Source organism: Cryptomeria japonica, chromosome 2 (genome assembly GCF_030272615.1).
Source record: "Cryptomeria japonica chromosome 2, Sugi_1.0, whole genome shotgun sequence".
NCBI classification, from domain to species: domain Eukaryota; kingdom Viridiplantae; phylum Streptophyta; class Pinopsida; order Cupressales; family Cupressaceae; genus Cryptomeria; species Cryptomeria japonica.
Window position 1 is genome coordinate 251,031,501 of NC_081406.1, and position 72,089 is coordinate 251,103,589.

Sequence of the window (72,089 nt, forward strand, 5' to 3'; positions counted from 1 at the left end):
ATGGAGATACTTGATAATAAGAAGCCACTTTGAGGGGAAACCTCCAAAAGTATTAAATAAGAATATAATTCATGATATGATTATAATAAACTAGCTATTAACTCCTATACATACCACTCTTATGCCATAAAGACCACCCATATCGACCTAACTGCCTATATAAAAAACTATATATAAATATGATCATATAACAACCAAAAGTTATGCAAGTCACAAGTTAGCTACTCATATTTCTATGTATTATATAGGTTAGAAGTGTAGCATGCTCGTCCCCTAAAAACCAGTGTTGTCCTCAATTTTGATGAACCCTTGATACTTCTATATGAATGCTTCATCTTCCCATATCACATCTTCATTAGCTAGATTCTTTCAATTGGTCACATAGTATGTAATTTTCCTTATTTGCAACCTTATACCATGTGTTTGAAGGATTCTCTCAAGTTCCAAAATGATTCCACCCTCACAGAAGCTATAGTAACTTTGTCTAGATTGAAATTATTTATCCAATGACTTTCAAGAAATAAAAATGTACTGAATGCATTTGGTGATCTTTATAATTCCAATTTGTATGCTACACTACGAATATTTTGTAAAACTTGATAAAGGTTGTGATACTTGAATGAAATATTTGAACATCCTTATTTTTTTTAGTGACTATTATTTATATCGTTGTATTTAAATAAAAACCTAATCTATTAGTTAAAAAAAAGATTTCATCATTGTGTTGATAATATTATTATTTCATATTATTTTGTGTTATTGCTAAGTTCTTATTGAGATTATAGAGTACCTCTTGTTAGAGTTAATTGCGTTCTTCCATTTCTCTAAAATTTGGGTGTTGTTTGAACTTGAGCTATTGTGTTGTGTTTTCATTGATGTCAACTTGTTTGGTGTTGTCATTATGTGATGCATGGATGTTGCAAATGGTCCAGAAGTGAATGATGTGATGCTTTTGTGTGGTTTGGTAGTGATATTGAGCAATTTTGAGGTGTTTTTGGAAGGTTGGTGAAGTGAAAGTTTTAATATGTAGGAAACAATATTTATTCAAGAAAGAGTTTTTAATGTGTATTTATACAAGAAATAGTTTTTAATGTCCCAGTGGAAGAATACTTTGTGTTCCTCTGGAATGTGAAGATTATGAAGTGCGGTTCTAGATATAATGTTTATGATCTATGTATGTTGTACTATCAAGTTTGCAGGTTCTTTGTTGCCCATATGACATTGTTTCTAACAATGGGGTGTCTGTCAAAACTGATACAAAGAATGCTTGGTGATTCTTTGATATATGGTTTTTTGTGTTGCATCTTGGAGGACATGTTCATTTGGTTTGTGTAGTGTTCCAATTCAATTTTTTGGTGATGGTTTCATTGACAAGTAGAGTAATTTTGTGTTCTAAGTTTTGTGCTATCAACTAGTTGGTTTTTGGTTGACTGAGGTGGTGTATCCTATCTATATCATGCCTTTTTGGTCTAGATATACTTTGGTAATTGAGTTTGGATGTTCATATGGGTCTCATAGTGGTGTGTGCAAATTTGCATTGAGTTTTGTGCATTGGAAGATGTTTTAGGGCCGATTAGTTGGTGTGCTACATTGTTCATTTACATGTTTCATTTGATGTCGACCTTGGAGGATGTGTTAGCATGTGCGGTTCCTTGGAATCATTTAGAAAGGATGTGTTATGTGTTTGGGTCTCCTTTATCTCTTAGAGTGGACTACAATGGATCTTACACATTTGGGTGACTGAATTTATGTAAAATTATTTATTTTATTTGTTGTCGACCCTTAATTAGGCTTTCTTGGAATCAAGGATCACTGAGAGGGGGGTGGGGGGGGGGGGGGGGGTGAATCAGTGATCTACCGGTTACCAATTTTCAAACTTAACTTTAAACCATAAGAAGAAAACACTTAAAACTGAAATGGAGAAACATATAACACTCAACCACAAAAGCGTAACATTAGATTTTTATGTGGAAACCCAAATGGGGAAAACCACGGTGGGATTTTAACCCACAATATTATGCCAATATGGCCAATAGCCAAACAATATTACAACAGACATTTAAGCACACTATCTAGAGCTCACTACTCAATTAAAATAACCCGAAAGGTTACAACCCTCAGGGAAGTCTCATTGCCTTACAAATTAGTTACAATGATTTGTCGACTTGAATTTCATCATCAGAATGCTACCTGCAACAAGTTAGTTTCACAAAATACCAATGGAAATGCTATAGGAAATCCAAACTCAACCAATGAAACTACATGAAATATATATGAAATAAAAATACCATTATTACCTTCATGGTTTATGTCTGATTGTATCCTAACTCCACTGTTCTTGGTTGCAGATGGTGTGCTCTCAGACAAACACTAATAGCCTCGAAGATGGCATATGAAGAATGGATTGATAACTGATAGTTAACTGATACTATGATATGAAATGCTAAATGATTATGCTATTTGCTTCAAGATTAAAACTCACAGATGCATAAGTTTTTACAAATGGTTAGCTTGCAAATTCACTTGAAGTCTAACTCACTCTCAACTAAAACTCTTGATTTTATAGACTTTGAGAGGATAAGATGATGTGGCTCAGATCAATGGTCAAGATTAGATCTGTAGATTTGGATGGCTGTGAGGAAAGATGAAGGTTGAGAGAAAGGGGGAAGGAGAAGACAAGTGTCACTCATCTCACCTTGACTAGGTTGCTGACTAAGGGAATCTAGGGATGGTTGGAGAAAATTTAGGCATGAGAGGACAAGTGGACTCAAGTCCTTCCTAAGATGTAGGGATGTTGGAGATAATTTAGAAGGAAGTTATGAAATGTGTACGTACACAATATTTCATTAAATTTGGAGGTTGGAGATAAATGATGAATTAATATTTAAGAAATATTAATTTCTTTAGCCACATGATGGATGAGTTGGAAAAGGGAAGATGAAGTGGAGATGGAAGATTGAGTTGGAAAAAGGGGGATTAAATAATTTAAGAAATTATTTAATATTTGAGACTATAGGATAGGAGAATAACCATTAAATATTAGATATTTAATTGATTGAAGGAGATAATTAAATATTAGATATTTAATTAATTAGAGGAATAGAATAGATGAATTAATTAATAAAATATTTTAATTAAATTAATTAATAGAAAGACACAAAAATGAATTAAATAAATTAATCTTTTCAAATGAACTATTAATAGAAGAATAAATATTAAATAAATACAAAATATTTGTTTAATCACTCATAGCCATTTTTATTTGTATACATTTTGCCCCTCTTTGAAATGATGCCGAGACAACATTGTTTCAAAGATTAAATCAAGTCTCGATAGTACACCTGATGAAGATAAAAATCCTGATTGTGTGCCCTCTCAGGAGATTGATCATGAAATTGTTGAAAAATTTGGTTTGAACAATTGATCTCATGATAATTGAAAAGTTTTGTCAATTAAATTCATTTGTAAGAAACAAAATAAATTGCCCCATTGAAAAACATTAATTACCCTTTCAAATAGTAAATATAAAATTAACAAAGGTTAATTTTAATTTCATTTTCATCCTTGTCAGCTTGTGAAGAAAATTGTCTTGGTGAAGTGGTGATTCCTATGGAGAACCATTGATTTAAGCGTGTTCGATGATATCAACGACCTCCTGAGTATGGGTTGCTGGTATGTATCTTATCTTGAGCTTTGTTTGCAACTTGTTGTACAATGCTTCATGTTTTTGGTGTGTTTTTGGATTTTTTGAATTTTTTTGCAATTTTCGGTATTTGGTTAGCGCTTTTGCATTTAGGTTTAGCACATATGCATTTAGGTTTAGCGCATGTTCTCATTTTGGTAGCGCATGTGTTGGGAATGTTAGTGCATTTGCATAGGTGAGCGCTTCTACATCACGTGTTTGCGCTTCTGCTGCTAAAGTTAGCACATTTTCTTTGTTTCATGCATATGTTCTTAGGGTTATCACCTTTGTTAAAATAGTTAGTGCATATGCTTTGGTTAGCGCTTGCATTCAATAGGATAGCACTTTTGTTAAAAAGGTTAGTGCATATGCTCTAGGTGAATGTTTTTGATAGATTTCATAGCCAAAAATCACTTTGTTGATTAGATTTAAGCATGTCTGATGCACAATTATGATGAATAGGTACTTGATTGATTTATTGATGTTGTTTGATAGATTGATTTGATTTGTTTTGATAGATTAGCTCTAAGAAACTGATTTAGTTTCTGATTTAAGAGCATATCAGAGTTTTGATTGAACTCAGTGATTGTTAGATCAATTTGATTTGTTTGGATAGATAGCTCTAAGAAATCGATTTAGTTTATGATTTAAGAGCATAGTAGAGTTTTGATTGAACTTAGTGATTGATAGAAAACCATGTTTGATAGGTTTAAAATGATGTGATAGCCTGATTTGGTTCATTTTGAAAAGATTGATATGATAGATTAGCGATCTCTTTGATTTGATAGATAGATGAGTGATGATTGATCAAATTCTCTTGGTAAACAAGAGAAACTTGATGTTCTCCAGTGTCGGGAGAAATTCCTGACGATGCGGCACTTAGTGCCAAAGCTTACACAGGCAGAGGTGAGACATATAGATGCCTGCAAATTATGTCACTTGTTATACATGCCTGATATTACCCATAATATGGGATTGTTGATAGCGTTAGCCAAGAGATGGCATAGAAAACATAACACTTTCCACCTGCCTACGGGTGAGATTAGTGTTACCCTTGAGGATGTGTATAGGATTCTTCATATCCCAGTGACTGGTGAGCTAGTTCAGTATGATTTTGAGGATCGTGTAGGGACAAAGGCTTGTAAAGCTATATTTGGTAATGAGAGAATCTCAAGAGGAGAGATCCAATGGGAGGATGATTATGTATTATGAGACTCTCCCTGTGATTCTTGTAGGTTTGATTAGGGGATTTATTTGTCCAGATAGGAGATCTTGAGGTTTTTCTGTTGGTTGGGGTGAGATTCTTTAGAGCATGATGCAACATTGGACTCAATATGCGTGGGGTGTTTGTATGCTTGCTCATTTATATCATGATCTTCATCAGGTTGTTTATGATGAGAGTGCTAGTCTATTAACAGGATGTACACTTTTGCAAATCTGGTGTTGGGAGCACATTTCTATCACTTGGCCTATCCATCATAGAGTTCGTGGACAGAGGCAGCCATATGTTTATCTGTATGTAGGTATCCTTACTCAGCATAAGCTGGGTAAGATGGAGTATTGGCGTTGGGTTCTTGATTCTTTGGATAGTGTTACTTGGAGACCATATGTTGATTGTGAGCTGTGGATGGATGATGCATGGACATTACCATTTATTATGCACAGTAGATATCTTATTGGTCAGACTTCATACATTGTTGAGAGATAGTTGATGAGTCACATTCTTAGACAGTTCAGTATCATTCAGCCTATGCCTACTGGTGTCATGATATATGCTCGACGGTATAGAGATAGGCGAGATTGGGGACCTTCTTTGTCATTTGAGATTGCTTGCACATAGTTTCTTGCTACTCCAAGAATGGCTTATGATATGAGATTGCACATTCTTGATCCTGGTGTTACTATAGATTATGCTCAGTACATACTGGCACATCCATTTCCTCATATTACTGATCCAACAGATCCTCCTCCCAGCTCAGGAGATGAGGATGATGATTCAGATGATCTAGGTGTCAAGAGATGGATACAGAGACGAGAGCTTAAAGCTGCTCAGGAGGCCGGGGGAGGTGGAGATGAGGGTGGAGATGGAGGTGGTGGCAGTAGGAGACCTAGATAGAGGGGAGGTCGATTGAGAGTCCATGGAGGACCATTTGGAGTAGTTGGCAGGATTGGGAGACTGCGTCCTATGGGTGGGAGAGATGGTAGATGGATTGGGAGGGATATTGGTAGGGCAGGGATGAGATCACCAAGAGGGTTGCCATTGACAGGAGGAGGGAGGATGACTAGACTGGATGGGGGTTGCGGGAGAGGCATTGAATTTGGTTAGATTCAGCCAGACCCTAGGGTTATTGCAGTTCATGGTGGAGATGATGAAGATCTAGAGGATCATGTTCCACTTATTAGACAACGGGTTTTGAGAGCTACTCAGATTGAGATTCTAGTAGGTGGACAAGGAGGTGGAGATGAGGGGATTGGGGTTCATGTGCCACAACATGATTTACCAGAGAAGGATGCACTAGAAAATGATATGCCAGAGCAGGAGACCATTGATAGTCTCAGAGCACAGATAGATCAACTTAGAGAATAGATACATACACTTATGACAGAGAGAGACACAACTGTAGGAGACATCAAGATACTCATGGCCTTCTTGATCATATCTAGCAGGTTGGATCAGGCACTCTCTTAGCTGATACTATTAGAGCACTAGTTCGGGCCGGGAAGGAGACTTCCCGTTGGTGACGACTATATGAGGATGTAGTCGTAGAGAGCTAGAGAGTAGGTAGCTATCATACCACCGTGTTGATGGATACTAGTAGTGGTGGAGTCATGGGACCTCCTCAGAGGAGTGGTGATCATGGGAGACAAGCATTTGGAGGATCTTCTCACCCATAGCCACAGAGACTGACAAAGTTAGGTGGTAGTGGTACAGGACAACCTTGACTTGACTTTATATTGATGAGGCACTTGTATTTTTTTATCTGATATCATTGTATACTTGGACTTTTATTGTTTTTATGATGATCTATATGCAGACATGGAATTCATATGATGATGATCTTTTATTATGCATGTTATTCTATATGATGATGTTCTATATGTATGTTATATGGGTGCAGTGATTAGATGGACGATGTTATGATCTTTTCTTTCTTTTCTTTATGATTACGATCTATATGAAAATGCAAATAAATGATTGATTTTTTCTTTTTTGGTTCACATGGATGCAATTGAAAATAATTACTAACGTAAATGATGCAAATGCAATGATCTATATGGGAATGCAAATAAATGATTGATTGATTTGTTTTTGATGCGCATGGATGCAATTGAAAATGATGTGAAAATGCAAAAATGATTGATTTTTTATTTTTATATGTAATGCTTCTAATGATTATGAATCTAAGTGCAAAGATGCAACTAAATGATCTTTAATGAATTTTTAATGATAATGCAAATAATAATGATGATACATACATGATTAATGAAATGCACTTAATTGAATGCAAACTAATGCAATGATTAAAATGCAACTAAACGAAATGGATGATGACTAAAATTATTCTAAAAAATGAATGCACCTATAATGATCAAATGCAAATTTTTGTTTGTCCAAGTATACTCAATATTTATTCATGACCGTTGATCTGTGAATGAAATGAGATTCTTATAATGCAATTGATTTTGAATGCTTATAATGCAGATGAATAATGAGCTAATCTACAATGATCCAACTAAAAATTATATTGCCATTCTTCATATGCTTGCCTTGTAACAGTGCTTGATTTCATCATTGAGCTTTAAAATGTTGTAAGAAAATACAAGCAACTTGACATGACGATCCAAGATCACCTGATTATTTCTTACATGGATTTTGATATAGCAAGTTAATACAAGCAACTTGATATAATGAATCAAGTTGACCTAAGTATTGCTTGCAGACCAGACAAGGATTATCTCCTTTCATGCATGACTTGGAACGTCCTCCTTGATATTTTGTCGATCATATCTTGAGACAAGTACATACCCTAATAAGAGATAAACCACAGACAACAGTCAAAGAAAAATAATCATGCCCTATCATAGCTTCTCTAGTCATGGACATCCTTGAGTCGCATAGAGTACATGATTAGCAATAAAATCAAGATATAAACACTGAATCCTGTATGCCATTCACATGTTCTCATGGTCATTAATTGATATAATTATCTTGATGAATGATCTTTGACAATCCTTTATTACTCGTTGGTTGATTCTTCATTTTTTGAGTTTCATGATTTAGTTGTCATAAGATGCCTTGATCTTGATTGCTTTATTGCTCGTTATTTGTTTCAAAATCCTAGGTGTTTTTTTTTTTTTTTTTTTTTTTCCGAATGTTTTGGATTTTCAAAAAATTCAAAAGATCACCTTAACAAAAGGAAATAGGATTTTGCCCCCAGTAGAAACAAAAATTTATTATGGATGTATGAATTGATCAAGATCCAAGCCATGGCGAGATACAAAATGTAGATTGATAGATTCTGATAAAATCTAAGATAATGACTATGATAAGTATGTCAAAAATTGATAACTATTGGTAAGCTACATATTTCTTGCTAATGGTTCAGAGCAATGGATGCAAAAGATGAAACAAATAAGCTAGGATATGATGGAGGCAATAGATGCGATAGGATGGAGTGAATAGGTGCGCAAAGCGATTTCATAGACGGAGGAACTCACTTTTTAGATAGCGCATGTTTACCAGGTTTTCACCATCTAAATTTATTGCATTTTTCTCTTTCTCTCTCTCTCTCTCTCTCTCTCTCTTTATTATTTCTTTTAACTATTTTATGCTTTTTAGGGATTTTCTGCTTTTCTGATTTTTTACTGATTTCTTTAGGACTTTATATGGTTTTTATTGATTTTTTCCAGGACTTTATATCTCAAGCATAGAATTTCTTGAGATGAATAGAATTGATAGGTTCATCAAACCAATCACCTTTACAGGTAGATAACTTGTATGCTCTTGATCCATATGCTGCTACTATGACAAAAGGTCCTAGCCAATTTGGTTCAAAATTTCCCTTCTTTTCTTGGTCTTACTGATTTCTTGGATTCTCCCTTAAAACTATATCTCCAATCTGAAAAAATGTGTGGCTTGACTCTGTGGTTATAAATTCTTTCCATTCTTTGTTTATATACTTTCAAATGATCTGTTGCATTTTGGCGACGTTCTTGAATCAGTTCAAGTTCTTGGAGTTGAGAGACTCGTTGCTCTTCTTCTGGTATAATACCTTTCAAGGATACTCGTAGAGAAGGTATCTCTACTTCTATAGGTAATATAGCTTCTGATCCATAGACCAAACAATATGGAGTTTCCCCTGTTTGAGTGTGGATGCTGGTTCGGTATGCCCACAGAGCAGGATTTAGGTGAATGTGCTAGTCTTTTCCAGCTTCATTGACTGTTTTCTTTACAATTTTCAAGATAGTTTTGTTTGATGCATCATCTTGACCATTTTTGTGTGTATAATATGGAGTACAAAACCTATGTTGGATATGAAATTGTTCACATAGCTCCTTCACATCTCGATTCTTGAATGGTATTCCATTATCAGTGATAATGGTCATAGGAACTCCATAGCGATAGATTATATAATTCAAAATGAATGATGATATTTGTTTTCCTGTCACTGTTGTTAGAGGCATTGCTTCAATCCATTTAGTGAAATATTTAGTAGCAGTCATAATGAACTTATGTTCATTAGAAGATGAGGGATTTATCTTTCCTACCAAATCAAGGCCCCATTGAGAAAATGGCCATGATCCTGTCATAGGATATAATTCTTGTGCTGGTGCATGGATGAGATTCCCATGGATCTAACATTGTTTGCATTTCCTAGCATATGTGAATGAATCTCTCTCCATAGTAGGCCAATAGTAACCCATATGAAGAAGTTTCTTAGCCAATGTTAAGCCACTTGAGTGTATGCCACAAATACCTGCATGAAATTCGTTAAGAACTTTCTCAGATTCTTCTTGTTCAAGACATCCCAAGGAAGTACCATCTAGACCTTGCCTATATAGGATATCTACAATAATAGTATAGCGAGAGGACTGATGGATAAAATTCCTTTTCTAATGGTGAGATAGGTCAAGTGGAAGGATATTCTCTTTTAAGTAATGATAAGTTTGACCGTATAAGGATTGACTAGTTCCTGATATAAGGCAAATTTGGTAGATATGATGGCATTGAATGGTAGGGGTTAAGATATCTTCCATGAGAAATTCGTAACAATGTTTATTCTCCTTATTTTGCAAGAGAGATGCTATTGTAGCCATTGCATCTGCTGCTTTATTCTCATTTCTTGGAATCTAGGTGAATGATATTTCTTTAAAGTGTTCTTTAAACTCCTCTACCAGCTGTTTGTATGTCATGAGCTTATCATCCTTGGTTTGATAGTCATCATTTATTTGGTTGATGATAAGTTGTGAATCACCATAGACATGTAATCCTTTGACATTCCATTCAATGGCCATTTTGAGCCCAATAGTCAATGCTTCATATTCTGCAGTATTGTTGGTGCATGGAAACCGTAGTCTATATGATTTCAAAATTGTGTGTCTCTAAGGTGTGATGAAAAAGATGCCTGCGCCTAATCCATATTGTGTATAAGAACCATCAAAGTAAAATTCCCAAAATTTTGTACTTATTGTCAGAATGTCTGCATCAGGAAATTCAATGTGCAATGATATGTTATTTTGTAAAGGAACTTCAGACAATTGATCAACAATGATCTATCCTTTGATAGCTTTTTGGTCAACATACTCTATATCAAATTCACTCAGTATCATAACCCATTTGGCTAGTCTTCCTGTCAAGGTTGACTTGCTCAACAAATACTTTAGTGGATCTATCTTTGCTATTAGTTTCATAGAATGAATCAACATATAATGTCACAACTTCTGAGTTGCAAACACAATTGCTAGACATGTCTTCTCCATTGAGGAATAATTCAGTTCATAGCCAACAAGTGTTCTACTGATATAATACACTGCTCTTTCTTTTCCTTCTTCATCATGTTGAGCTAGGAGAGCTCCTAATGATACATTTGTCATTGAGATATAGAGAAACAATGGTTTCCCTTTGGTTGGTGATACCAGTACTGGACAATTCATAAGATATTCTTTTATTTGCAAAAAAGCTTCTTCACATCTCTAATCCCATTTGAATGGAATGTTCTTATGTAGAAGATGGGTGAATGGATGACATCTATCTGCTCACTGAGAGACAAATCTCCTGATTGATTGCAATCTTCCTTGTAAAGATCTCAATTGACTTATGTTCCTAGGTGACTCCATTTGCATGATGGCTCTGACCTTTTCAGGATCTACTTCAATACCACGAGCTAATATAATTTACCCAAGAAGTTTTCCAGAGGTTACTCCAAATGCACATTTCTTTGGATTTAATCTCAACTGATATCTTTCCAGCCTATCAAAAATCTTGCTTAAGATATTCAAATGGTCTTGTCTTGTATGGGATTTTGCAAGTATATCATCTACATAATCTTCCATAAATGTATGCATCATGTCATGGAAAATTGTTGTCATAGCCCTTTGATAAGTCGCTCCTGCATTCTTAAGCCCAAATGGCATAACATTCTAGCAATACGTTCCCCATGCACAGCTGAATGCTATCTTTTCTTGATCTTCTGGTGCAATTCTTATTTGATTATATCCTGAAAAGGCATCCATTAATGAAAACATCTCATGTCCTACTGATAAGTCCACAATTATATCAATGTTTGGTAGTGGGAAATCATCTTTGGGACATGATTTATTTAGATCTCTAAAATCTGTATAGACTCTTATGCTTTTATTTGGCTTTGACACTGGTACAATACTTAAAACCTATTCTAGATAAGCAACATGTCTTGTAAAACCCACTTCTAATAGTTTCTTTAGCTCAGTTTTTACAAGAAGAGCAATGTGTGGATGCATCTTTCTTAGCTTTTTCTTAACTGGTTTTTCTTTTAAAATCCACATTAAGATGATGCATGATAAGATCTGGATTAAGTCCTGGCATGTCTGCATAGGACCAAGAAAAAATTATTTGTCTTTGTTTAAAGAATTCCATGTATTCTTTCCTCTCTGCATTTGATAATGAGGCAGCACAATGAAGTATCTTAGGGTCCTTTGATGTACCAATGTTTACTGCTTCTATTGGTTCTATTAGGATAGCAGATCTCTCTCGAAAATATGCAGGAAGAATGTCAAACTTTCCATCTTTTGACGCCTCAAAGAAATTTTCACCATCAGATATGTCCTTTATTTTCCCTTTTGATTGATCTAGTGTTGCCATGAAATGGTTTTCAGTAGTAGGTCTCTTTCCTTGTTTTATTTCAATTTTGTGACTAGAAAGTTTGGCATTCTCCTGACTACGAGAAACATTACTTGATTCTGCAATGGAAGATATCTTAGGTGTTATGGGTTCGATAGCATTAAGATACACAACTAAGTCATGATCATTGGAAAAGACATCTAATTCAAGGTTTTCTAAATTATCCCAATCAATTAGTTTAGGATGAAGAAGGGGTAAGTCATAATCATTATCATCGTTAGGTGTTTCAAAGTTCATGACATAATTATCATAATTTGGCATAGAGCAGGTAATGTCATAGATCGAATGATTTTGAGAATTGTCTCTCCCAAGTGTCTTCCAATTAGTTCTAACAAATTCAATATTAGTATTTTGTAGCTCACACTCAAATGGTTCTTCAGCTGACATTTGTCCCTTAAATTAATTGTTTATATCAACACACATGTCTTTAATACTACAAATTCCTTCTTGATTATTTTCAATGACTTCATTTGCATTTTGAAGCTAACATACTTGTGTACATGATAAAGAGAATTATTTTGCTAGATTTTGTCTCCTTTCAAACTTAACTTCTTCTGGACTAATAGTCAATCCTACTTGACTATTTCTTAATTCTTCTTTGGTTCTACCACATCTTGATACATCATGTTCCTTATTTGATAAAAATATGATATTTACAGATGCTTGATCTATCTCTATTTGCACTTCTTGTGGCGTTACTTCATTGTCTTTGTCATTCCCTTTCCTTTGTTGTTTTGTATATGCCTCTTTTCTCTAAATTCTGAGTTCTTTCGTCTTCTTTCTAACTGCATCTTTTGTTCTGTAATAGACAAGTCTTCCTTTGTAATAGTTGTTTGTTCTTCATTGTTTTCTTTACTTGATGTACTAGATAAGACATCTGGACCCCATTCATACTCGTTTGAATATGTCTCTGAACCATGGTCTAGGACTACCCCACTATATCATACAGGAATGTTACATGGTGAAAAAAGTTCCCTGATTTCTGCCATCTCCATTTTCACTACTTTAGAAATATCTTGTTCAGATTCTGCATTTGCTCATATTTCTTGAACTTGTTGATAATATTCTTCTTTTCCTTTGTTGGTAATCGCTTCTTCTTTCTTTTCATGTTTTTCTTATTTCTTCTCTTCATTGGTTACTATTTCTACTACTTGATGTAGCTTTTCTTGTCAATTTTCTTCTTTAGAGTGATTTCTTTCTGCACTTTGATTGTTGATAATTATGGTTCTTTTGATTTGACTTTAGATATCCAATTCTTGACTTATCTTCTTTAGATTGTGAGTGGGGAAAAATTGGTTCTGAAATACCCTGATGTCATTTACCAATTGGTCCTTTTCCTTCATATCCCATTTTTTGCATGATTTCATAACCTTTGCCATATTGTTTTATGGGAATATTAACTTCTACAGTTGTTGCTATAGTTTCATTTTCATCCTTGTACAACCAACCAAGAATGTCTTTGTCTTTGGTTTCTTCATCAAGAGTTCTAGCTCTAACAAATGTTCCATTAAACATATCTTTTGATTTCTCTGAGGTCTTTGATTGGATATTTGTAGGCTTTCCATATGACTTAGGGGAAAGTAGAAAATTATGCAAATAATATTTTCCCATTCCTTCATCATTTAATTTGAGATTTTTCTCAAAGGTTTCCCATAACTTTTCTTGAATTTCTTTGGTAGGATATATTGATTCTCTATTATGTGGAACTCTTGTATCTTGTGTTGGCTTCAAATTTTTGCAATATTGACTAGAATCTACAATTATAGTGATCTCTTTTCCTTCATGAGGAAATTTTACACATTGATGATACATAGAAGGAACTGCTTGCATATTATGAATCCATGGCCTTACCAGAAGAATGTTGCAAGAGAGGTTCAAATCTAAAACCTGACACAATGTATTCCTTTCCACAGGCCCTATTTTGATTGGTAACACCACAGTTCCTGTAGAAGAATGTTTTGCTTCATCATAAGCCTTAATGGTTATTTTCTTCTTTGGATCCACTGCTTTTTCTGAACATCCCAAAGCTTTTATCAAACTCAATGCACAAATGTTTAAGCCAACTCCACCATCTATGAGTACGCGTTTGATATGTGTTTGATTAATGGTGACTTCAACACATAAGGGAGCATTGTGAGGATATTGTAAGGATGCATCATCATTTTCAGAAAATGATAAGCAATGAGGGGCTATAAGGTGTCCCACCATGTTTTGGAACTGATCTATATCCAAGTCTTTTGACACTATTGTTTCCACTAAAGCTTTTTCCAAAATTTCCTTATGCATTGGTGAAACTTTGAGAAGTTCCAGAATTGATATTTGAGTGGGTATTCTTTGTAATTGCTCTACTAAATTGTATTGTTGTGAAGTGGATGTTGGGTCTTTTGTTATACTTGGAAAGGTAACCTTTGCTTTGCTTCTCGTAATAACATTGATTTGCTCTGAAGGTGGATTATCTTTAACAATGCTAACATTTACCACATCATTATAGGTATAAGTGTAGTTCACTTTGGCTTTTCCTTTGTAATCTTTTAATTGGGATGGTTCACCTTTTTCATAATTCAAAACTAGAGTTTTGAAAGCTAGGTGTGATTCATTTGTCTTGTGGCTATGCATTGTGATAGTTCCATTATCGATTAGATCTTGGATAAGGTGTTTCAATCTTTGACAATCATTTGTTTGGTGTCCTTTATTCTGATGGTAATTACAAAAATGATTGTCATTCCACCAATTTGTCTTGACTTGTGGTTCATAGCCTCTTGCTTCTGGTAACACAATCAGTTTGTTGGCAAGAAGATTTTTTAAAGCTGATTCCAATGGTTCTCCAATGTTTGTGAATTTCCTCCGAGGATTGGAGAAGAAGGACTTAGTCTTATTATTTTCTTGATTGTTATTGCTTGGGATTTGACTTGATAGATTAAAATTTGGTTGTTGTTGTTTTGTAGCACTATTATCATCATTTCCTCCATTGCTGGCATTCCTATTCTTTGACCAGAACTTGGGCTTGTCATTGTTATTGTAAGAATTATTGTAATGTTTTAGCTCTCCTTTCTTTACCATCACGCTCTCTATTTTCAGACCATTTTCAATCATCTTGGCAAAGGAGGGAGAACATTGCATTCTTAGTCGATAACTCATTTCACTGATAAGATTATCGATGAATATGTCCATTTTTTCTTGATCAGGCACATCTCTTGGATACCTATTAAACATGTGTTTCCGTCGTTGTAAGAAGATCATAAAAGATTCACCATTCTTTTGTTTAACATTGCATAAATCCAGCATTGTTATCTCATTCCTTACATTGTAGGAGTATTGTGAAATAAATCTATTCACGAGTTCTTCAAAAGATTTGATTCCGGATGGTAATCTTGAAAACCACTCCATTGATTGTCCATTTAAACTCCTAGGAAAAAGACGCATTAGGTAAGTTTCATCGTGGGCAAATTCCATACTCATAGTACAAAACTCCCTAATGTGATCTTGATGATCAGATTTTCCATCGTATTTATCATATTCAAGGATCTCGCAATGTTGTGGAAATGGTACCATATTCAAATCTTTATTGAAAGGATATGGGCATATATCTTCCAATGAATACTTCTTGGAGCTTGTTCCATTTTGCATATCTTGCATCTGTTGTTGTAGAGTTTGCATTTGTTGAGTAAGGTTTAACAATGGATTATCCATATAACTTCTCTTTATTTCTTCGTAAGTTCTTTTATCACTATGCTCTTTTCTTGTATCATCATGTTCTTTTCTCGTCTCTTCATGACCTTTTTTGTTTAGTTCTTCATTGTTTGAATCATCTGTGTTTTGGGTGTTATTTGTCTCCACATCTTGTTTTAAGCTTTCTATGTTAAAATCTTGTGGCAATTTAGCTCCAGATTTTGCCAACATCAAGAGATATTTCTCTTTTTGTTTTGCCAACAATTTTTCCATTAGCCTATCAAATTTGAAATCTTGCTAAAGGTCTCTAATGGTGCTATTGACTGCTTCGTCATCAACAATGGTAAACCCAAAAGTTTGGAACACAGGATTATCTTCTTCCTCCATTTGTTTTTGTTGTTTTCTAAGTTGTTCGTATTGAGCTCTAGTCCAAACTGGCATGTGATTATTTCAATTGTTTTGAAATTTTCAAATGACAAAGTCAATAGGTGATTATTGGTTTAGGAAGATATGCTTTGTTGATTTTACCGCTATTGTTTGTTTGTTGTGATAAAGAATCTCTTTGTTGAAAAGTATGTCTTTGCAAAATTTCTCCATCAAACTTTATACCGTAGCCACGTAAGTAGTGACGAAAATGGTGTAGGAATGTCCTATGTTTTAATAAAATCTTGCGATTGATATGCAAGAATCTTATTCTTTTCTGAGTAGCTTTATAACTGGGTTTTCTTTTCTTAAGGTGATACTTAAAAGTCATATAAGAATTTGACAGTTTACAAGTTTGTTTGATTCCATTGTTGGTGTAATTCTGATTTTGATATAACCTAAGTTCAAAATAGGAAAGATATATCCAAGATTATGAACATAAGATAAATTGATCAAGCTTCGTGATAGAGGATTTGATTATCCCGATGAGAGACTTGACAATGGTGTTGATCTTTTGCACTTAAAATGTTTGAATCAATAGCTTGTTGAATGTTTATCCTTATAGAAACCTTTTGGGAATAGCCTGTTGGATTAGTGACCCAGTTGTTGAACTACTTTGAAAATGTGTGATGGTTTAGAGACAAATCTACTCAAGAAGTGTTTTGATACTGATGTTTTGACACTTTAGTTTGATCTGGTATTCAAATGTTGGAAAGCCTTTGTACTACCCTTTTGATCAATTTTTTCGGTAATTGGTTGGATTTTTGCTCACTCTTAGATAATGATTTTCTTCATTTTTTGACCATTTGGAACATGTTACAGACATAGAAGACACAATGTTTTAAGAAACAAAATTCACAAGAAAGTACAAATCTTATGGCAGGCTGAGGCAATAATTGTTGAATCTCAAAGCAGATATTTAGATGCTTGACCCCACTGGCTCCAACCTCGGCACTCACTTCTCTGGGGCAACCAAGCACCAGTTTCCATGAAAACTCCCAATGGAAAACTTTATATCTCTACTAAGAACTGTATGTGTGTGAGCCGCTTCAAAGGTCCGACCTCCTACACAAATAACTAGAAGGATTTTGGCAACTAGTACAAGTGTTTTTTAGTAAAGGCTTCCACTCATGTGGCCATACATGCGACACTTTCAGCTCTGTAAATACAGGAGGTTCCCAACCTATAGAGGCTACGCTCCATAGGGTTTATGGGGAAACATAGTGTCGGTATGAACTTATCAGCACATGTTGTTTGGGACCTTTGTCACAAACATGATTTATTTAGAGTGGATTTGAAGGACTCGGTATTAACCCATTTCCACTTTAGGTCATTCCTCTCTCACTAGCCCCCTCAAGGCAGATCGAGAAGGCAAACCCTCTAAAGGTTATACATAAAAGAGAGTAGGTCTGGTTTTTTGATCACCATATGATGGTGAGAGCATACTTACCTACTACTTCATCAAGAACAAAAAATACAAGTTTATTTTAACCTTTTAAAGTCTATGTGCAACTATTTTAAAGAAGTCACTCAAAATGCAAGTTGCATGTTGTCAATTTATCCCCTTAGTTAAACTAAATGAGCAAGACATGATGGGTTACTTTCCAAAATAGAGCTCTTAATTAACTAGGTGAGAAAATGCATAAAATTTGCTTTAAACACAGTCCTGCACATGCATGTTAGTAGTTTGAAAAATTTAAGCTCTTGGACATTCGGACCTGCAAGGAAATTCTATCAGTTGCAAATAAAAGTGATGTTCTAACAAATGCTCTATCTTTCACCTCAAAAGCGCTAATATACAGGGCAAAAGCACTAACCTGCACTACAAAAGTGCTGCTATGTGGACTAAGAAGCGAGAATTCTCTAACAAAAGCGTTAACTGAACTGATAAATGCGCTAACCTATAGGACAAAAATGCTAACCTATAAGACAAAAGAGATAACCTGAATATTAAATACATGGATTCTTGGATAAAAACACTAACCTACATGATAGATGCACTAACCTGAAGGACATATGCGCTAACCTATCAAACAAAAGAACTATTAGAATTCACACATGCATGAATCTGCATTACAAATGCATTAAATTTGCTTTTTTTAAGAATATTAAAAGTATGTGCGAGGTCCTGTAGCCCCACGGTGGGTGCCAAAATGTGTCGACTTGAATTTCATCATCAAAATGCTACCTGCAACAAGTTAGTTTCACAAAATGCCAATGGAAATACATAGGTTTGAAGTTCATCTGATTTAGTCTCATCCTGCACTAGTTAGAGATATGTCCAAACATCCCACAAGAATAAAATCTTTTGTTTTGGAAGTTATTCATTACTGCTCTACACATATTTGACTTGTGACTAAAATTATTGTATATGAAACACTGACTGATAAAGGTAGGAGAATTATTCATGTTGTTCATTCTATTATTCATCCTACTTCTGCATTGATTTGCTAGTAGACCGAATTTATTGAAAGTAAAGCATCTACCATTGAATTTATGAGGATTAGGTTGTCTTACTGGAGGATTCTTTCTCTTCTTCTTATTAGATTTTGTATTTCCTTGTCTAGATTCGGAGGATTCTTCTTTCTCAAATCCAAGTCCTCACATGTCCTTTCCATGTCTCTAAATTTACTACATCTCATCAAGCCTTGCTAAGATAGCTTTGAATTTGTCTTTGTACTCATTTGCAGTAGCAAGTTCATCCCTCAAGGTAGCAATCTGTCTTTCAAGTTCTTGATCATTATTCCTTGACTGTGTCAACTCAAGTTTCAACTGATCATTCTCATAGGTAAGCCTGAAGCATTCATCAGATCTTTCCTTCAATGATTGTGCCAGATTCTCCTCATTCTTCTTCTGGTCCTCAATCTCCTTAGTTAGCCTCATCACAATGGATTTCATCTCCTTCTTCAAGGTATCATTCTCTTTCTCAAGCTTGTCACATTCATCAACTTTACCTTGGAATTCCATGATCTGATCTTCTTTCTCCTTCATCTTTTCCATCAATTCCTTCCTATTGTCTCTTGAAGTGCTCGCTTGATCCTTCATGTTATGGGACTTTTTACCGTAGAAAGAAATTGTAGTAAACATAATTAAATAAATGTAATTATAAACATTATTATAGTTATGAAAGGGTGTGATTTTTGGTAACCACCATGTGGCATTATATAAACTCGTGAACTAATAAAGAAGGATACACAAGGAGAAAATAATAGAGGAAAAGTACCATTACATTTGGTATCAGATCCAAATCGATCTTGAGAGCATGTACAAGATCATCCAGTTTTATTTGATTCTATTGCTACACGTTTATCTCCCCTCCATTACACATTAGAAAATAAATCACCAAGACAATAAAATAGTAGCTACTTTTTACTTTAGAAAATAAATCACCAAGACAATAAACAGTAGTTACTTTTTACTTTAGAAAATAAATCACCAAGACAATAAAATAGTAGTTAATTTTTACTTTAGGTTTTGATTCAAGATTATTAGATTCCTATAAATTATTTACCAAAGTATTTACCATCCCTTCATAAATTAATTGAATAGTTATGTAGAGGCAGATGGATCTATAGAACCAACCAATAAGAATAAATAATTGATAAGATTAATATATCTTGAAAATGTTCTTTTATGAGGATTTCTTCCCTATTATAAATCAAACAATTCAATAAACAAATGATCTTGCATATTTAACTTTGCAAGTAGCTAGTCATGACCGATTAGTATAAATAATAACCAATTAATTAATTTGTGCTTCATATCTCTCATAAATTGACTTCATATGTGATCCCCACCGTATTAGGGTTATTACCCTAAATCTTATAATATTACCTCAATTCTTCAAAAGCATTTAGTGCGCAAAGATCACCCTACAAAACTTTTAATCTCCATAAAACAGATTCCCACAAGAAAGATTTCAATGCAAACAATAATTTCCCAAAGCATTTGCTTATGGAAATGAGTTTTGTCGTTTGTATCAAACATATAGGTAAAAAACAATAGCTAAATTGAAAACCATAGAATCCAATTAAAATAAAATGCTCCTGTATGAAGTATGGCCTTTTCCTTCATATTTGTGTAATCTCAATATATTGATTTTGGTAGTCCTGAAATATTCCATGGATATATTTACTTCATATTTGTGTTACTCTGCCTTGAGATACTTATCGTCACTTCTAGAAATGAGTTTTTTTATTGTGAATTACCATTAAAACCCCTTCCTCAAAGAGAAGAAGCCCTTCAATAATTGCCTCAACAACATCAAGTTCAATAATTTTTTATATAAAAATCTATATGTTTGATCATAGGTCTAAACTGTTGGTATTATGAATGAATTGATTATGTGTTGCATTGATGTTTTGTCATTGATGTCAACAATAGCTGATATGGATGGTTACTGGCAGACAAGTTTTAGTTACCAGTATAAGATCTAGTGTTACCGGCAGAAGAGATTATCTGTTGACACTTCTGACATGTTTGGATCAATGAAGTATATTGGATTTCATGAGTTATATGCTCCATGAGCATGTTTTGGTCAGTTGGTATTGGCTTGGTAATTGGATGTCATCATACACTTTGGTAAACCTTTATCGACACTGGTTTAAGGCTTTATCGACAAAGCTTTCATTGAGAAATCATGATAGGATGCACAATTGGTGTTGGTGCAACTTCTTTCAAGGATTTTAGGATTCTAAAGATGTTCTTTGATCGTGCTTCAAATGCCTGAAGACATTGCTTTGGCGCGGTGGACCCAGAATAGGTCCAGTACCTATCTAGGTTATGGACCAGTATCATGCTAGTGTGTACTCTACACGTTACCTGGATGATTCAAGATGATTTATGGATTTGTTATTATTGTTTTGGTCTTAAGCCGACATGGCATATCATTGTAAATGGAATAATGTAATGATATTATTGTAATATCTTTAGGTGGCAGACCTAATTGGTTTAGGCCTTAGGGTTTGTATAAATAAGAGATAGAAACTCTTTGTAATGTATCATGGTTATTGGAAAGGTCATGGTCAAGGAATGTAATGCACGAATATTTTAATATCATTTAGGTAGAGGAGTTGATCGATCATTGGTGATCAAAGTAGATTCATAAGAGGATTTAGTCCTTCTGTGAGATTTTACCAAGATCAAGAGCTCAATGAAATGTACAAAATAGAGACACAATATAGGACAAGAATAAACTGTATTCTCATCAATAGAAAATGATCAATAATCAATTACATACAATGTAGATGAGCTTGCTTATATAGGAAAGGCTAGGGATATGTGAGCACACAAACATGACATGTGGCTCAATAAGAAACAAGGGTAGGTAGGAAATAGGTGTGGGTAGGTAGGAGAAATAATATAATAGTCCACATGAGGTGGATCACCCACCGAAGGTGGAATTATCACTCCATAATAAGTGGATATGATAGTAACAAGATCAACACCATAAGAGGTGGAATTTCTCCTACACACACTATCCCAATGTGGCACAAACACCCAAGTGTCTCATACCCAAACTATAATGAAATGCATTTCCTAAGTAAACTTAAGTAAAGTGTAATAATATCCAAGATGAATAATTATTTACACCAACACCCCCCCTTAAGTGCAACTTAGGGGAATGCACTTAAGTCTACAATGCAACTAAGCAATGCAAGATGGGCCCCGGCTACGAGGCCATGTTAGGTACCCATGTACAAATGCAAATGCATGCATACCAATGCAATGAAAACTCTCACAAAGTGGTGAAAGAGAGAAAAACCCAATGGGAAAAAACCCTCCTCCAAAAGAGAGATGAAAAAATACAAGAGAACTCTCATAGAAGAATGTGAAAAACAATACCCCATGTGAGGAAAAAGTCCCCCCCATATGAGAGAAGAAGAGAAGTCAAACTGTGACCCCCCCTCAATGGAGAATCTGCACCAATGGAAGAAGCTCGATGTATGAAGAAACTGCTCCATGAACGTTGAACAACATTCCTCCCCTTAGGAAGAAACAAAACCAAAGGTGTATCCATGAAATCTCCCCAATCATGAAGGGAAGATGTATGAAGAAAACTCATGATGAAAGGAATCTCTGAAAATTGTTCAAGTGTCCCCATGTCAATGCTGAAAGATACCCCCTCCAAAGGTGGTAAACTGTGCCACACTGCTGAAAAAGGCACTCCAAGATCTAGTGGAGATGGATGTAGAACATGTCCCAAAGACTCACATGTCTCCTCAAAAAATAAAGAGACCTCCTCCAATTGTTGTACATAAGTATCCACAATCATGTCAACCTCGAAATAATGATCATGTAGAGAATGAACAAGAGGGTCAGAGTGTGCCCTCGCAACAATCGAAGAAGGATCACCTTCATCAAAGAGAAGATGAATGTCATCAATGATGTCTCCCAAATCTGCAATGTTGGATTCCACAAACAAACCTACAATATCTGTCAAGTAATCATCCCATGAATCTGAAGCTGGAAGACAATGAATATCCTGCTGCACTGAATCGCATGAAGACAAAACTGTCACACTATCCGCATCATCAGGTGCAATAGGTGATGTGATATCAATATGAGGAGATGAAATACAAGACTCAAGAATGGGGTCACATGTGAGAATCCCCATGTTCAAGTGCCCAAAGTTCTCCTCAAAATCTGAACCATCACAAGAAGTGTGATCATAATGTGTAGAATCATCAAATGTGAAATCATCATCATCAACAAAATTTAAAAAGGAGTATAACCGAGATGCATGATCAACCACCCCAGTCGCAATGATAGCTCTAGTCTCCAAGTCTCTAATGAAAACTGAGTCAGGTGTGAACTCCACAACTCTCTTAGTTGCGCCATGTGTGATTTGATAGATAGAAAGGAGATTGTTTGTCAAGTGGGGTACACACAACACATCATTGAAGGAGTTATCCCCAATGTCAATAGATCCTTTCCCAATCACATCCATGTATGTATGATTGCCCATCAAAATCTGTGGCATGGTGCAAGGCTCAAATGTAGAGAACATAGACTGTGAAGATGCCATATGATGAGAAGCCCCTGAATCTAGAAGCCATCTCTCTGAATCATGACTAATAGTAGCACATAGAGCTTTTCCTTTTCTTGTTCCAAAAGAGTGAGTCTTCCCACTTGTAGAAGCCATGATTGCTTGCCCTATTCCTTTAGAATGTGAGGAAGTGGAAGTTGATGAATCATCCTTCTTGTAGACTTTAGGCAAATCAATGTTATGCTTTTTGATGATATGTGTGAGTTCATCAATCTTCTTAGAATGGCAATGATGCTCCTCATGACCAATCTTTGTACAATAAGCACAAGTAGGTCTCTCCCTCTTTGGTGAATTATCTCTCTTGGAAGAGGATGAATCTCCTTGTTTTGGAGAAGATGGTGCTTTGTCCTTAGGCTTTGATTGCCATTTCTTCTTGTTTGAGTTGTCCTTTCCTTGATTTCCTTTGTTCCCTTGATTTACCACTAATGCTTGAGACTTAGAAGCCTTAAGAATGCCCATGCTCATCAACTTAGCTTGTTCCATCATCAACATTTCATTGAAAGCATCAAATGTAGGCATTTTGTAGCTTGAACCCATTATCATCCTATGGGTTTGGAAACTAGAAACAAATGCTACATATTCTTGTGGAAGCTTGCCTATCAAGTTGATATCAATTGAGTATCCTTCTTATCAATGCCACAATCTTTGAGTTGTGCCCTCAAATAATTTGCCTCAGTGACTTAATCTTGTATAGTATCAAAATTCTTGGGATCTAACATGGTGAGATCACTATCAATTTGATATCCCCTAATCTCATCAACTTGACCATACAAGTCTTGAAACTTTTGCCAAGCATCCTTGATTAGAGTACACTTCTCAATATGAAAAATGAGATCCTTTGATACATACTTTCTTAAGGTACCAATTGCCATGATATTTTTAGTGAGACAATCTAAGTGACCAACTGGATCAACCTTAGGATTAGCGGGAGCAACAATAGTTCCATCAATGTAATGAGTGAGTCCTTTTTCCATAAGTTTACTCCATGCATCAATTTTCCAAGTAGCATAATTATGTGGAGTTAAGAGAGGAAACTTAGAAGAACCCATAGCAGCAAAAAGGAAGGAACACAAGAGCAAAAAAGTACAAGAGACACCCCCCCAAATTCACTCAATCAAAGTACCCCCCCTAAAGTGATGATTTTGGCACTTTATACTTAGTGCGATTACAATGAGCCACTTGCAAAACAAGGCAAAGTGGACTTATGATGCAAATTTTACAACTTCTCAAATGAGATACAAGAGAATTCAATCAATAGTGCAATGAATCTAATTGAGATTCAAGCAAATATACAAGTACCAAGAGAGCCAAAAATGGCCAAAATCTAAAAGTACAATTTTTACTTACAATGACATCAATATGATAGCATCATGTGAAAGTAGACAAAAAAATACGCACTTTCAAAAAAAATGACACCTAAAAAGGAGGTCGTATGACCCCAAACAAAGCCTCTGAAATTGCAAAAACTGGGATTACTTAGGTAGAGTCACCAAAAACTGCATTTTCTGAAAAATCAGTGCATCAAAATCAAAAAATTTCTTCACCACTACGGAGAGCATAAAATTCTAGCCCATTTCAAAGAAAAATGCACTTAAAAAGGAGCAAAAATGAGCAAGTTATGGCCATTTGAAGTTGAACTGCAAAATCAAAAAGCTCAATGAGAGGGGCCTGCAAAATTTTTTAAAATGCTGACGTGGCACTAATGTCAGCAAGTCACTGTGATAAATTTGACGGCCGTATGACTGTCACAAAAACTTCGCCTATCTACTGACTGGGTGTCCGTATTGTACGGACAACTGACGTGGCAGATGACTGTGCAGGCCGTACTGTACGGATTTGCTGATTGGACACTATATAGTGGTGTATGGAAAGCTGACTGTGTGAGCCACGTGGCATCTACGTGGTGGCCATATGGATCTGACGTGGACAGTTTGTACCCGCGGGCTAGTGGCCGCCTGCCATGTGGCGAGCGCGGGTTCTCTGGTCTGGTTGACCACCGGCGGAGGGAGCAGCCGGAGCCGAGAGGCCGACGGTGGTGGCTGAGGGCGTTGGAGAGGAGGTAGCGGGCGCCACCGGGCGGAGCTGCTACCGGGGAGCTGCGTGCGGAGGGAACCTGCGGGAGGCGAAGACCGGCGGCGACACAGGTCTCAGCGGCGTGCAGGTAAGTCGGTCGGCGGGAGCGACCGGTGGGATTGTCCAGTGCGGCGGTGGTGGTGACGGTCTGTGGGCAGCATCGGCGTGAGTAGGACAGGATGACCGGGTACAAGCGCGCAGCCCTGTGTTGTAGACCTGTAGGGCGGTACGGCAGGTCACGAGGGGGGGGGGTCTGCGGACCCCCCAAAAACACCTTTTTTTTTTTGAATTTTTTCGATTTTTCAATTTTTTTTTTTAACGAAAAAATTTTCAAAAAATTAAAATTTTTTTTTTTCGAAAAATATATAAATTTTTTTTCGAAATCCGTATGATTATAGCAAAATTGGCGAAATTTTTTTTCTCACCAAAATAGGTCGACTTTAGAACCAAAATTCATGGAAACGACCTTCTGGACGTAATGGCGGGGTTGGATTTGGTCTAGGACGCCTCCAAAAGATGCTGCTCCTCAGATCTGCCTCTTGACGTCACAATAATGCCTCTTCAAGACGAATCAATGAAGCCCCAATGGCTCTGATACCATGTGAGATTTTGCCAAGATCAAGAGCTCAATGAAATGTACAAAATAGAGACACAATATAGGACAAGAATAAACTGTATTCTCATCAATAGAAAATGATCAAGAATCAATTACATACAATGTAGATGAGCTTGCTTATATAGGCAAGGCTAGGGATATGTGAACACACAAACATGACATGTGGCTCAATAAGAAACAAGGGTAGGTAGGAAATAGGTGTGGGTAGGTAGGAGAAATAATATAATAGTCCACATGAGGTGGATCACCCACCGAAGGTGGAATTATCACTCCACAATAAGTGGATATGATAAAGTAGTAACAAGATCAACACCATAAAAGGTGGAATTTCTCCTACACACACTATCCCAATGTGGCACAAACACCCAAGTGTCTCATACCCAAACTACAATGAAATGCATTTCCTAAGTAAACTTAAGTAAAGTGTAATAATATCCAAGATGAATAATTATTTACACCAACACCTTTGACAATGAACTTAACCGAGACTGTAATTAGACATGGTAGATGCTATTTCCAGTAGTTCACTCTATTGGATTGTTGTCCATTTATCTTGAGAAGGTTGTAGCATCTCTGTAGTCAGTGAGACTCTTTTGTAATGAGCAGTACGCTCTAGGCAGTGTGCCTTCCTGCAAGTGCATGCCCCTCATTGTAACACGTACTTTCTACAGAAGTATCATCTCACAGTGGGTAGGCTTCCCACCATGGTTTTTCCCTTTCCAGGTTTTCCACGTACAAATAATGGTGCTATGTTGTATGGTTTCTTTGCATTGATTATCTGGTTAATTGTTAAGTTGTATTGTTTACCAGTATCTGTTCCTACCGGCACCTGTCTGTGCTTTACCGATACTTGATTTGTTTAAGGTTGTATTGTGGATTAAAAGTTATAATCTGTTAACAACTGATTCACCCCCCCCTCTCAGTTGTTCACCGGTTATCCTAACATAAACACATCCTCTCCCATTGCTGATTGATTTTTCTTATTGAATTCAAATATTTTCTTTTATGATTAAAAATGTTGATATCAGAAGTGCATGTTCAGAATAAAACTTTCAGACTTACATATAAACATTTTTGTAAGGCACAAAAAGGAATAATATTCAATCTTTAATTCTTTGTTTACTAATGCTAAGCTGGAATCGATCTTCCAAATATTTTTTTTTTGCACATCACTAAGACTAAATTTTTTCTAGACAAGAGACTAATATCTTAATTTTATTATCTTGTAAGTACAAAGATAAATGGAATTTTTCGTGGCTTCCTATTATCTATGTTTATCTTTTAGTTTCCTAAAAATGCTATGGGAAGTACAATGTTGTAAGACTTATGGACTTTTAAGAAAATAAAGGTGATATGATATGCTAAGGTGAATAAAAGATTGCTTTTAACTCATTCATAGTTAATAGTTAATATTCTGGAGAGAGTTTAGTTTTCAGTAAATAAAAATTACTAAATATAATTTTATGAGTGGATTATTAAGAAATAATTACTTTTAAAAGATGATAGTAAGTAATAGAATAGGCCAAATTTTAACATCTTTAAATGTAAATATGGTAATTTATGTGAGAAAAAGTAACCATTCTTAGTAGACAACAACTTTTAATTAACCCTTTGTATGCTTTTTTTTAAAAGCAGGAGGAATAGGAAGATTTGGGAGATAAACCTTAGATTACATATGATCTATCAATCTCTTAGAATTAAAGTATATTTTAGTTTGTTGTATGTATTAAAATTTTTTTGAACCAATATGACATTTGTTTTAATTTAATTTAATTTTTTTAAAAAATTTATATGAGTATCTAACAAAAATAAGGATTTTAGAGAGAGAGAGAGAGAGAGAGAGAGAGAGAGAGAGAGAGAGAGAGAGAGAGAGAGAGAGAGATCTACATCAACTTTGCCTTTTGCAACTCTCTGAGGGCATTAAATCAAATGATGCATTTCTATCCCTTGTTCTAAAATTATTTTCACTAGTTCCTTGTTGGATTCCCAACTTGATATTTGTTTCTCTTGGCATTAAAAAATCTAAATTGTCTTGTAAGGAAAACAAATTGGTTAAGCAAAGGAAGTACATTTGAAAGTAAAAATATATATCTTTAAATAATTGAAACAACTCTAAGTTATAAAATCTCCTTAAGACAAAAAATTTGGTAAAGACCTTAGGAAAAAGTGAATTGACCCATCACAATGGCTTCAGAAAATGACCGAAAAGATTACAAAGACCTAGAGAGAACCAATCAAGTCCTACTAAATGAAATCATTGAACTAGTGGCTCAAGTCAATCAACTTAAGAAGGAATCTATAGAACGAAGCAAACAACAAGAGATGTCAATCTCAAAAAGCAAGAAAAGTTCTTGGTCAACACGACATCAAAACAAAAGAAAGGAAAAACATAGAACAAAAAGTAAATGATGACGAAAATCATCCGAAGAGAGTGACACTTCCGAATCAAGCAACTCTAAGACTTCTGAATCACAATCCTCAATAAACACATTTAGCAAACAAAACACAATGAGAATTAGATAATTTTTCCCATAAAATAAAGCTACCCGAATATAGTGGTGACATTGGTACAGAAGAGGAAGTAGAGTAGTGGTTGAATAACCTAGAAATATATTTTGACTTACAAAACACAAGTAGCTATGCTAGAACAAAGATTGCCACCTACCAATTGAAAAGTAGTGCCTTAAATTGGTGGCAAGATACAGTTAGGTATTCAAAGCTATGAACTGATAGAGAAAAATGGTCACAATTTAAACAATTATTTCAACGGAAATATCTTTCCGATTACTTTTTACAAGAAAAGAAGAATGAATTTTTTGAATTGAAACAAAGGCTACAAATTGTAAGTGAATATAAACAAAACTTTGAAATACTTAATAGATTTGTACCATTCATCAAAGGACATGATCGTGTTGTTAAATTTATCAATGGTTTAAGATATGAATACCAAGCTCAAGTATGGTGCAGCAAGCCAGTATCAGTAGATGAAGCTGCATAAATTGCAGAAAAATTTGAAACTTATCATCAAATTTCAAGACAAAAAAGAGAAAATCATAAAAAAAATAGGGAAGGATCATCTACAAAAATTTTCAAACAGGGAAGACACTATTCCAAACAAAATACAGTTCAGTGTAGATCCACCAATATGTCCCATTTCAACCAAGACCACAAGACATCATCAAGAATTCAATGTTGGGCTTGTGGTGAGAATCATCTTCAGCGAAATTGTCCTCGAATGCACCCTTATTGTGGGAAATGTGGCAAGAACCACCATAAAAATGATCATTCATGCAACCCCCAACAAGACCAAAATCAAGATAATAAAGTTTCCACCCCTTCCAACATGAAGATTTATGTAGCTGTAGATACATGTAAGGTGCATTACCAACCTTCTTTAATTGAAATTAAAGGTTCTATAAATAATCATCCCATTATTTTTCTTGATTCAGGAAGTAGTCATAAATTTATTTCTCCTATGGTTGTAGCACAACTAAAGGTTGCACCTAAATCAATACAACCTTTAGATGCCAAAATGGCAGATGGTAGAATAGTTAGACAAACAGGTGCAATTATTGAAAATTTAAAATTTGAATTAGACAACCTTGTAACATATGATCATTTTCATATATTAAATCTAGGTACGTATGATGCTATTCTAGGTATGAGTTGGTTAGAGAAAAATAATGCTTTCCTAGGTTGTGAAAACAAACAAGTTATGATTGTAGCGTCGTAAATTGTACGCACTCGCTAGGGTGGTACAATTTCACACCTAGTTTAGCACCCGCCTTAGTGCATTTTGCATTTTGCATTGCATTTCTCCTTTAGCACTTAATTAATCAAATTAATTAGGTCTAAGGTCCTAGTTCATCATTCTCTACATCATAAAGTTGGGCCCTTTCACTAAAGCGCGCCCTTCGCATTTTATTCCTCCAATACATCACTCAATCAAAAACCCTAATTAAGTCCTATTTCAAACTTGGGGGCTTGGTTTCGGGGTCAAAAAATCTCGAAATCACCTGTAACTTTGGGATTCTCTCTAAAATCATCATATCCGACGGCCTTGAAAATTTGGTGAAAAGTTGTCGGGACCCTGACGCTCGGAGTGCACATGGTCCCGGACATTTTTCTCAAAATTTTAGGAGCACGATCCAATCATAAAATAAACTTAACCCCAAGAAATTGGTGGGATATTCAATCTCTAGGTCGGCCAAAATACGAATTTACGATCTAGGGTTTCCTACATAAGAGCTCTCTTTCTTCATTTGAAGGGATCCGATTTTTGTTTTCAGGAACCTCATATGCAGCGAAAGAGCAGATCTTGGAAGACTTCAACAACATTCAACATCATTCTATCAAGCATCTATCAAATTCATTCATCCACTTAGGGCTTGGAAGACATTGAAGAACAATAGGAGATTACCGACTGAAGATTGGCTTGTACTCCTCCCTTGAGGGTTGGGTATGATTTCATGTTGTTTTCATGTCTTTGCATAAGCTTCAATACGTCATTTATTCATGCTTTAGATCACATTGTGTCTTGATTTAGAGCATTTACATTATCATTTGCAAGCAATTAGGGTTTACTTTCTAGGTTGCTCTAGTTTGCTTTCTTGCATTTTAGGACCTTGCACACACACTAGGTCTGCACACACAATACATTTTACAAAACAACTTGGCTATTCGTGGAGGTGGAAATCACTGAAGCGAGGGTTTGACTAAGGCAAAACCCTATATAGCCGCCCATACACCCTTTTTCAGATATTATTGCAGGTTTCGGGATTCGGATGACGCCGCGGGATACAGATCCGGAGAGAGAAGGTCGAGACAGCACTCTGTGTCAAGTTGCAGAGCAGAAGACTGGGACAGGGGCACTGGGTGCCCTGGTCCTGCCAGGACAGGGGCGCTGAGTGCCCTGGTCCCTGGGATAGAGGCGCTGGGCGCCCTGGTCCTCCGGACAAACAGCTTTCCGACAACTTCCCGACAGTGTTTCAGGGTGCAGAACAGTGGTTTCCGGTGCAGTTTTCAGGACAGTGGCGCCCGCGCTCCTGTCCCAAACATTTTCAGTCTGATTTTGACTCTGGGTACATATCTGCATTCTTATTTCATCCTTGTATTTACAGCTGTTCATTGTTTAATCTCAATTCTGCAATCTTGTTATTAGTTCATACTTGCATTTTGGGATTAGGGTTTGAACTTGTATCATTTTAACTTTCAATTTCAACAAGGGAATAGAAATCCTAATAGATATCCCGTGGCTCTCTCTTTCACCAAAAGAAGTATCCAATTGTGCGATATCTCTAGGCTCTTTCGTATTCCGTAATGTGTGTCAAAAAGGTAGGATTAGGGCATGTTAACCTAGTCTCGCTTTTTCCCCTACACATTTTGGTGAACCCGACGTGAATCTATCATTGCTTCCTCTTGCATTGCATTTGTTAGATCTAGATCTAGATTTAGTGTGTTTTCATTTCATTTTTTTATTAAAAAGAAAAAGAAAAAAAAAGTGTGTTTCTTTGCATTGTGTGTTTAAATTTTATGCAATCTTTTCAAAATGTCAGATTTTTATTTGCAAAATGTTCATGCTTTCGATGATTATTATGAGTATAGCCAAGATGAATTAGATGAAGCTTTAGATGAGTTTTTAAACCCTAAGGATGCTAAACCTTCATTTTACCAAAAACTCATAAACCTTGTTACTATGCCATTTAGGTGTGATGAGAAAGATAAGTCGAATGATTCCTCTCAAGGATACATTCCTATCCACTCTTCCCTTGAATCTAGTAACATGGTTATTTTCAATAATCCCCTCTATGAGGAGATGTCTCCTTTTGAATCAAAAGACAAACCTTTTAACCGATATGATCATGCTTTGTTGGATGATGCTCTTGATGACTTTGTGGCTTTGTCAAAATCTTTAAACAAAAACAAGACCTCTAAATTGGTTAACATGATAAACTTGAATGAACATAATAAGCCTCTCTTTGAAGTCCAAGGTGCTTATCCTTCTCCCACCTTTCAAATTCCTAAATCACCTCTCCTTACTATTCAAGGAAGGTATGATCATGATTCCTTTCACACCCCGAATAAACCAATCATCACCGTACAAGGAAGAAAACCTATAAGTCCTTACAATTATGCTAAGCAAATAACTAGAGAGAGTTATCATGCGGTTGCCCATACCTATCATACCAGAAATAATAGGCAACCTAATCCTCCTCCTGTTATTCCAGTCTCTCTTCCTAATCCTCAACCAATTCTTCCTCAAGCTCCCCGTATTTCGCAAGTTATGGGTAAGGAATATGATCTCATAGAATAGCTTAAATCTACCCCTGCTAAGATATCCCTTTGGGATTTGATTCAAACTTCTTCCGCTCATCATGGAATGTTACAAGATGCCTTGAAAGATTTGAATGTTCCTCCACCGAATACGTCTAGTAATATAGCATCTTTTGTTAACTCTGTGATGAATCCTAAAGCTCAAATTGTGTTTACCCAAGATGAGTTGCCTACTAATGAAATTCAACAACAATATGATCCCTTGATGATTGTGGTTGTCATGAAAGACACTGCTATAAGACGAACACTAGTAGATAATGGCTCTGGCCTTAATGTGTGTAGCATTAATTTATTGCATAAGATGAATGTGGATACATCTCTTATTGAGCCTGACTCTCATCCCATTCGCGGCTTTGACAATGTGGCTAAGACTTCATTAGGTATCATCACCTTACCTCTCATAGTGGGACCTGTTACTTTGCCTACTCCTATCCATGTTATGCCGGGAAATTTAACATACAACTTGTTATTAGGGAGGCCTTGGATTCACAGCATGCAAGCTGTCCCCTCTACATTGCATAGACAAGTTAAATTCGTTTGTAACAATAAGACATATACTTTGATAGGTGATACTAATTTTCAAGCTTGTCTACAAACATCTAATTCCAAAGGAGATTCTTCTAGGCCATCCTCGTCTAGTGATGACTCTTTAAACAAGAAACCTATCGATGAGTCTTCACTCTCCGATGATCAAAATCCTTCAGATGAGTCTGGAACTCCTGAAGAAGATCCTTCTCGACTTGAAATTACACATAAAAAGGATTTTGATCCTGAGAAGGTTCTCGCAGAAGATGATTGGGGATCTCTTGATTTTAATCCTACCTTTGTAGGTGAATATAAGGTTCCTTCTAGAGAAATTAAAGTTGAAAAGAAGGAAGAAGCTGAAAATCACAAAGTTGAAAAGAAAGAAGAAGCTAACAATCAATCAACCTTACCTGAATCTATGAGTAATAATTTTGTGGCCGCTTCTCAAACTTCTTCTCCCCACATCTATAATTATGAAGAGTTTGATTCTTTGTCTTATGAAAAACCACCTTCTCTTCCTGAAATGGCTGATCGTTATGGTCGTGGTTTTCGCATTTTTGCTAAGCATGGGTATCATGGAAAAGGTTGTGGTGCTAATGAACAAGGGATAAGAGTTCCTCTAGAGACTAATTTTCAACATTATGCCTTTGGACTTGGCTATAATCCCTGCAGACGTACTAAAGCTTCTAAAAGACCATGCATTAGTGTTAATGCTATATCTACATCTTTATCAATACAACACCCTGAGTATATTGATGGAGATCCTTCGGGTGATTGTGCTTTGGATATCTTCCCTACCGACGATGCTTTAGTTGAGTTCTTGGGAGCCTATGACACTCTTCCTCATTATCATCACAATAGGGGACTCCCTTATTGTTTGAACACTGAAGCCTATTTTGGAAAAGAGATTGATAACGATAAGATTGTGAAAGAATTCCCTCAGTTAAAGGATACTCCTCAACAAAGTAATCTTCTCATAAGTGATACCCTTGATGTTAAGATGGATCCTTGCAACAAAGAGAAAGTTATTAAAATTGGAAAATGTTGGGATGAAGAGGAACAAAAACAATATGAAGAACTATTGCATGAATTCCCTGAGATCTTTGCTTGGACATATTCTGACATGCCTGGTATAGATCCTAAGATTGTTACTCATAATATTGTCTTAGTTCCTGATGCTAAGCCCGTGAAACAAAATATTCGAAAAATGAATCCCAAGGTGGCTCTGCTTGTTAAGGTTGAGATTGAAAAATTATTGGAGGCTGGATTTATCCGCCCTATTGACTATTCCCCATGGATTTCAAATATTGTCGCTGTGGCTAAACCAGACAACAAAATAAGAATGTGTACTGATTTTTGGGACCTAAATAAGGCTTCTTTAAAAGATGATTTCCCTCTTCCAAACATTGACATGATAGTTGATTCTACGACAGGACATGCCTTGTTATCCTTCATGGATGGTTTTTCAGGCTACAATCAAATTTTCATAAACCCTCAAGATCAATTCAAAACCGCTTTCACCACTCCTTGGGGTACGTTTTGTTGGATAATGATGCCTTTTGGACATAAAAATGCCGGTGCAACTTATCAACGAGCGATGACCCTTATCTTTCATGATTATATGCATAAGATTTTAGAGGATTATGTTGATGATATTTTAGCAAAATCCTTTCTTCGCATGGATCATGTTAAAATCCTCCGACAAATCTTTGAAAGAATTCATAAATATCACATGCGCTTGAATCCCCGAAAATGTGTTTTTGGTGTGGATAGTGGAAAACTATTAGGATTCATAGTTTCGCATCATGGGATTGAGGTGGACACTAAAAAAATAGATGCTATTGTTAACATGCCACCTCCTAGAAATGTGTCTCAACTTAAAAGCTTACAAGGAAAGATTCAAGCTATTCGTAGGTTCGTGTCTCAACTTGCGGATCGTACCTTTCCTTTTACTCAACTTCTTAAAAAGGATATCACTTTTCAATGGAATGAAGATTGTCAGCAAGCATTTGAAGACTTAAAAGTGTATTTGGCTAGTCCTCCTATTCTTCAACCTGCTGAACCTTCTAAACCCTTTCTTCTGTATACAACGGCTTCTTCTCATGCTCTCGCAGCATTGTTAGCACAACATGATAAAGATGGTAAGGAATGTCCGGTTTATTACATAAGTCGTACCTTACTCGATTATGAGACCCAATATTCTGCGATAAAAAGACAATGCTTGGCCGTGGTGTTTGCGACTCAGAAATTGAGACATTATCTTTTAAATTCAGAAGTCCACGTCATGGTAAAATTTGATCCTTTGAAGCATCTTTTCTCTAAAACTGATTTATCAGGACGTCTAGCTAAGTGGGTTATGATGTTAACTGAATTCGACCTTAAATTTGTTTCACAAAGAGCAATTAAAGGACAAGCGTTGACCGATCACTTAGTTGAGGCCCCTTCGCCTTTCTCCTTCCCTAACCCTGAGTCCTTTCATGATGACTTCATTCTTTCTATAGAGAAAGATGAAACTTGGGAGTTATACTTTGATGGCTCTAAGTGTCGTACGGGATCGGGGGCAGGTGTTGTTCTGGTTTCTCCTACAAAGAAACCTATTCCCTTATCATATCGTCTAAATTTCCTGTGTACCAATAACATTGCTGAATATGAGGCTCTTATAGCAGGAATAAAAGCAGCCTTAGCTCTGAATATAAAACACATACATATCTATGAAGACTCGCAATTGATTATAAGACAAGTAACAGGAATGTATCAAGCAAAACAAGACAAATTATCACAATATAAAGACCTTGCTATCTCTCTATTACAAAATTTCGATTCTTATACCATGGAACCCATTCCTTGAAAAGATAATCGACATGCGGACGCAATGGCATGTGTGGCTTCTCTAGTATCTTTAGAGGACCCTATGGTCGATCTTAATTTCATTATTCACAATCTTATTTCTCTAGCTATTGAAGACGATTCTAGCTTGGTAACATGTTGTGACTTTGTAGATTCAGATGAATGGTTCTCGCATATCGTAAGATATTTGACCGATGGTACCTTTCCTGATTCTGCTAATAGGAACACTAGGGCTAGAATCTGCAAGCTGTCTGCTAGGTATATCATTCTTTCTAATGTCCTTTATCGAAGGGGTTATGATGGTCTTCTTCTTCGTTGTCTTAATAAGTCGGAAATCCCCGTTGCTCTTGAAGAGGCACATTCAGGTGCCTGTGGGGGGCATTTTGGGGGCAAATCCTTAGTTCATAGATTGCTTCATATGGGATACTATTGGCAAACTATGCAGAAAGATTCCTTTTTATTTGTTAAGAAATGTCATCAATGCCAACAACACAATAATCTGATTCATGCTCCTGCCCAAGAACTTCATTCTCAAGTAGCTTCTTGGCCTTTCTCCACATGGGGTTTGGATCTTATTGGAAAAATCGCCCCTCCTTCATCTCAAGGACACACCTTCATTATAACCGCAACAGATTACTTTACAAAATGGGTAGAAGCTATTCCCCTTCGCTCTACTACTGCTGAAGTGATCTGTCAATTTCTTCTAGAAAACATTATTTCTCGATTTGGGATACCTTCCACTATTATCTCAGATAATGGGACATCGTTTAAAAACAAGGACGTGAAGAAATTCCTCGAGAAGTATCATATCAAACATCGATTTTCTACACCATATTATCCTCAGTCAAATGGTCAAGCCGAATCATCCAATAAGATAATTGAACAAATTCTTCGTAAAACTGTGAATAAGCATGGTAAGGATTGGAGTAACCAGCTAATCTATGCTCTTTGGGCCTATCGGATGAGTGTACGAATTGCTATGAGAACTACTCCTTATAATCTTGTTTATGGTGTTGACGCTATTATGCCCTTAGAATTAGAGATTCCATCACTTAGGGTTTCTCTCAAAGGTATAGTAGATGATGACTCTTATAGAGAACAACGACTTCAACAGCTTGAGATGCTTGATGAACAGTGCATAAACGCTCTTGAGCATATTCAAGCGTATCACAAAACTCTACAACGAAGCTATAATGATAAGGTCATTCAACGTTCCTTCTCAGTAGGTGACTTAGTCCTTTATGAGAATTAGCGCAATGTGAATGCCTTACCTACAGAAAAGGGAAAATTTAGTCCTAATTGGCTTGGACCATATATCATTATTGAGGATTATGGATCAGGTGCTTACAAAATAGCGGATGTAGACGGTACGCCTCTTAAAGAACCTATCAATGCTATGCACTTGCGTAGATATTATGCTTAATTCTTCGTTTCTCATTTATCTTCTTTTCAATTCTTCAACATTGGATAATATGTTAGTGTTTCTTGATTAAAGCAAAATAGAATTAAATATTATATTGTTTAATCTATATTGCTTCGTTCCTGACAAGCGTGTCTTCTTACTTTATAGTTGTCTTGAATTCATTTATGTAAATTGTGAAAGATTTACATTCCATTACGCTAGCATATTATACAGTGTCATTATGTGTTAAGTAGAATTGTATCATGTTGTGTTTAAGTTCAAAATTAAATCACATTAGTTATATGATTCTTAGACTTAATGCATATTTCTTCCTTATCATCAATGTAGTACTTGATTAAATATTTTAATTAAGTCACGCATGTATCAATTTAATCATGGAGCATTGAGAAATCAATCACATGGAAATTAAATTCTGAACATACATGTACATTTACCAAATGTATTAGATTTAATCAAAGCAAAATATACATTATTTTAAGCATTAAAGATAACACATTTGAGACAAAAGAGAAGCATGTATATATACATATATATATGTGTGGATCGTATACAAATATGGGTCACTGTATATCCAAAATGTGACCTCTCTTCTACATCATAAAATCATCTCCTATCCCTAGGGCTAGTGGCTGGAGAGTGTCGACTGGATGCTCCTTCCTGATCTGGCCATGAAGGTGGACCCATGGGTGTGTAGCGTGATACAGATCGTGAGTGACTCTGAGAGGAACTCCTACGATCCCTATCCATAAGGATCGCACGATAGCTGGTAGCCTCGGTCTGAGCCGCTGCTAGATCTCACCGCGCCTGCTGGAGGTCCTCTGATAGGACTCTCTCTCTCTGCCGCACTTGCTGGAGGTCCTCTGATAGGACTCTCTCTCTCTCTCCCTCCATATATCTACCTGTACTCGGAATGGGAAAAACAAATCCTCATGCCGACCCGCGTTCCCCTTTGGCCTATAGGCAATCTGTGAGGAACTGGGGATCTGTGCTATCATGGAAATATCTATCATTGCCTGCTGAATCAGGGAATGCCATTCTTGCACATTAGCTGTGGTAGTAGAACAGATTTTTGTTAGTACCATTCTATATCATCAAAGCATTAATCAATCAATATAAACCTACTATACCTGGATCTCCCTCGCGCCAGTAGGGATCATGATATGGTAGCATCTGTGCCTGGGAACCGCTAGGCTCCCCTCGCTCGAATAATCTATCCACGATGGGTGTAGGCTGGACGGTACTAGGGACAGGTCTCTGTATCGTCTCATGTTCCCCCTATTGGGGAATAAGAGGTGGATCCAGAGCTATGGTATCATCTCCTGAATGGTGGGGAGCTGCATCTGACTCCTCCTCATCATCTCTATCCTCCTCCTCGTCGTCCTCCTCATCTCTATCCTCATCCTCATCCTCATCCGCATCATCACCTGCATCCTCCTTGTCCTCCTCTCTATCTGTATCCTCCTCCTCCTCTTCCTCATCACTGGGCTGATCGCTTGTAGGTGGATCAGGATCTCCCGCCTCCTCATGACCCTCTCCCTCCTCTGGCTCCTCTGACCTGGATCCCTCATCCTCGTCTCGGTCTCCATGTCTCCATGGGCCTGGATAGCCTGTCGGATGATCTGGTGGAAAGATAGGACCTAGATATGATCTCATAAACCATGAAACATATCTGCGCTGTGCTCCAGGCTCTGCAGAATAGTCAGTGACTACATCCTGATCAGATCCCTCTAGGTCTGTCATCTCAATGTCATCTACCATCGGTCTCGCTACCGCTCTAGGTCTGGGAAGGACCCATGAGTGTCGAGTATAGATGGGCACATCGGCTGGAACACACTGCTCTAGTCCGAACTGCCTCCGTACTCGGTCAAAGTAGAAAGGGACTATGATGTGTGCATATCGTCCTCGCAGTAGGCAGTTCCTCTGTAGACATGCTAACTGTCTCTCCATACCATCCCATCTGTGCATCCGTAGGTAAGGTCTCCACACTGTCACCTCGGCTGTTAGTCTGTCAAAAATCACTCTCCAATATAATAAATCTCTGAATCTCCACTCGCTGGTAAGTGGATAAGTGAACACCCTAGGTCGCTCGCTCGCTGTACTCAGCAGAAAGCCGACGGGCCTGGTGCATGTGAAGTGCTCTAGAATCCACACTTGTAGAAGTGTGCATGTCATCAAACTGCAGCCCTGTCTGAATACATACTCCTCAAGGTCGTGATAGAGATGTGCAAGCATACTCCGACCCCAAGCATACACTCTCCTGTGTCTCTCCATCGCTCTGATAAACCATGTGAGACCCCCATGCATGTGTGTCCCTCACCCATTAGGGCAGACGGCTAATGCTATGATGGCTATCATAAGGCATATCAGAAGTGGTACCTCCCCTGTAGGATGTAAGAGCCAGCTGACCATGATGCGACCTCTCGTCTCGCTCGGCATGACTCTCCCTATGCAATACATCTGCTCTCTCTGATGATCCTCTGCCGACCGATCGGTCGTGTATGTAACTATCGCTCCTCTGATAGGAAGACGAAGTATACGGTACACATCCTCGAGTGTGACCGTCAGCTCTCCTACTGGAAGGTGAAAAGTGCATGTGTCAGGATCCCATCGCTCCATCAGTGCCATCAGCATCGCAGGATGAAATTGAATGGCCGTCATGAGAATCATATACCACAATCCCACAATCGATAGTGTGTCTCTCTCTGACTGAGTCAGCCGCGGAATCTGATCTCGCAAAGTGCGAAGAATATGTCCCGCTGTATGCTCTCTCATGTACAGGAGACCCTGCAACACCAAAACATGACCGTAATCAGTACTCGATCATCGAAATCGCAAATGCAAATTGTCGCACATTGTATGTTAGCCTTGTAACCCCTCGCCAAGCCCTGATTGGGGACCATGGCGCCCTGTCAGGGACCATGGCACCCTGTCAGGGACCATGGCGCCCTGAGGGGACCATGGTGCCCTGTCAGGGACCATGGCGCCCTGAAGGGACCATGGCGCCCCTGTCAGGGACCATGGCGCCCTGGGGGGACCAGGGCGCCCCACAGGGACCATGGTGCCCTGGGTGGGCCCCGGTCAGCCTTCAAGGCCCGCATACGATCACAAAAAAGTCAAACATGCGAAAAATCAAAAGTCAAACATTCAGTCAACTCACCTTGTCCACTGGCTCGTCGTCGATCACGGCCTGGCGCAGGATCTCGATCCTCATGGGACGCTCCGGTTGTCGTGAAGGCATGATGATGGCTATGTGGGCTCCGCTGCACTGAATATTATTTTGAAATCAACAAAGTGACGAATACAAGTGTCACTTTCGAGGTATATACTCTCGTTTGTTTATTCTTACTTTTTGAAACCCTAATTTACCTCTATCATTCATTTTATCATAACTTGAGTTTGGGAGATGTGATTTTCGAACCGTTTGTTGCGTTGGAATTGTATTTTCCTTCTCCTACTCATGGGATGTTCCAAAAAGTGCTCTAATGAAGCGTATTTAGCGAACACCCCTAATCAATACTCTATTACACAATTTGTCGCAAGTAAACATGCTACCCTGTTTCACCTCCCTAATAAGCAAGTCGAAACAGGGGGGGGCGTATAGCTACTCACAGATTTCATCACTTTCCTTAGTAAGCATTAGGTGATTTTGTGATCTAACGTGTGTTTTGTAGGGTGCGGTTCCTAACTGTGTACTGCAGATACCGCTGGGGGCTTCGTCCGACAACTTATGGATATATCCTTTTTCAAATAATGTTTACTTTTCTGTACTTTAGCTTGCATATGCACGTAGTACTCATATGACCGCTAAAGTGGGGGCTAAATGTAGCGTCGTAAATTGTACGCACTCGCTAGGGTGGTATAATTTCACACCTAGTTTAGCACCCACCTTAGTGCATTTTGCATTTTGCATTGCATTTCTCCTTTAGCACTTAATTAATCAAATTAATTAGGTCTAAGGTCCTAGTTCATCATTCTCTACATCATAAAGTTGGGCCCTTTCACTAAAGCGCGCCCTTCGCATTTTATTCCTCCAATACATCACTCAATCAAAAACCCTAATTAAGTCCTATTTCGAACTTGGGGGCTTGGTTTCGGGGTCAAAACATCTCGAAATCACCCGTAACTTCGGGATTCTCTCTAAAATCATCATATCCGACAGCCCTGAAAATTTGGTGAAAAGTTGTCGGGACCGTGGCACCCGGAGTGCACATGGTCCCGGAAATTTTTCCTGAAATTTTAGGAGCACGATCCAATCATAAAATAAAGCTTAACCCCAAGAAATTGGCGGGATATTCAATCTCTAGGTTGGCCAAAATACGAATTTACGATCTAGGGTTTCCTACATAAGAGCTCTCTTTCTTCATTTGAAGGGATCCGATTTTTGTTTTCAGGAACCTCATATGCAGCGAAAGAGCAGATCTTGGAAGACTTCAACAACATTCAACATCATTCTATCAAGCATCTATCAAATTCATTCATCCACTTAGGGCTTGGAAGACATTGAAGAACAATAGGAGATTACCGACTGAAGATTGGCTTGTACTCCTCCCTTGAGGGTTGGGTATGATTTCATGTTGTTTTCATGTCTTTGCATAAGCTTCAATACGTCATTTATTCATGCTTTAGATCACATTGCATCTTGATTTAGAGCATTTACATTATCATTTGCAAGCAATTAGGGTTTACTTTCTAGGTTGCTCTAGTTTGCTTTCTTGCATTTTAGGACCTTGCACACACACTAGGTCTGCACACACAATACATTTTACAAAACAACTTGGCTATTCGTGGAGGTGGAAATCACCGAAGCGAGGGTTTGACTAAGGCAAAACCCTATATAGCCGCCCATACACCCTTTTTCAGATATTATTGCAGGTTTCGAGATTCGGACGACGCTGCGGGATACAGATCCGGAGAGAGAAGGTCGAGATAGCACTCTGTGTCAAGTTGCAGAGCAGAAGACTGGGACAGGGGTGCTGGGCACCTTGGTCCTGCTAGGACAGGGGCACTGAGCGCCCTAGTCCCTGGGACAGAGGCGCTGGGCGCCCTGGTCCTCCGGACAGACAGCTTTCCGACAACTTCCTGACAGTGTTTCAGGGTGCAGAACAGTGGTTTCCGGTGCAGTTTTCAGGACAGTGGTGCCTGCGCTCCCGCCTGAACATTTTCATTCCGATTTTGACTCTGGGTACATATCTACATTTTTATTTCATCCTTGTATTTACAGCTGTTCATTGTTTAATCTCAATTCTGCAATCTTGTTATTAGTTCATACTTGCATTTTGGGATTAGGGTTTGAACTTGTATCATTTTAACTTTCAATTTCAACAAGGGAATAGAAATCCTAATAGATATCCCATGGCTCTCTCTTTCACCAAAAGAAGTAGCCAATTGTGCGATATCTCTAGGCTCTTTCATATTCCGTAATGTGTGTCAAAAGGTAGGATTAGGGCATGTTAACCTAGTCTCGCTTTTTCCCCTACACAATGATAAACTCTAACATGGGGACATATCATATTTTATAGGGGGAGAAAAGACCTCTTCACATTAAAACCATTTCAACAATGCAAGTTAAGCATAGTGCGAGGAAAAATTCTAAAATATTTTGTGCTATACTTTTTCAAATAGGTGATAACTTTAAAATCAATATTAATATTAAACCTATGGTGCAAGAATTTAAAGATGTGTTTCCTAAAGAATTAAATAGCTTACCTCCTAAACAATCTATAGAACATGCAATTGATCTAGTTCTTAGGGTAGAACCCATCTCCAAAGCTCCCTATCGACAGTCAATCCCTGAATTAACTGAACTAAAAATACAATTAACGCAACTAATTAAGGAAGTTAAGATAAGGCCAAGTGTCTCTCCATGGGGTGAACCATTATTATTCGTTAAAAAGAAAGATGAGACCATGAGGTTATGCATAGATTATAGACAAACTAACAAATTAACCATAAAGAACAAGTACCCCTTGCCTCAAATTGATGACCTTCTAGACCAGTTACATGGTGCCAAATTCTTTTCCAAAATAGATCTATTGTCAGGATACCATCAAATTCGTATTAAAGAATCTGACATTTCCAAAACAATATTTCGAACATGATATAGTCATTATGAATTTGTGGTAATGCCTTTTGGTCTAACTAACACACGTGCAACCTTTATGACCTTGATGCATGATATCTTCTGACCATTTCTAGATGTATTTGTTATCATATTTTTGGATGACATATTAATATACTCAAAAAATGAGCAAGAACATGAGAAACATTTGAGGATGGTACTAGAAACCTTACAGAAACACAAATTATATGCCAAATTAAGCAAGTGTGAATTGTTTAAATCAGAGGTATCTTATTTAGGTCATATAGTTTCAGGAAAAGGTATTTCACTAGACCCTGCTAAGATTAAAGAAAATCAAGATTGGCCTATCCCCAAGGATGCTCACGAAGTAAGAAGTTTCCTAGGATTATCTGGGTTCTATCGTCGGTTTGTTAAAAACTATTAAAATTTTTTTGTACCTTTGATCGACCTAACTAAGAAAGATCAAAATTATAAATGGACTGATGAATGTGATAAGGCTTTTGAAACATTAAAAACATTGCTAACAACTGAACCTATTCTTTGCATCCCAAAATTTAGTAAACCTTTTGTTGTGATTACAGATGCATGTGGGACAGGTATAGGTGGTTTTCTAATGTAGGATAACCAATTTGTATTCTATGAATCAAGAAAATTATTACTTTCCAAAAGAAACTATCCTATTCATGATCTTGAATTATTAGGGATTTTCCATTCCTTAAAGGTTTGGCGACACTATTTATTGGGAAATAAGTTTATTTTGAAAATAGACCATCGTATTCTTCAACACATATTTACTCATCCTCAACTTAACATGAGACAAAGAAGGTGAATGGAACTCTTAACTGAATATGATTTCACTATCTAGTATGTTCCTAGAAAAGAGAATGTAGTGGCAGATGCCTTAAGTCAAAAAATATTGTGTTAATGCTTTGACGTTGGTAAGGAGCCAATTTGAACATGATATCAAATCCAAATTACCTATTGATGACTATTTCCAACCAATTTATGAAGGCCTCCAAAATCAATCCCCTAATGTCCATTTGAAAGATCAATTAGAACAATATTTACTAAGTAGCAATGAACTCCTCTATTACAAAGGAAGATTGTGTATTCCTTATACACTTGGCAATAAATCACAAATATTGAAATATTCTCATGATATACCTATAGTCGGACACCCTGGATTTCAAAAAACCTATCTTTCAATCAAGAAAAACTACTTTTGGCCTCAAATGAAGAATGAGATCCGTACTTATGTGCAATAATGCTTAACTTGTCAAAAGGTAAAAGTGAAACAGTGTAAACCTCCTGGCCTCTTGCAACCCTTGTCTATTCCAGAGTGGACATGGGAATCAATTAGTATGGATTTTATCATTGGATTACCTTGAACCCAAAAAGGTCATGATTCTATCTTTGTAGTAGTAGATTGATTAACCAAAATGACACATTTTCTACCCACCAAGCTACAATATTTTGCTTTTGAAATTTCTCACATATTTGTTAAAGAATTTGTTAGATTGCATGGTATTCCAAAGAATATAGTTTCAGATCGAGACCCTAGGTTTACATCATCGTTTTGGAAATCTCTTTTTTTTGAACTTGACACTAAATTAAGCTTCAGTACTACATATCACCCTGAATCTGATGGGCAAACTGAACAAATTAATCGAGTCTTAGAAGATATGTTGTGCATGTATACCATGGATAAACCCAAATCATGGGAAGACTACTTATATTTAGTTGAGTTTGCCTATAATCAAGGATATCATTCAACCATTAAGATGTCACCTTTTGAAGCTATGTATGGTCAAAATTTTAACACACCTATCTCTTGGTCTGAACCTGTTTATAAGATTTGGTATGAAAATGAAAACTTGTTAGAAATGGATGCTATTATTAACAAAGCCAAACAAAACATGAAAGTTTCCCAGGATCTATATAACAGTTGGGTTGATTCCAAGAGGGCTACTCAATGTTTTGATGTTGGTGATCATGTTTTCTTAAGAGTCAAACCAAGAAGGAGCTCATTAAATCTTGGAAAGTATTCTAAAATAGCTCCTCATTTTTGTGGTCCTTTTCAAATATTATAAAGAATAGGAAATATTTCTTATAGACTTGCTTTACCTCCTCAATGAAAAATTCATGATGTATTTCATGTAAGTTTACTTAAGAAATATGTTTATAATGCAGATCATGTTATTGATTGGAAAAGTATTTCTATTGAACCTTCTTGTGAATTTAAATTTGAACCAGAAAGAATAATTGAAAAAAGAACTAGAACATTAAGAAATAGAATTATAGAAGTTAAAGTTAAATGGAGTCATTGTGGTAATGATAGTGCTACATGGGAAAAAGTTGATTTTATTAGAGTTCAATATCCATAATTGTTTGACTAAATGCTATTTTACGTTTCCTAATGATGCGGAAACTCCTAAAGCTACTGAGGGAAGCAACTGATTTACAGGGGGAGAAATGTTACGAGACTTTTTCCTGTAGAAATAAATTGTAATAAATATAATTAAATAAATGCAATTATGAACATTATTATAGTTATGAAAGGGTGTGATTTTTGGTAACCACCCTGTGACATTATATAAACCTGTGAATTAATAAAGAAGGATACACATGGAGAAAATAATAGAGGAAAAAGAAATCGAAAGAAGCAAAAGAGAGAGGATAGTTAAGGTCTGGTGGTTGGGCATTGGGCATTGGAGAAGGGGCATACAATGTGTGTCCAACTCGGGGTACAACGTACACCTGGGAGTGTCCTGGCCAGGGCTGTGTTTATTTCATGCCATGAAGGCATGTGGGGTTCTGTGTAGGAATTGTGTCCTCCTAGAGTGCTTCCTTGCCTGGAAACCATAGGCCTATAACTAATCCTCTATGTGCGGGAAAGCAACGTCTCCATGATTTACATATATGTATTAATCAATTTCATATAGTCATTGCCCTAATGTTTCACTACTACAAATTATTATCTCAATGTTTTATTATTGATATATATATATATATATTAATGTTTATAAAGATTTCCTCCTTGAATGTATTTAATGTATAAAATTTATATGGTTATATTTCAAATGTTTCTTTGAAATAATTTTATAATTAATTAATTAATTATTACATTTACTTTTCTAAATGTATTAAACGATAATAAATTAAATTGCCTCACTGTCAAGATTATTTATATTAGGTGAAAAGGTTAATTACATTAGGTTAAACTTTAATATTTGATTTATTTAATCCGTTGCTAATATTTAATTAACCATAGAGGAAAAGTACCATTACATTTAAATGTGATGGGGTGGTTACCAAAATCACACCCTTTCATAACTATAATAATATTCATAATTATATTTATTTAATTATATTTATTACAATTTATTTCTACGAGAAAAAGTTTCGTAACACTTCAAGTCATTAATGAAATCATCAGCAGCATTCATGTTTTTCTTCAAGGTACTAATCTCATTTCTATTTGCATCAAGATCCTCAAGTGCCACATTGAGTTGTCTCTAAAAACTGGAATCCATTGATTCAATCTCCCAAATCTTTCTCAAGCGGTTAAGATTCCTCAGAGGAACTAGGCTCTGATACCAATTGTTGGAATCAAAGATCACTGAGAGGGGCGGGGGGTGAATTAGTGATCTACTGATTACCAAATTTTCAAACTTAACTTTATACCATTAGAAGCAAACACTTGAAACTTAAATGCATAAACATATAATAATCAACCACAAAAGCATAACACCAGATTTTTACATGGAAAACCAAATAGAAAAAACCACAGTGGGATTTGAACCCATAATATTATTCCACTATGGCCAGTAACAAAACAATATTACAATATGGGAATGCACAAGCATTCAGGCACACTGCCTAGAGCTCACTGCTCAATTACAATAACCCGGAAGGCTACAACCCCCAGGGAAGGCTCACTGCCTTACAAATTAGTTACAGTGATGAATTACAGTGAGTGAACTCTGAAATAGCATTTGCAATGCTTGGATGAGTTCTGGTTGATTGCCAAATATATCGATTAACTCCCTTCTTCCAATCTACTTTGTTTTGCCCTGTTCTCTATCTTAGTCAACTACCAGATCAAGAATGCACACGTGAAACCATGCCAAAATGAATTCTTGATCACTACTCATTTGCATACAATCACATCATCCACCAAAAAGATCATCCACACCAAACTTATATACCAGTAATCACAAAATAGGTCATTTAACATGTCAGCCCGCTAGTGTAACGTGTAGTTTCATGTCGACTTGACTGGATCCCAAAGGATAAATGTGGTTCACTAAAACAATGATAAAATGATGTGTCTATGTTGGCCCAATCATCCCAAACATGATTCAATGCACCACAATCATTGGAAAGCTTCCGAACCAAAAATGCTTTGTTCTTCCTAAAATACTAGTTAACAAGCTATTGGTTAACACTTGCTTCAAGATAAGAAGAATTAAGATCACTGAATTGAATCTCCATGAAGAGTTTCCATCAATGACAACCCCAAACAAATAATCAGCCACCAAAAACTATCAAAAACAACATGATAAGTATCAATTGTCAATAGGGTTTCAATGAATCATCTTGTATATATATGAGTGCAGATGTATGAGTTGAGTATGGGATGCATGTGAATTTATGTGAAGTAGATATGAATGATGCACAAACAGATTTGGTATGGCAGAAACTTGTGAAAGATAGTTTGTGAAGAGCTTTGAGACATTATTTGAGGTTAGATATGTTTTCCATGATATTGGTTGCTTGACATAGTGGTTCAAGGATAATTTCATGATCAGGATTCATTGATCATTTGCACTTGTTAGAAGAAGGTGTGTTCCTTTTGGTAGTTATTTCATTCATTTGTATCTTTACTTGTGATAATGAGTCCTAGTAATGCAAGTCCTTTGTATCTTTCCATAAGGTTGTGCACCTTAGTCTTGCAAGTCCACTAGGGGTAATGAGCTCCTTGTCCTTGAGCATAAACATTGTAATCAATTATTCATATTATGAGTGCAATTCTCATCATCATTTTTTCCCTATTCAGGGTTTTCCACATAAATTTGGTGTTCACGTGTTTGTTGTGCTTTTTACTTTCATGTTTCATAATTACAGTAATAAGTTAAATGTGGTTTGAAGTTTAATACATAAAAAATGAAGTGTTTTGAGGTCCAGACTGATTCAATCTGCCCCCTCCCCTCTCTTAGTCCTGTGATGTGTTCAATAGGTGCACCCTCAAAGAAGAGGTGATGGATGACAAAGGGTATTTGTATAATGCCAAAAATAGAGCTATTTTGGGTAAAGGATGGAAAAAGTCATATACCACCATTTTCCTAGTGGAAACCATTGCATCCATCTCTCATGTTTATTTGAGTAAAAAAATGAAGATAATCCTCTAGGAACTTGTTGAGCGCCTAAATTTGTCTAATTGGTTAGTAATGATATGATGGGCTATGAGTGAGAGGAGTATAAAAACATGAGAATAAATTAATCAAAAAGTTACTTTTAAATATATGATTATGTGTAACGGTGAAAATATTAGGGTTTCACCCAATGATGTAGTAAAACCGCTAATATTTTGCTTAGGCACCACTTTTTTCTTAGGTAACACTACATTAAAAAATGGGTGAACCTAATAGATCTAGCCTCAAATCAACAAGGATAGGGTAAAAAAATTCTATTGGATTCACTATATTAGAGATTTGGTACCCTCTTTTAAGTTGAATTGTGAAAATGCTAAAATTTGGGTAAATGTATTGGAATTGAAGCAAAAATACATAAACAATAAGCTATAGTCATCGAATTGAGCCACGAACCTCAATTTGAGTAAAATGTTAATGTTTAGATCTATTCTTAGAAGGAGCTCCTAAAATGTTAGAACCAGAATGCTCGTCGCTCCGATCCTCCACAGTTTTTGTTGTCCAAAGGGAAACCTGTTCGTTTTTGTAAATAATGCCAATTCTGAAGATTGTAGCTCTGTACTTGTTTTCGCACACAATAGAGAAGGGAAAATGGTTGGGATTAGGGGTTTACCTTAGGTCAAACCCCAATTTTGGAATTAACCATGAAATATAAATGAAATGTTATTGAATTGATGTAATGTAAATGATTTCCTTTTGAGGAAAATACTAAATAAAGTTCGAAACACTATTTAAATACCTTTTTAATGGAGATTTATTTGCCTCCATAAAGAATTAGGGTTTCATGAAGTCTTCATAAACATAGACCAAGAATGTCAACTCCAATGCTTGAATCTTGAACTTTCTTATGCTCCAATGCTTGAAAGAAGATTGACTGCTTGCTCACTTGAATTTGAATGAATGATTGATTGCTTGAATTTTCTAATTGATGGAATGTATATCAAAATGAGAGGGGTAGTGTTAGGCCCAATATGGAAAGCTAATGTACTTAGAGGGGAGGGGTGAATCAATTCTCCAAAAATTTTCTTGAATAATAACTTTATTGTTATGCACATACCGAATAGTGCAGTAACATAAAATAAAGCTAAAGGGAATAGATAACAATCATACATGATTCACTCCATAACACATATATTTTGGTTACGCAGAAACTCTTGGTTAGAGAGAAAAACTGCGGTGGGGATGGCACCCACAACTTCACTACTGCAATAATAAAGAGTGCTCGGTTAGAGCTACATATTTAGCTATTTCTAATAGCTTACCTTATTAGGAGTAATAAGATCTGTTAGATCTACCTTGCTAAAGGATTTTAAAACATTTAATCTAAATGCTGCACTTGGTTAGAGGCTTTACAATTTATAGACTTGATTAGAGTCTTTTACCCAGTTAAAGGTTTCTCTTACAACTTCATAATATTACAATAAAATCATTACAAATATCTACAACTTTACATCTGAAATGTTATAGCAGATTCTATGTGCTCAGAATAGATTACCTTGCTTATAGCATACATTGGTAACCCATATAGTAACTTGGTAAACCCTTCTGTTTACTATGTTCTTTGACTGTTCTCTGAAAACCTTCTCGGTGACCTCTGTGTCTCTGTAATAGTCTTCTTACACACATGCACACACCCTTAACTCATGTTGTATAAATAGATCTCTTATGATGGTGATCCAATTCATTGCTTTGATCTTACAAACATGATTTATCGAATGAATAACTATACAAAATATTTCATTGGTTAGATGACATCAAAATCATACACAATCTTCTAGTGCAATTTCCAATGTGATAACAGTTAGATGTGCCTCGATCTTGTAACATGTTTTCATATGCATGTCCAGGTTCAATGAATCTGGTAACACATTTCACTCGGTGTGTCATCTTTGCTGCTTGGTAGACATAAAAAGATACTCGATAGACAGCTCAGTGTATACTGCATTCTGTGACTGCTTTCTTCTGTAACCGACTAGACTATGCATACCGACTTCTCTGTGTATACCGACTGCATGATTCGATAGTGTTAACTGACTAGAGTATATAGTATAACTTTGACATAAAACTAATGGCAATCTGATAAGTAGTAACAATCTCCCGTTTTGACATTAGTTGAGATATTTGACAAAAACTACTTTCAAAGTTATAACTCAAAAATTTATATACTTTGCAAAATGACTATACTTGACAGTATATACAATAGTCAATGAAATAGTATATTAAGATATACTCCCCTTATCATTATACTGTACATAATTTTGATTTTGCATGCTCGGTTATGTGCTTGTGTGCTCTGCTTACTGTCGTTGGATACTCTGCATACTCTGCTTGGTATACTCCCCCTGTATACAATACTCCGAATACTATATCAAAATTGTATTGCCAAAACTGTATTACTCCCCAAATATATCTCACTCCCCAAATATATTGTATTACTCCCCCCTTTTGACAAACATCAAAAACTTTAATTTCCATCTGGGGTTGGTAACTGGTCAAAAATAGATTTGTACTTGTTCCCGGCGTCGGTGAGAGTGACAGAAAGTGCATCTTTTACACTTTCCATTAAAGAATTCTGTGCTTGAATATCAGCCAATAGTGATATTAAGCCATCAAGAGTGCTTCCCTCTTGTGTAGTAGATAGGCATGTGGCTCGGTTAATCTGTTCTTGGACAAATGAAAGATGAGGAAGGAATAATGTCTGGAGTGTCATTATATCCATCCTGATCTTGTGTTCTTCATTTCTTAGTTCCAATTGTTGAGCCATGAGCTGTTGAAGCTTGGTATAAAAATTCTGAACTAAATTGGGCTCTGGGGTCAACTTATTTGAGAGATCGGTGATCTCTTTCTCAATTGCATCAGTTTGATTCTTAATGTCTTTAATGAATATAGAAAATGTTTAGAGTTTCGGAAATAAATAAAGAATGTGCTTGAGTTGAGGGGACAACTCAGCAATGAATTTGACAAGTTTGACTTTGCCAATAGCTAGAGCTTTCTATACCTCTTCTATCATTTTTCCAGTAAGCTCCTTGTCTTTTAGCTTTCTCAAATACTCAGATGCATCAACTTTGGATGTTTCTATTTGATTAAGGAGTTCATCCAGTTGAATATGGATGGCTACATCGGTTGACACTATAGCTGTAGGTAGCATATCTGATAGCAATGTCTTCACCTTCTGAAGTACTTTATTCTTCTTTTGTATGGCCATCTATTTTTCTTGTTTGGCCTTTGCTTTGCATAGTTCACAAAAATCAATGAGTGCTTGCCCCTTTAATTTTGATATATCCACATTGGGCAACACTATTGGTTTAGATAAATCAAATTTGAAACTATGATTTTTCACCTTCTTCTCTTTACCTTTTGTCGGTTGGACCAAGACAATAGCTTGAGAGGCTTGCTGACCCTCGGTTGGTTGCTCGGTAGAGGCAACACTTTGGTTGGTTCCTGTAGCTGCTATGGTGTCTTTTGGTGTCTCGGTACTGGGTGTCTCAACTCCAACATTTTCAGTGCTCAAAGGTGCTTGAGAGGTTTGTTCTAGAGTAGTATCTTCTCCTGTTGTAGACTTGTGACCTTCGGTGCCTTGTGTTGTATCCTAAGGAGCTTCGGTAGAGACAGGTTGATTGATCAATGGATAAGGCTGAACTTGTTCTAAAATGGATTCACTAGATACAAGTTTTGCATATGTAGTGCCTTCTATCATTTCCTGCTCCGGTTCCTTTGTATCCATGACATCTTCATCTATTTGAATAATGTCAGCTAGGTCTTTTTCGGTAACATCAGGACTGTGCTCGGTGACATCAGGATCATGCTCGATGACATCAACGATTTCAACTGTAGATTGTTCATCGGTATCTTTGATTTTGAAGATTTCTTGCCATTTTGCTTTTGTCTCATTTTCTACGTCAATATATAGCCCATTCATCAGTTTTAAGGCTCTCTGTTTCACAAGAAATTTTGAATTGTAGGTTGTCAAATGTTCCTTTATTTTGACTACTGACATATCAGGAAATAGATGGACTAGACTTCTTTGTCTGATTTGTTTCTCTGAGTCCATTGCATACTTCCACCTATTATCAATATGCAAGTAAAGTTCATTTGGAAGTGACTTTACTAGTTCCAATGGAGCTAACCGAAACTTTAGAAGTGTGCAGATGGCAGCTTCTTTAATTTGTCTCTTCTCATCATTATTTCTAGTTTCATACTTGACATATCTAAATGAACCAAATCCGCCATATTCTTTCAGATTGGCATAGAAGTTTTCAACACTATGTATATTTACCTTCTTGCTCTTGACAATCTCAAATTTGTTTGCATCTTCAGATTTTGTATCACTAGACTCTTTTGCCAAAATGAGTCTCCGAGTAGATTTCTTGTATGTCTTTGTTACCTTGGGAGCAGTAACACTCTTTTGTTTCTTACTCAGTGATGCTGCAAATGCTCTTGTATTAGGTCTCTTTGTTGGAGGAGTCGATAGAGCCTTTGAAGTGTCTTGTTTCTTTCTTTTTGACACTTTACCCTTAGGCAATTCGGTGTCAGCGTTATAGCTGCCTCTTGAGCTTCTGATTCCTCTTCGGTGATGACAAGAGTTCCTTTGACAGGTGTGGAGGAAGAATCTTCTCTGAATTTCTCCGTTAAAATCTTTATCATCTTTGTTGCTTTTCTTGTAGCTTTGGGTACTACAATGCTCATTTTTACTTTTCCCTTCACTTCTTCATAGGTTCCATACCTCAGCTCAGTAGCATGCCTTGGTAATATAAGAAATACATCAATTTGCTATTGTGTGATGTCAAAGTCAATCTCGTAACCCATAGGTGGCAAAGATTGAGTTCTTGGTTCCACAACATTCACATAACAGTAATCAGTGTCTACCTCAAAGCATATGTCATCTTTATATTTCTCCACTAGCTAGGGTGGAATCCGGTACCTGTTGTGGATTTTCTCTTGAAATTTACTAAAGTAATCATCCATTATATCATTGAAATTATCACCTAGCTTCTTGATGAAGTCATTAATCTGATGGGTGATTGGTTAGTGTAGCTTCCAAACTACTTTACCAACTGATGGAAAGAATTTTTCAAAATAGAAAAACATGCATACAAGAAGCGAACCAAACTTTAGTGTGTTTGCCGAGTTGTTCTTCTTCGGCTTCCTTATTGTGTTCAGATTCTCAAATAGGTTCTTCAGTAACACTTCACATAAGTCCACTTTCATTCCCTTTTTCACAATTTTATAAGCTAAGTCAACTGCTGCACAAGGTACACTATTTTCCCTTGCTGATTGGAAGAAACAATAACCAATTACTCTAATGGCAAACTTAAGTTCTGCATTAGTGACATTATTCAATTTTAGTCCTCTGTAATCAGATTCCACTCTGGTTAAACTGATCAATTCCTTTTGTGATATCATCTTCTGAGCTCGTGCATGATCATAGATAGGGTAACCGGTGATCACATTAATGATTTCCTTGGTGATTTTAAATGGTTGCTCTTCTAGCCACATGAAATCATCATGAACTCTACTCAGAACAAACTTGACCCATTGGGGCTTGAACACACAAGGATAGGTTAGGGCTTCAGTCAATCCTTTGATTTTGATGTGTTCGTACTTGCTGTTTAATACACCATCGGTACATAGTTCATCATAGGTGTCTCTTATTTCAACATGACCGAGTTCTTCAACATGACATTTGGTGAAGAATATCACATCTTCGACTAACAAGACTTGATTCGAGATGAGTGAAAAGGCAGTTTTGTCATCTGGTTCAAAGGTGACTTTAGGAGTCAAAGAGTATTTCAGTGAGGGCTTCTCTACATTCTTGACAACTATGGGATCTTGGATCTTGGGCGCCATTTAAGATTTCAGGTAAAAACTAGTAAAGAGTCCTTAGGGTTTCAGAATTTCAAACGACAGATGCTTCACACTCAGCAGATAATAACAATTTGATGAGATCGGTAAGCTAGCTTAATAGTGCGATGAGATTTGATGTAAATACCTTGAATTCGCTTTGAATGAGGTTTGATCGCCTTGGAATCGCTCTGCTCTATTCTTTTGAAAACTTGATGAATGAAAATGATCATGAAAATGCTTTTAAGTACACAAATTACCTTATCGGGCTCCATGTGGGTTAGGTCAAAAATATTAAATGCACTCATTTCCTCTTTAACCGATTTACTCTCTTTTTTTCATTTTAATCGAGTAACAAAGCTTCCTTCATGTACTGACTTGATAGGCTTTCTGTATTCATCGAATTGACAGGTTTCCTGTAAAGTTCTTCAAAAGACTTTGATAGAATTCCAAACTTACTAATGCATCTTAACTATGCAGATTTTGAATTTAGTACATAATAGAATAGGAACTGTTATGATTTTAACCTTTAGAGAATGCAGTCCCTTAATACCTTTACCGATTAATTTGGAATAGGTGCACCTAACTCGGTAGGTAAGGTGCTTTCTTCATTTGACACAACTTCCTTCTTTTTCCAAATCATCTGTAATTTGCCTTTTATTTCTTCAGTGTCTCCTCTAGGTTGATCTTTGCAATCTCTAGCCAAGTGTCCAACTTTGTGACAATGAAAACATGCCATACCGGGATTTCTCCATGATCTTCGGTTGTTCATTCCAAACCTTATAAAATAGTTAGCACTAATATGTCCATATCTTCCACAACATTCACACCATATCCTTGTATTGTAATCCCATGGTACTGCTGCATATTGTCGGTAAGGATCTGTGTGAGTTCGGTAACCTCTAGTGTTTTCTTGGTGTGTAGACCACATGTAGTTCTTTTGCTTAAGCCAACACTTCTCAGTACTATGTCCATATCTATTGCAGTTTCTACAAAACCCTTTGAATTTTGCCTTCTGATAATTGTTAACAGACTTTGTCCTACATTGATTAGATGTGTGACCATATTTATTGCAATTGTAACAATAACCATTGGACTTAGTGACATTCAGTTGCTTACCTTTTCTGATTTGGCACATGTTGGCAGTATGACCTTGATTTCCACAGTAGTAGCAAATAGGCTTCTTTCTTTTGATGTTATTCCTGTTTCCAGCTTGCTTTGATGATTCTCCTCTCTCGGTAGTATGAATTCCTTTCTTGGTAGAGTCTTTTCCTTTGTAACCGAGTCCTGCATCTTTGTTGGGTCTTCTTGTATTCAGTTTCTCATCCAACATCTTTGATGCTTCATAACTCTTCTTCAGTGTTTCTTTGGATTTCTTCTCTGTTTCAAGTTCATTGGTCAACCTTGATACTTCAAGTTTCAATGCTTGATTTTCATCATTCTTCAGAATTGCTTCATGATGTGCATAACCTAGTTGATCTATCATATTTTGTTGAATCCCAGTCAACCTTATGATTTCATCATTTTTATCAGATACTAAGACTTCAAGTTGTTGTTTCTCTCTTTCTAGATCTCTTGCTTTATCCTTAGCTATCCTTAATGCATCTAGATTTTCAGTCATTTGTGTGCTGAAATGTTCATGTTCTCTTTTCATTGCTTTTAGTTGATCAGCCAGTGCTTTGTTCTTTTCTTTCAATACTCCAATCATTTCTTCAGTCTCTTCAGATATACTGTTCTTAGATGATGTCTCAATTTGTTCCACTAATTCTTGAGAGTCCTGCAAATCATCAGATAATCTTCTTCTTACTTTTAGAGATTTTTGCATTTGCCTTTGCATGTCTACAATCACTTGATTAGCATGATCTAGCTCTTCTTGCAGATACACAATCCTCTGAGATTGTTTGTAGCCTTCCATTGATAAGATCTTTCTCTTTAGGTAGTTAAACCCTTTTCCAAGATTCAAGCTCTGATACCAATTGTTAGGCCCAATATGGAAAGCTAATGCACTGAGAGGGGAAGGGTGAATCAGTACTCCAAAACTTTTCTTGAATAATAACTTTACTATTATGCATATACCGAATAGTGCAATAACATAAAATAAAGCTAAAGCAAATAGATAACAATCAGACATGATTCACTCCATAACACATATATTTTGGTTACGCAGAAACTCTTGGTTAGAGAGAAAAATTGTGGTGGGGATGGCACGCACAACTTCACTACTACAATAATAAAGAGTGCTCGGTTAGAGCTACATATTTAGCTATTTCTGATAGCTTACCCTATTAGGAGTAACAAGATCTATTAGATCTACCTTGCTAAAGGATTTTACAACATTTAATCTAAATGTTGCACCTGGTTAGAGGCTTTACAATTTATAGACTTGATTAGAGTCTTTTACCCTGTTAAAGGTTTCTCTTACAACTTCACAATATTACAATAAAATCATTACAAATATCTGCAACTTTACATCTGAAATGTTATAGCAGATTCTATATGCTCAGAATAGATTACCTTGCTTATAGCATACCTCGGTAACCCATATAGTAACTCGGTAAACCCTTTTGTTTACTCTGTTCTTCAACTGTTCTCTGAAAACCTTCTTGGTGACCTCTGTGTCTCTATAACAGTCTTCTTACACACATGCACACACCCTTAACTCATGCTGTATAAATAGATCTCTTATGATGGTGATCCAATTCATTGCTTCGATCTTACAAACATGATTTATTGAATGAATAACTATACAAAATATTTCATTGGTTAGATGACATCGAAATCATACACAATCTTCTAGTGCAATTTCCAATGTGATAACGGTTAGATGTGCCTCAATCTTGAAACAAGTTTTCATATGCATGTCCAGGTTTAATGAATCTAGTAACACATTTCACTCGATGTATATCAACTCGGTGTGTCATCTTTGCTGCTCGATAGACATAAAAAGATACTCGGTAGACAGCTCGGTGTATACTGCATTCTGTGACTTCTTTCTTCTGTAACCGACTGGACTGTGCATACCGACTTCTCTATGTATACCGACTGCATGATTTGGTAGTGTTAATCGACTAGAGTATATAGTATAAATTTGACATAAAACTAATGGCAATCTGATAAGTAGTAACAGGTAGACCTCATTTTATACATGCTAGTCATTTTTTTTTCCAACATGAGACGACATAGGATTTAGGTTCTAGCCCAAATGATGTTATCGTTAACGGACCCCAAAATGGGCCCTATTTGGGAGGACCATAGTGGTAGACACTCTAGTCCTTGAGGAATAACATGATAGTGCCCTGCTCCTGACCAATCAAGGACTAAGAAATGGGGGGAAAAAAGTGTGCATGCTGAAAAAGATGAACTTATTACATGGTGTGAGTAGAATCAGGGCTCTTATCAAGCCTTGGGACACGAACACCAAGGTGAGGACCCAAATGAGCAAAAAATTGTAAGGGAGTACAATTTAGGAGGCTACATTATGATCTCTTTCTATTATTTTTGGGATCCCATGTAGATTCTTCATGTTCTCCATAAAAAGCTACTACTACCATACTTGCTACAAATGGGTTTGGCAGAGCACAAAAAATGTGTAGGTTTTGTGAGTTTACAACACCTAGATGATGACATATTTTCCTTTATTCCTGGTTAAAATAGAAATAAAATCCATGGACACCTCCTTCAACTATTAGCTCAAATAGATAAAGGTTATAAAAAATAAAAAGTCCTAAATGTCTTTGTAAAATCTTTCTTTATGTAGGACCTTGGAGACACATTTTATATATAGATTGGCTATAAAGCCCATCTTTTAATGGCATTTTTACTTAGATTATTTTGAGCTCATTTATACTGATACATTATGATGTTGATTTATTTATGTACATAGTTTACATTATTGACTCAATATCAAATTACAATTGATTATTTAATTTCATGCATAGACTTGTTTAATTATGCTTTTATATCTACATATGTATACATATTTGTATCTCTATCTATCTATCCATCCATCCATCCATCCATCCATCCATCCATCCATCAAACTATCTATCTATCTATCTATCTATCTATCTATCTATCTATCTCTCTGTCATCTATCTATCTATCTATCTATCTATCTATCTATCCATATAAATTGATAGTCATGATGCATAAGTGACATTTAATACAATGATCTATCTATCTATCTATCTATCTATATAAATTGATAGTCATGATGCATAAGTGACATTTAATACAATGATGATTAAAATGATCCAACTTTAAATAGAATTAAAAAATCAAAACCCATGTTTACCTTGTGTGAATTGAATGAACATTCTTGTGTGAATTTGATAATTATGAATCCTAAGGATTTTGTTGAACTGAAATTGGAATAACAATATGATTTGAAATGTCTTAGTGAAATTGATAATGTAGATCTATCTATTAACACATATCCAAATGTGTATGTCTCTATTTTGTTGCTTCATCTATAACACCTTATAGATGTATTAACGTGTGAATTTAAGTGTGGAAGTTCACTTTCATGACCTATGGAATCAAAGGCCTCCAAGGAACCTTATATGTGACTAACCACGTAATGTTGCAGTGTAATCAATTTGGAGGAAATATAGTCTCAATGCAATGTGGTTTGTGTGATGTGGTTTGAGAAATGAGTGTATGGATTTTGTGATTTCTTAAAGTCTTTATTATTTATTTATTTAGTTAAGATGGCATCCTTGTTGGTAATTTCAAAACTATCTTTTTAGAGGATTTTAAAGAGCTATAAATATGAATTTTAAATGTTTTTTATTTTTTTTAGTGCTTTAGGGTGGATATCGATGGATAGGTACCTTTTTGACCCATTACCTTCAACTTAGGTCAAGTTGTAGCCCCTTTTAATGTCCCATTAATACGAGTGATGAAAACTGATATTTTGGGGTTGGCAGAGTGACTTATCACATCCCCCTCCCATTCGACCAAGCTCATTTTGATCTTGGGAAAGATGACGAGGTCTCTTACATGCGTGAACCACCTTTGTAAGGATTTCATGGAATGAGTGTACGCACTAAACTCCACTCCTCTTGTAGTCTCACACATGTGTGAGCACTTGTGGGGGGATGTTCCTTGGAAATGAATGAGAGGGTTAGAAGTGTGACCTTTCTATTCAAATAATTCAAATTCAAATTTTTATTTATCATCTCATGGAGGATGAAGTGTGCGTTCTTCTTTGGATGGTCATTTTATATTTTCAAAAGGAGAGAGATTAGAAGACTTAGAGTGGAAAAGGGGACTTGTAGTAAAAAAATCAAGCTTGTCACATAAGCTCTTCAATTTCTTGGGATAACCTGGAGAGTTACGCTCCAAGAACCCCTCTTGGTTTCTTAGATTATGCACATGTAGAGGAAAGAGAAATGTAGTCTACATGAGTTTTATTATTGGTATTTTTTTTGAGTTTATGAGATGTGATATTAAAATATTGTTGGGATTAAGGGCTTGTTTTTCTTACAAAATTTTAGTGTTTTATTTTGAATATTATTAGGGAAGGAAAAGGAATGCATCTCTCTTTTTCCCACGAATAAATATTTTGATGAGAGGCAAGATTTGTAAGCGAATCCTTGTATTTATGTGGCTGGGTAGATTTTGTGTTACTATTTTGTGTGGTGTGAATCTCGAGGTTCCTTGGAGGCCTCCTAATTTGATGGTGGGATTTTGAGAGAGTCGTACAATTAGGAGGCGAGAATCCCCATCAAACTTCTTGTCATATGTAATTCCTCCCATGTATGCAAGTTGAAGACATCTCTTTATGGTCTTAAGAAATCTCCTATCTAATATGGTACTAGAAATTCGACACCTATGTCTTGTCATTGGGATTTATAAGATCTAAATCTAACCATTGTATTTATTAGAAAGCTGGAAAATGGTCATATTCTCATTATTTTCCTATATGTGGATGTTATGTTGTTCATTGGGAATGAGAAGAGAATGATTTCAGATTTAAAGTCTCAGTTGTTAGCACAATTTGAGATGAAAGATGTAGGTGCAACTAGGTACATTTTGGGAATGGAGATCAAAAGGGATAGAGCTCACAAAAAGATTTGGGTCATCAAGAGAAAGTATGTGAACTCTGCGTTGGAGAGATTCAACATGACATATTGCAGATAGTTAGTTGTTCCTATTCTATAGGGGACGGAGATTTCTATGGAAGACTGTCCAAAGTATCATACTAAGATGGAGGACATGACCAGAGTCCCTCATGCAAGTTTTGTTGGTAGCCTAATGTATGCTATGGTTTGTACGAGGCTAGAAATTGCACAAGTAGTGTGTTTCCTTAGTCGGTTTATGGATAATCCTGGACGCGTGCATTGGGATGGATTGAAGAAAGTGTTTAAATATTTGCGGGGTACTTCTGAGTATTCCCTATGTATCCAAGGTAATCCTAGTGAACCTTGACATTCTTTGAGTATTCGTGGGTATGTAGACTTTGATTGGACAGGTGACATTGACAACAGAAGATCCACCAGTGGATATGTTTTCACAATGTTTGATAGTGTAATGAGTTGGATGAGCAAGCAACAAGCTATAGTCGCTTTGTCCATAATTGAAGTAGAGTACATGGCAGCTACTCATGCTTGCAAAGAAGCCATTTGGCTTAAGAGATTATGCTTGAATATTGGTTTTTATGTGAGAGTTTATTATTTGTTGTGATAGCCAAAGTGCTATATGTTTAGCAAAAAATCCTACTTTTCATGCCAGAACAAAGCATATTGATGTACAATTTTATTTTGTTCATGATATTGTGGAAGATGGAAAGGTGTAGTTGGAAAAAAATGATATATTGGTGAATGTTGTAGATGTACTGGTGAAGCCAGTGAGCACTGAGAAGTTTAGATGGTGTGCTGATTCTATGGGCCTTGGGGCCTTGAGCAGATGACATGGTGTTTTGACTCTTGGTCAATAGGTATTCGACAAGTGGGAGAATGTTGGGATTAAGGTGTCTCAACCTTAGATTCCAAGCATTCTAATTTAATTATTTGTTTTATTTTTAACCCACTTTGGAAGTCCTAAAGTTTTGGGAACTAGTGCCATATGTTTCTATGTTGAGAATATGACAAATTTTTAATATGACTATGGCGGTTTCTAGTTCAGTGAAATAGTCATGGAGAGTTATATTTTGTCAGTCCACATTTGGTTTGAGTTCACTTTCAAAAAGTGGTGTGAGGTAAGGAAGGAATCTATTTGGTCATGGTAACTTCTATGTTGTACTTACATTACATTTGGCAAGATGATTGTTATGGAAGAGATAGGTGTTGTTGCTTCAAAAGTTGCTATGTGCAACGTGTCATTAGATTAGAAAGGTGTTGCTTGTAACACAACTTACCTCTTGGGATTTGAAGTTGGTTTTGGAAACCATGGGCACATACCTCTTTGTGATGAGCTCTATTAATATATTGATGTCATTTATTTTTGTGAGACAAGCTGATTATTTCTAAGGTGTTGTTATGCTACTGAAATTGTACTTGAAATATCTGTTGTAACTACTCCTAAAGAGCATTGGATCCATGAATTGTATTGTAACTGTTATTGTTGTTGATAATATAATTGAGTCTAGTTTTTGGAGTATGGGTTTTTCCCTGAAAGAGTTTTCCCACATATATCCAGTGTTATGGTTTTATTTGTTAAATCTGATTGATATTTGTTTATCTAATTTGAAATAGTTTAAAAGTTTTTAAGAAATTTCTACATCACCTCTCCTATTAGATTTAGCATTTGGAAGTGAAATTCCATATTTAGGTTTCCTTTTAGTATGTGGGTGAATTATGTGGAAGCAACACGTTGGGCTGCTATTAGATTATGTGGAATTGTGTCCCTAATTTAAGTTTGGAGATTTGACATATAGAAAATTATAAGCCAACCTAGTCATCCTTCAGTGTACTGAAGATTTGTAGGTAGGACAAATATCTTCAATTTGTTAATTTAGAAAATATGAAAAGATTTCTTTTTCTTCATGGACTTATTTTGGTAGTTTTAGTGATTTAGTACATAAATGCGACTTGAATTGCGTACATATCTATGACCATAGAAGAAATTCACTGTGATTTCTTAAATACAATAGGGGAGAGGACTCACTAGTCAAGTATTCTAATTGCATGTCTTATTTTTAATTTTTTATAATAACTTACATGACAACTCTCCTATTTATAATAAATGTTTCAAGTCCAAGCCATCAAAAATGATGTCCAATAAATATGCTTTTTTTGTCGAGGTGTCTTAATAGGTCTAGGAAAAAGCTTGAAGATAGTTGTACATTAAGTCATGTTTAATAGGTGCATTGATGTAGCTGTCGTGCTCTGTGAAGTGTTCCTGTACCTGCAAACAAAATGCACTCAATAAATCATTACAAGCATGGTTAGAAGATTTAAATCAAAGAAAGACAAAACCATAGCTAATTGACTTATTGCCTCCTAGTAAATGCGAGTATGAATTTTGCTCTCAGATCTTATTATGCAAATTCCAATGACTTGACTACACTTAGATGGAGGATTTGAATGAAGAAAATGCATGATCTAGCAAGAATAACATGATTAAGCTACATGAATGATTGATCTAGCATGATTAAGCTAAGATTTAAGCTAAAATTGAGCATGATAACATTGCTAAAGATGATAAGCTATAAGCTAGATGCCTATAGTAACAATGCAAATGTTGAATCAAAATGAGGTCTATTTATAAGATTTTCCAAGGCTAAGGGTGATGTGGCAAGAATCAATGGTCAAGATTGATATGAAGATATCAATGGTTAAATTGGAGGAGGATGGCAAAGGGGGTTGGATTAAAGGGAACATCTGTCATCTCTATGGTGACAAGTGTTAAGAGGCTTCTAGAAGAGGTAGGATGAAAGGGAACACTTAGTGACAAGTGTCACAAGGTTCTAGAAGATGTTGGATGAAAGGGGACATGTGGGTAGGTAGAATGGGTTAGGTTTAGGAATGGTTAGGTTTAGGAGTGGTAGAAGTTAGGAGAATTTGAATTTAAAAATTCAAATAATATGAAAAGGATAATTAATCTCAACAACTCAATTGATTTGTTTTAATTAATTTATGGATTTAGAAGAAATGATTTTGGATGAGGGAATTAATTAAGTTGAATTAATTAATTAATTAAAGGGGTGAAATGAAATGAACCTATTAAATAAATCCTTAGATTTATTAATAAGTAGATGGACGGGGAAATTTAATCAAATTGCTTAGTGAATTTAATTAAATTGGGGAGGAGAGATTAATTAAATAATTGCTTATTTAATTAATTATCTTCAAACCATTTTTAGGTGTATACATTTTGCCCCTCTTTGAAGCGAGGTGTGATGACGCATTGATTCAAAGAATAATCTCATTTTGATGATGGTATTGATTTGATAGGATGCCCTAGCTCTTAATTGCTAAATTCTGGTATGATGATGCCTTCTCGGGAGATCAATTGAGATAATTGATCTTTGGAGTTTTTGCGAGATTGATATCCCGATAGATTTGATTTGAATTCTGCAACTGTGGTTTGATGAAAATGCGAGTTCGTCGATTAGCTTGATTGCTTAGATGGGTAAGATTGAAAAATCTTGATTGATTAGATTCAGTCTGGTTTCAGGAAGGATTCATCCAGTATAATATAATGATGATCAAAGTGTCTGGTTTCAGGAAGGATTCATCTTGTATAAGACATGACTAGAACGTCTAGTTTCATGAAGGATACATCCTGTATAAGACATGAATCAAAATCAGATCGTCTGGTTTCAGGAAGGATTCATCTTGTATAAGACATGATAGAATTGATTAGGTTTGATTGATTGTTTTGATTTGATAAAGTTGATTAGATAAAGAACTGATAGTTTGTTGATATCAAGTTGCTGAAATATTTGGATATGCTGATTGTTGATTCTTTTGAGGAAGATAGCATAAGATTTTTCGCTGGGTCGATAATATCATGAGAGATATATGAGTTATTCTGATTGCGTATACACTTGTGATGATACTTTGATGATTCCTGCGATATATTTAACCTTGGATAAAAGGAGCTTTGTAGGATCCCATGCAAGAATGAAATGCAAGCTAAAATGCAATGAAATGCAATGAAAGGACCAGACCAATCACTGGATTATTTTATGTTTTTGTCATCACTGAGCTTTTGAAATGTGGGAAGTGAGTGCAAACATTGATGGTATAATTAAACCATGATGACTTGAGCACTTCTTTCCTGGATTTTGATATAGCAAGTTAACACAAGCATCGAGGTATAATCATTTCAATACGCAAATCAGAAATGTCTTCAATGATACTCTGATGATCATGTCCCGAGACAAATTTGCACATATTAATGATTAATTTTCAGACAACAGACAAGAAAAATATCATATTTCTTCCTTGTTCCTCTAGTCAATGACATCTTGGAGTCACTCAGAAATCATGATAGCAAAAAGCAATATAGAAAAAATTGAACATTCATGTTACAGTCATTATTCAAAAAGATATTATACACTGAAAAGTGTGTGATGTTCTTAGATTGACTTCGTGATAGCTTGATAGTTGATAGTTTGATCTCGTGTTCAATGTTGGATGTTTCTCAATTTTTGCTTGATAAGAGTTGTCTAACTGTTGTTCTACCTGTTTGATTTAGCTCAAAATTGATCAAGAGTTTGCCCCCAGCTAGGTGTAGGATTTTTGCCCCAAGCCTAGAAACAAAGTCATTATGATATATCCAATGATCCAAACCATGGTAAGAAGCCACCTGGGATGTCTATGTATGTCCAAAGGCTTTTGATGGTCATTTATAGCGCTGATGGAAGAATGAATGCATGAACTAATAGATGGAAGAGCTAGTAGATAGATAGCACCTGTTTGCTAGGTTTTCACCATCTGTTTTTGTAGACACCTAAAATTGTCATGTCTAATTAAATAAATATCTTTAGCCTAATTCTTCTATTAATTAAATAAATCTTTATTTATTTAATTAATTCATTTATCCTTTTCTAGCCTTATTTCTCATTTAAATAAATACATTTATTTATTTAAATGATCCCTTTTCCTAAATTAAATAAATATCTTATTTATTTAATTGATCCCACTTCTTCTATTAATTAAATAAATCTTTATTTATTTAATTAATTCATTAGCCTTTTCTACCCATGACACATGTCATTCATCTCTTAATTCATACACTACCTACCCCTTTCATTATTTTATTATTTTCTTTACCTACCCTCTAATCATAGCCGATCTCTTTTACACCTCTCAATCTTATCCCTCCACTTCTTATAGTGTCTTCTATATAAGGAGATGCTTCCTTCATTATCAAACCCTCACTATGCATTCAGCCCCGACTATGCTTTCGAACTTGCATATGCAATCAAGCCTCCTTGCAACCACATTTTCGTTCTTTGTTGAACTTTTGTGCACATAAAATCTAAGAGAAAATATATCAAGCAAGATCAATGGAGATAGGAAGAATGGAGATTCAAACCCTATTGGACATGTGATGGTATAATCTTTGTGATTTCATTTGATTTGCATTGTCTTAGGTAATCTTCATATGTTATGGTGGATCTTTGTTGTTGTTAGGCTAGGGTTTTGTGGTTGAATCCATTTAGTCTTTCAATATTGTTTTTATCCATTTTCACCATAAACATTTTGGCACACCCGATGGGACATGGATTTTTGTTAGATCTATGTTTTTTGCAGATTTTTCTAACCCAATATTGTTGTTTTGTAAAACAATTTGGAGAATAACCTTGTGCAGCGAGGGTTTTGGACACAAAATCAAGATCTTGGAGAGATTTGATCATATCTCACAAACAGCTTGGAAATGTTGAACCAAATTTATTTTGCAAGTTGAAGACAACATCAGGAGCTCTCAAAGAAAAAATTAGATCTATTGGAGCATATTTTAATTTTCTATGAATTTTTTATGAATTTTCGTAAAAAATTAATCTTGAGAGAAAATGAGTGAATTTTTTGGATTTTCTTACATTTTTGGAAATCTCTCATAATTATACATAGGATCTGTTCTTTGTGATTTTAATTTTGATGCAAAATATTTCCTAAAAATAAGATCTTTAAAAGTTAGGGTTTTTCCTTATTTTGATCAGATCTCACAAAAAAATTTGAATTTTGGCATAAAATGTTTTTTACAAGTTAGAAACATTATTAGAAGTATTTAGTAAAAATTTTAGATTTTTTGGACCAAATTTTCATTTTATATGAATTTTTAATGATTTTTCATAAAAAAATAATTTTGAGAGAAAATTAGAGAATTTTTTGATTTTTCTTATATTTTTGGAAATCTCTCAGAATTATACATAGGAGCTATTCTTTGTGATTTTAAATTTGATGCAAAATCATTCCTCAAAAATCGGATCTTTGAAAATTAGGGTTTTGCATTATTTTACTCATATCTCACAAACTGCTTGGATTTCTTGTAGAAATTTTTTTATGCAGGTTTGGAAGACCATCAAGACTCTTTAGTAAAAATTTCATATTTTTTGGATCGATTTTGCATTTTATATGAATTTTTTATGATTTTTCATAAAAAAATAATTTTTGGAGCAAATTAGCAAATGTTTTGGATTTTCTTACATTTCTGGAAATCTCTTAAAATTTTACAGGTGGCCTTTTTTTGTGATGAATCAGATCTTTTAATTGGTCAACAAAATGCATTGTTGAAGGCCCCTATTTCACAAAGTCTTTTGGATCTAAAATTTACCTAACTTGTGTGCTTGCAGGAAGGGGTGATCATTTGAAACAATCCAAACAACTAACAAATCTTTGTTGTAGGACCTTAACAAGGATTTTCTTTTGATATTTATTGTCTGCCTTGTTTTCATAAATTATTAAACACTTCAATTGGTGCACTAAAATTGAACCAGTGTCCTTTGTGTCTTGGGCAATAGGCTCTTTTTGTTTAATCTTTAGAGAGCTTGTCTCCCCGTGTGGTCAGTAGGACTACTAGTGAGAAGAGAATGACCCAAGTTTTAGCAAAAGAAAAACCATCTTCTTCCAAACCACTATAAATAACTGTATTCATGGTGAAAACTATGAATAACGTGTGCTGATTAGTTCATATCGACACTATGTCTCCCCATAAACCCATTTGATCAAATTTATTTGATCATTTGTAGGGCGTAACCCCTAACAGCTGGGAGCCTTCTGTATTTATAGAGCTGAAAGTGCCGCATGTATGGCCACATGAGCGGATGCCCTTACTAGCACCTTTTTGTTTTAGAAGCTAAAATCTTTCTAGTTGTTGGGGCAGGAGGTCAGACCTCTGGTAGCGGCCCACACACATATGGTTCTTAGTAGAGATACAAATTTCACCACGAGGAGTTTTCATGGGGACTGATGCTTGGCTGCCCTGAGAAGTGAGTGTCGAGGGTGGAGCCTGTGGGGTCAAGCATCTAAGTATCCACTCTGAATAGCGTAGCCTCGGGGGAAACTCCATGTGGGATCAACAACTATTGTCCTGGCCAACCATAAGAATTGTGCTTGTCTTATTTTGAACTATCAAACATTCAAGACCAAACATTAAAACATTGTGTCTTTTGTGTCTTCAAGTGCATGCAAAACAAATTTTACATCAAACAACACACTTTTATTTGAGTCATTTTTTACTCTAAACACTTGCAAACATTGAGTCCTCATCAACATTGTGTCCTCTTGTCACGAAAAATAGTCAAAAATTTAGATTTGATCACAACAAACAACTTCACAAATTGGAAAAATTTACAGTCCAACAAACAAGAGCAACCAGTTTCAAAATTCTTGAGCTTCCTAAGCTATCTCTTCAGGTTTTCATCTAGCATTCAACCTATCTTTGGGTCTCACAAAGTCCATCATTGCTTTACACCTTACATTACATTAACATTTGTCTAAAGTTGAGTCAAAAGGTCACTTGCTTGTCCTCATCATAATTTGTCAACACACTAAATACAACAACATTTTGCTAAGTGGTCCCTCATCAAGGTCTATCACCTTTGGGTCTCATTTGGTCTTACTTAGAGTCAAGGTCAACTTACCTCATCAAGAGAAACTATCCTCTCTTTGGAAGTCACACCTACTCTACTACATACATACTTGGTCTTACATTTTGGACATTGCAAGTAAACCTCAGATTCATTTACATTCCATCCAACTCTTGGTCTTCCATACTCTTTTCCATTTTCATCTAGTCTCACACATCTTGGTCAATACCTAGTTCATGGTTGAAACCTGTTCCCAAAAATCTAGGAGAGAAACTAAAGAGGCTCAAGAGTCCACAAACATAAGCTCCTATGAGTATGACAATGATATCTTTTTCAATTTTGATCATACTACATTATCTGACATGGATGCTTCTAGAAACGTTCCAAATGTTGAGCACATGGACACTACAAACAATAATGATACACACAATGACAATATGGACAAATTTTCCGTACATTCAGTAGAAGTGGAAGACACCATTATGAATCCTCATTTCAATCAATTGGTTGAGGAAATAATGAGGAGAGATAGACAATATTTTCTACAAGTGATGGCAAAAAGTGGAACCAAGATCCCTCATGATTTTGACATGTCTCAAATAATGGAAAATCGACCTTTGCAACAACGTCACTCCAACATGGATCAAAGGAGGCCTAATAGTGGAGGCAATAGAGGACCACATATGGTCCCTGAATCACCATCGTCTTTGTTTCAAAAACTAGAGGTCCCTTATGTTCAAGCATATGATACTCACCTTCATAGACCATTATGGAAGTCTTATGCAGAGAAATATGCTCAACCACATACCAATGCTAAGGATCAACCACCAAAGCAATTAGATATTCAAAGGCATGCTCAAAATTTGGACACAAGGAAACCCCGTGTCAAATTTGGGGGCAACACACTAGAACAAACTCATGACATTCCTATAGAGTATGGTATACATGGACAAAGCAGATATGTCATTCCTCAACATGACTCTATACCAAGTGGTCCATATACGTAGCATCATTATAGACCTCCTCCATATGAACATATGTATGATCAATATCATCCATATATGCAACATTCTCCTCCTCCACCCTGTGGTTCAGGCATGGGGTATGGTCCAAGAAGTCGGTCTCCATCGAAGAACAATTTGGAGCAACAAATCATGGACTTACAAAATAAAATGGAGGAGATAAATACACTAAAGCCAACTTACACAATGAGAGACATATGTCCCTATCCATTTGACAAGAGCATTCCAATGCCTCCATTTCCTACACACTTTGTGATGCTTAAGTCTGATAAGTATAGAGGAAAAGGAGATCCTAAGGCAAACATAAGACAATTTTTCACAGCTTGTATTGAGGTAGCTTCAGAAGAGACATATTTGATGAGATTATTCCCACAAAGCTTAGGAGATCAAGCTATGGAATGGTTCTCCCAACTTCCACCTGGAATTAAGTCATGGGGTGACTTAGCTGAGGCATTTATCCAACATTTCTCCTAAAACATAGAGACAGACATATCAGTCACTACTTTGTGCAACACCAAGCAAAAAGATGGAGAGTCTTTTTCATCATTTTTACAAAGATGGAGGAATCTAGCTAGCAAGTGCTCTTGTGAAATTCCACAAAAACAAATGGTAGAAATGTTCACCTAGAATGTTAACAAAGACATTGGTTATGACCTAAGAAAATCTTGTTTTTCCACCTTCAAGGACGTCATTGAAAAAGGCTTAGCGACAGAGAAGGTCCTAATTGAACAAGAAGTCATTAACATATTCATGGAAATTAAAGATGACTTTAAAGGAAAATACAAGCCAAGATTTTGGAACAAAAACCAGAACACAGTCAATGATGGTGTTGTTGATGCCAATACAGTATGACCAAAAATCATTTTTTCTGGATCAAGCTCTACAAACAATCAAGTGAATACTCAAACAACTTCCAAATTATGAAGGAAGTACACCCCATTGGGAGAACCACTAGAGTCAGTTTTCAAAAAGCTAGTGGCAAACAAGATAATCACAATTCTAGATTTTCCTCCATATGAGCCAAAGGTCAAACCAAATTGGTGGAATGATGATGAATATTGTGAATTTCATAAGAGCAAGGGTCATAAGATAGGAAATTGTCATCGACTGAAAAATATCATACAAGATCTCATTGATAGGGGTGACATTGAGATTGAAGGACACTCATCCAGTCAAGAACATGAGATGTTTAAAGAACCATTCCCAAAACATGACAAGGGAAAAACCGAAGCCATAGATGAGCAAGCCAACTATACCAGAGCATTCTATAACTATGATTCAACTATCAATCACATTTTGATGGACAATTATGTCTCTACCATTATCATCAAGGACAAAACGCCTGAGAATTTTGCCCAAAGACCCAAGATTGTCCTAAAAGGCATTGGATCTTCTTCTGAACCCACCTCTGAATGTAATGTTACAACTCATTGAGGTAAATTCACTTTGCAAGGTGCTCTAGCTAAAAACACCATTTCGTCATCAGCCAAGCCTGAGTATGACCTTGTAGAACAGTTAGGGAAGACACCCGCGCTTATATCCATCCTTGAGCTCTTACGCATATCCCCTGCACATAAAGCCATTCTTGACAAAACTTTGAGAGACACTGCCATCCCTACTGATCTGAACGTGGACCAGTTTCAAGCCATGGTGGGATACCTTTCCGTTCCACACTCCCTTACATTCATAGAAGATGATGATGCCTCCGTAAGTCAACCACATAATGTACCTTTACACATTGAAGCCTTCAAACACAAACATCAAATAAAACGAGTCTTGATAGATGGAGGAGCAAGTCTAAACATTTGTACATTGAGCATAATTAAACAATTAGGATATTCTGATAAAGCTGTGAATGCTACAAACAAAATTACCGTCAAGGCATATGATGATGAAGAGCGTTCATCCAAAGGCATAGTCACCTTGCCCCTCAGAGTTGGGCTAGTTATAAAGGATGTGGTTTGTCAAGTCCAAGACCTAGATCTCACATACAACATATTGCTAGGACGTCCATGGATTCATAAGATGAACGTAGTCCCATCTACATATCATTGATGTATCAAGTTCCCTCACAATGGAGTTGAAGTGACTAGCAAAGCTGACCCAAATCCATTCATATATTGCAACAATCTGCGACATAGATCAGAAATAACAATTCTAGCCAATTGAGAGGCTATTCCTTCATTAGCATATGTGGATCTAGATTCCTTAAAAGCTTCTACATCAAAACAAACAGAGCTCAAAGAAAAATTCAAGTTTAAAGACCTGGGATGTGGTGAGTATATCTTTCATGTTGATCAACCCCCACTATCTCCTAAGGTATTCAATCGACAGGAACAACCTACAAATAATTTGCAATATCAAGGAATTGGGTGTGAACCACTTAGTGTTGTGGCTACTAAGTCTGAATGCAAATCTCCTACAGTGGTGAAAGCAACTCTTGATATCAATAGTCCTAAGAGTGGTTCTAGCGAAGAATCTATTGAGCATATCGCCAGACCTCTTGAGAAATCACATAGCCTTACCATTTCATCAACTCCTTCCATTTCTAGTCCACTTCTAGACTTGTATCAACAAGAATTACAAAAGCCCTTACTAATTGGGGATCAAAAATCAAGCTTTGAAAAGAAAAATCTAAAAGTCAATAATAAAGAAAAGTCCTTTAGTCCAAATCAAAATCAAAAGCTAGTGGACTCCACAAAAATCAAAGTC